At 35.8% G+C, this 50,571-nt stretch overlaps 1 protein-coding gene across 1 annotated transcript; it reads right to left on the reverse strand.

Annotated features, from left to right (window-relative positions):
- Positions 1–12: 12 nt before the first annotated feature.
- On the reverse strand, positions 13–50,303 carry LOC132555518 (serine/threonine-protein kinase ATR-like; the record flags this gene model as incomplete). Its single annotated transcript, XM_060219867.1, has 62 exons — positions 50,260–50,303; positions 49,885–49,979; positions 49,339–49,527; positions 47,988–48,158; positions 46,653–46,768; positions 45,703–45,788; positions 44,876–44,990; positions 43,871–44,004; positions 43,260–43,575; positions 42,599–42,729; positions 41,817–41,928; positions 41,476–41,555; positions 40,707–40,873; positions 40,034–40,101; positions 38,093–38,174; positions 36,872–36,966; positions 35,892–35,995; positions 34,679–34,774; positions 33,576–33,646; positions 32,992–33,099; positions 31,895–32,027; positions 31,557–31,706; positions 31,142–31,238; positions 30,273–30,347; positions 29,724–29,840; positions 29,147–29,242; positions 28,909–29,010; positions 28,505–28,600; positions 27,424–27,504; positions 26,648–26,740; positions 26,219–26,304; positions 25,715–25,786; positions 24,846–24,965; positions 24,283–24,387; positions 22,578–22,692; positions 22,214–22,282; positions 21,515–21,603; positions 20,676–20,811; positions 20,337–20,479; positions 19,949–20,072; positions 18,762–18,899; positions 17,557–17,728; positions 16,946–17,127; positions 15,319–15,421; positions 14,407–14,648; positions 13,787–13,849; positions 13,495–13,610; positions 13,239–13,377; positions 12,552–12,685; positions 12,323–12,422; positions 10,577–10,699; positions 9,829–10,022; positions 8,119–8,326; positions 7,608–7,718; positions 7,071–7,139; positions 5,390–5,442; positions 3,173–3,206; positions 2,128–2,243; positions 1,334–1,463; positions 1,008–1,097; positions 342–449; positions 13–61 (listed from the first exon to the last, which is right to left on the reverse strand). Coding segments are annotated over exons 1-62 (7,153 nt in total), but the record flags the coding sequence as incomplete, so codon positions are not given.
- Positions 50,304–50,571: the final 268 nt, after the last annotated feature.

Consider the following 50,571-nt stretch of genomic DNA (forward strand, 5'->3'; position numbering starts at 1 on the left):
ACAACAGCCTACAACAATGTACAACAATCAAGTTACATTTGTCACTGAGGGAAACAACAGCCTACAACATTGTACAACGATCAAGTTACACCTCTCACTGCCTACAACACTGTACGATAATCAAGTTACACCTCTCACTGCCTACAACACTGTACGATAGTCAAGTTGCAAACCTGAGTGAGGGAATCAAAACTGGATTTGAAGTTTGCATTGAAAGTGTGTTTGTCTTGTGAAGTTCATACATGGCATATACGTATAAATGTATATACTGAGAAGAAATTATGCATAGATATTTCATAACATACAGGTCTAATATTCTTTGTGCAACAAAAGGTACTTACATAAGTACGTATATGGAGCTGCCTCCTCCTTGATTCTGGATCCTTCCTCAGAAACTTGTTCACAATGTCATTAAATTCCATCAAACGTCCATCTTTTCTCAAGTCATCCTGGAAAGAATAAGTATATACCGAGATGTATTGACTGAAAAATGAAACATTAAAATAGACAACAATTTGGTTTCAAAAGACTTTTTACATTAAAAATAGCTATTCCTTTTGATGTGGACCGAGCCATATTTCTGATAAGATCTATTCCCCCAAATTTTTCTTTAGAGAAGAGATTTGTTTTTTATACAATATTTTTCAAATTAAAAGTGACATAATATGAAAAACAAAAGTTGAACCCATACCACAGTATGAGTTCCAGTGGACAAGCAGTACTGTAGGAAATAGTGCCCGAACAAACCTTTTCTTTGATGTAGGTCGAAGGTCAAAATGTAGGTCAGAATAACCTACTTTGATATGCAACATATTGCCTCACCAAGGTGAACCCACACTGTAAGTATGAAGTATAGTGACACATAGAAACAGAAGGAAGGACACACAATAACGAACTCTCAGCACCCCCTCCCTCCTCCCCCAAATAGTCGATGACTGAAAAAAATCCTGGATATAGCAGCCTTCTTATTAAGTAAGTGATGATGGGTAGGTGAGCAGTTTACATACCTTGGGTTTACACATCATGGTGTAAAATTTACCATCACTACCAATCAGTGAAATCTTCTTTGGTCTCTGTAGAGAAGGCAGGATCTCAACCTAGGAAATAAAACACTGAGTTATAAAGGCTATCTGGAATCAAATTTACTGCTACATATCAAATGTCAAACACCAATTTTTACATCCTAGCCCTAACTATAAGTCAAGAGTTGTGTTGCTATTGCCTTCTAGTGTTCAATGTATCATTTATCGTTATTTGCTAAATGCAAACAGTAACCAAACTGTCGTTTTTTTTACTGCAAAAAAAAAGTACCTAGAATTCAATGACAACTTACAACATCATTAATGCCACTGATGTACACTTCTTTGGCAGGGAATGGGTCATGTGTGGCGTGTGATCCAGGAGTACTGGGCAACATCACTGTCATGTTGGACTGGAGAGGTAGTATTATACTGCTGAAGTTACTGTTAATATACCATAACAACAACAGTTATAGACATTTATATCTGTACTTATAGCACAAACAAATTCTTTAATTCATAGCAGATATGTTGATGTAATTCTTACCATATTCTCCTTCTTTTTCAAAGGTTTTTTAAGCTTTTCTCATTTATCACCCAATATATGAGAAGTAAAAATATCACTTTCATCCTGTTGATGATGTAAAGAGTAACTGTTTGTTCTGTGGATGATGTAAACATTGCCTGTCATCCTGTGGAACATTAACTGTTTGATAACGTAAGTATCAGCTTTTATCTAGTATGTAACATCAATATTAACATCACCTCAACAATGACCATGTGACCGTACCTGTCATCCTGTGGAACATTAACTGTTTGACAACGTAATTATCAGCTGTTATCTAGTATGTAATATCAATATCAACATCACCTCAACAATGACCATGTGACCGTACCTGTCATCCTGTGGAACATTAACTGTTTGACAACGTAAGTATCAGCTGTTATCTAGTATGTAACATCAATATTAACATCACCTCAACAATGACCATGTGACCGTACCTGTCATCCTGTGGAACATTAACTGTTTGACAACGTAAGTATCAGCTGTTATCTAGTATGTAATATCAATATCAACATCACCTCGACAATGACCATGCGACCGTACCTGTCATCCAGCAGACGTTTGAGTGGTTTAAAGTGCTGCGATACACTCATGTTGTTTGAGCCAGTATATTCTTTATTACACAGCTCCAATAAACGATCTGTAAGCTTGGTGGAGTCCTAAAGACAAGAATAGATTTCTGATCCTCAAGTTTCAGAACAGAACACAAGTGAATCAGAATACATTCACCGTAAGAACTTTACACTACAAAGTGTACAATTGAAACATTACAAACTACAAGTACCAAAACAACAAAATAAATGATGGCTTCAAACTCGGTAATATCATTTATCACTGTAATAGTTAAATTAAACACTCTTGTAATATCATTTATCACAGCAATAGTTAAATGAAACACTTTGTAATATCATTTATCACAGCAATAGTTAAATGAAACACTCTTGTAATATCATTTATTACAGCAATAGTTAAATGAAACACTCTTGTAATATCATTTATCACAGCAATAGTTAAATGAAACACTCTTGTAATATCATTTATCACAGCAATAGTTAAATGAAACACTCTTGTAATATCATTTATCACTGGAATAGTTAAATGAAACACTCTTGTAATATCATTTATCACAGCAATAGTTAAATGAAACACTTTGTAATATCATTTATCACAGCAATAGTTAAATGAAACACTCTTGTAATATCATTTATCACAGCAATAGTTAAATGAAACACTCTTGTAATATCATTTATCACTGTAATAGTTAAATGAAACACTCTTGTAATATCATTTATCACAGCAATAGTTAAATGAAACACTTTGTAATATCATTTATCACAGCAATAGTTAAATGAAACACTCTTGTAATATCATTTATCACAGCAATAGTTAAATGAAACACTCTTGTAATATCATTTATCACTGTAATAGTTAAATGAAACACTATTGTAATAACATTTATCACTGGAATAGTTAAATGAAACACTCTTGTAATATCATTTATCACAGCAATAGTTAAATGAAACACTCTTGTAATATCATTTATCACTGGAATAGTTAAATGAAACACTCTTAATATTGAAATGTTTACCTTTACAAATTTCTGCAATCCTGGATTTATTTGCCTGGAAAGTGATGAGTATAAGTATCAAATTTATGACCAAAAAAATATCTGACATGAACTCACTTTCCTATGAGAATATAAACAAGTGGCCCAAGGGGCCTTAACGGTCACCTGAGGAATATATGTCAATAATCTGGGGATTTTAAAATGTTGCAAAAATGTAACAACACTTGTGCAGGACCATGTGTAAAACGTCTGTACCAAGTTTGAACTTGACCCACCCAATGGTTCTTGAGAGGAAGTCCATAATGTCTCAGCCAAACAGAGGCCAGGGTGGCCATCTTGGATTTTGAATCGCCCCAAAAAGTTAAAACACTTGCCAGGACCTTGTGTAGAACATTCGTATCAAGTTTCCCCTTTTTCCCCCTCCTGTGGCCCCTATTGGGACCATGCCCTTTTCTTCGCAAACTTGAAGCGGCTTCCCATGGGGATGCTTTGTGCCAAGTTTGGTCAAAATCCATCTACTGGTTCTTAAGAAGTAGTCATTTAATGAAGGTTTTTACATATGGCCCCTTTTACAACCCTTATGGGCCCCAAAGAGGACATGATAACTTTTTTCAACATAATTTCATATGTTCTTCTCTAAGGGATGCTTTCTACCAAATTTGGTTGAAATCGGTCAAAGTTGAATTTTTGACCCTTTTGAGCGCCCCCTTGTGCGGCCGTTTTTGACCCGATTTTTTTTTTCATTCGCAAACTTTGTAGGCCATGCCATAAGGACCCTAAATATCAAATATGAACTTAATCTGACTGTTGGTTCATGAGAAGAAGATTTTTAAATGTTTACCTTATCCTAATTTTATCCCCTTTTCCCCCATCCTGCGGCCCCTATTGAGGCCACACCATTTTTCTTTGCAAACTTGAAGTGGCTTTTCATGGGGATGCTTTGTGCCAAGTTTGGTCAATATCCATCCAATGGTTCTTGAGAAGAAGTCATTTAAAGACGGTTTTTAAATATGGCCCCTTTTACACCCCTTAAGGGCCCAAAGGGGACATGATCACTTTTTTCAACATAATTTCATATGTTCTTCACTAAGGGATGCTGTCTACCAAATTTGGTTGAAATCGGTCAAAGTTGAATTTTTTACCCTTTTAAGCACCCCCTAGTGGGGCCGTTTTTCACCCAATTTTTTTTTCATTCGCAAACTTTGTAGACCTTGCCATAAGGACCCAAAATATCAAACTTAATCTAACTGCTGGTTCATGAGAAGATGATTTTTAAAGATTTACCTAATTTTACACCCTTTTTCCCCCTCCTGGGGCCCCTACTAGGGCCATGCCCTTTTTCTTCGCAAACGTGAAGCGGCTTTCCATGGGGATGCTTTGTGCCAAGTTTGGTCAATATCTATTCAGTGGTTCTTGAGAAGAAGTCGAATATTTGAAAAGTTAACGACGCACGACGACAGACAAATCATGCTGGCAAAAGGTCACCATGAGCCTTTGGCTCAGGTGACCTAAAAATCTGCAATGAGAATTTCTCTTCCTAATTTAACGTATGGACATCACCTAAAAGACACAATGACTTTCAATAACTTATGACCATATGAAATAAAAATTCATTTGAACCTATTCAGCATGTTCCATATTAGCCAAATCAAATTTTCCCCCTGAAATGTGTCAATTGAATGTGTTTTTCATTTGTGATGCTGTAAAACAATTAAACTGAGATGCCAAGGAATCTGTCACATATTTCAAATTTGTTACAAACAATGTAGCCTTATTTATTACTACATGGTTTTGTTCGCCTCAGTCACAGTGACTGTGTGGTTGACAGATTTAAAAGCAAAAAAAAAAAAAGCAATTATTTCTAATTTGGTGTCATTATTGAATTTCATATAAAGAATAAAACCAAACTTGATCAGGTAATTGATAACTATGAAAATCACACCAACTGTTTTTAAAGTTATTAAGCTGACAGAATTAAAGGTGACGAAATCCAAGGTAAGTCAATACCAGATTTCAGAGGCAGCTTATCACCATACCCTTTCAGAATTTTCAAAACTAAGAAATTGACCAGCAACCATTCTTTTTTTATTTTTATATTTTTTAAGTGCCTGAGGAAACACTTCACATTAAATTGCTCCAATTTACAATTTTGTTTCTTAAATTTGAGAAATATGTAATTTTTGCGATACGTCTTCATTTCAATTGGATTAAACAAATTGGATTTGAAAATCTACTTACTCTGCTCTTGCAAATATGTCTTTGCATCGACTTACTCTGACTTTATAGGATGACTGAAATAACACAATAGGACATTAATTAACAACATGTTGATAGCTAAGGTCAGTATTGTTTTAACTTTTTCAGGAATCAAAATCAACCATATTTTCCCAAATCATACTATAACATAATTCCTGACATAAACTAGAAATTATCGCCCGATTATAAGTCAGGAAAACGTGAACAGTTCATTACAACAAATTGACCAGTTCAAAGATAAATGACTTGACTCTGATATCTAACCTACAGTCTTGACTAAGGTCATCTGCTTTCTCATTAAATTTCAATGAACTTTGAACAATGAATTATTAATTAGTTATCAGAGAATACCGCCTTGACATTGACCTTTAATCACACCACTTATTCTTTCATTCTGATCAATAATAAGAATAATAACACTTATTTGACTTTTGACCATGAGGTGTAGGTCACTGTTACTATCATTTCAAAACATCTAACAAGCTTTTCAAATATTTTGTATGGAATTTGTATAGAAAAGTATTTAAGGCAAACAAACAAATCCTGTGTGGAATAGTTCGAAACCAACAAGGGAGGCATACCCATCTTTTTGGACAAATATGGATAACAAGAGGCCCAATGAGCCTGAATCACTCATCTGGTATTCTTTGTTCATCCCAGACATCTACCTGCCAAATATTATGCTTCTTAGACTTTTGGCTAATCAGAGGCAGTTGTTTTAGGGTTTTGATGAATTTGACCCCTTGACCTTCATCACAAGTCAAGATTATTTCTCTTTATTTCTGTTTGAAAAAGTTGTTAGGATTCTATTAGTGAACTGTCAGCCACATATAATCCTTTTAGGCCTTTTGCTTAATCAGAGGCAGTTGGTTTCAGGTTTTGACAAATTTGACCTCTGTGACCTTGACTTTTGGTTAATCAGAAAAAGACATTTCACAGTTTTTACAAGAATTTATACTAAGAATCTATCAGCCAAACCTTATGCTTCTGGGTCTTTTGGTTTGTCAGAAGAAGCTGTTATACAGGTTTTAACAAAATTGACCAATGGACCTTGAGAAATGGTCCAGGTCATTTAGTTTCACAAAATTTGTCAGGTTTCATCTGAGGAACTTGTCAACCAAATATCATGTTTCTAGGTCTTTTGGTTGTTCAAAAGAAGTTGTTTAAATGTTTTAGCAAATTTGACCTCTGTGACCTTGAATATTATTCAAAGTCATTTCTTTTCCCAAACTTTGACAGGATTCATACTAGGAACCTGTAAGCCAAATTTGTTTCTGGGCTTTTTGGTTTATTAGAGGAAGTTGTTCTGAGTTTTTAACAAATTTGACCCCTTGAACTTGGATATGGATCAAGGTCATTTCTTTTCTTCAACTTTGTCAGGATTCATACTAGAAACCTGTCATTTTTTCTCTTGGTTATCAAGAAAAAGGGAAATGGAAAAGTTGCCACCAGACAGACAGATGAACGACACGCCACAACCAAAAGCGTACTTGGCCCTTCAAGCCAGTTGAGCTAAAAAACTGCATCTTTTTATTCTCAAATGAAATTTTCAGTCATATAACATAAAATATAACTACCAAAATACAAATATGTACATTCTTCCTTTCTGTTGAGACCGGTAGGTTTGTAAAGTATATTTGATGAATTAAGTACATAGGCTAACCTTTGACACTGCCATCAACATCCACATGCCTTGCTGAGGGAACTTAGCAAACAAGCAAGCAATTATCTCCTGAAAATACAACATTTCAATATAAAACACAGGGAATAAACTTGAATAGATTTAAATGCTTGAGATTTATTTGATTTTCTAGACAATTAAATTTCCTGAGTAAAGAAGTCTTTTTGCCTGTTTACTGAAACATCAGTAATTTTGAATGCAAAATTTCTTTTTTTCAATTAGGCGAGTTAATTTTAAAAGTTTTAAAAACATGTGCTTTAGTGAATGTTTGGAAACAAAAGAAAATACTTATACAAGTTTGTGTTTTTTCTACAACAATAAAAGAACTACTCCAATGGTGAATTGTGTAACCAAGCATGCTTTGTTTGATATCAGATGACTGATACCTTGGGACTGGAATAACACAAACCCATCATTGAAGAATACTTTATTTCTCTTTGAATACCACCCTACTTAACAAATATTTGATGACATCTCCAGTAGGTAGTTGGTGTCTTGGTTGGTATTTTAATACATTACCCTGAGCTGTTGAAAGACATCTGGCTGGGTGTGACAGATCCTGGAAATAAGCTGTGAAAAGGCTGTGAACAACTGATAGGAGGCTAACTGTTGTCCGAGGGCTGACACCAGCTGTGAAACAAACCAACCAATTTGTTCATAGCTTGAAACCAACAGTATCAAAATCTATTTATCTATTCTTTAACATTGCCAATGCTTTTCCGATTTGAGAATTTCTAGTCTCAACCTCGCGATGAGATGGGACAATCCATCTTTCATAATTATGACATGTCATCAACACATCAAATATTCAACTAATCAAAAGATTTATGAAGTCATAAGCTCAACATCAACTGTAAAATCAACAGATTTATTTCATCCCAGACAGGTTAAACCTAATAAACACAGAGTTACAAAGTAAAATAAATTTTTTGTGAAAGTAGGAGGTAGGGGGCCCTTTACCTGTTGAAACAATTTCGAACAGGAAATATCCGAGCCAAATTTTCACTAGGACAACCAAGAACATGCTTACCTTATTGAGCTTGGCTAAAGTGGTCCTCATGATCTGTAGTTTGTGAGCAAGCTGCTGGTTTCGAGACACATCCCTTTTCTCCATCTCAGCTACACTTGTGCCAAAATCGAGCCACAGACTTAGGAGGCGTGGCAGGGACTGATAGATATACTGATTACCATACTGAAGGGACTGACCAAAGGATTTGACAACATGGTGAATAAACTCCCTACAACAAACATAAAGTGAGACACTGTAGTGGATAATCTGTACAACAAGGAAGTAAGTGGTGACTGTGATGGGTAAACTATACAACAAGGAAGTAAGTGGTGACTGTGGTGGGTAAACTATACAACAAGGAAGTAAGTACTGACTGTGGTGGGTAAACTACACAACAAGGAAGTAAGTGGTGACTGTGGTGGGTAAACTACACAACAAGGAAGTAAGTGGTGACTGTGGTGGGTAAACTATACAACAAGGAAGTAAGTGGTGACTGTGGTGGGTAAACTATACAACAAGGAAGTAAGTGGTGACTGTGGTGGGTGAACTACACAACAAGGAAGTAAGTGGTGACTGAGGTGGGTAAACTACACAACAAGGAAGTAAGTGGTGACTGTGGTGGGTGAACTACACAACAAGGAAGTAAGTGGTGACTGTGGTGGGTAAACTACACAACAAGGAAGTAAGTGGTGACTGATGTGGGTAAACTTTACAACAAGGAAGTAAGTGGTGACTGTGGTGGGTAAACTACACAACAAGGAAGTAAGTGGTGACTGTGGTGGGTAAACTATACAACAAGGAAGTAAGTGGTGACTGTGGTGGGTAAACTACACAACAAGGAAGTAAGTACTGACTGTGGTGGGTAAACTATACAACAAGGAAGTAAGTGGTGACTGTGATGGGTAAACTATACAACAAGGAAGTAAGTGCTGACTGTGGTGGATAATCTGTACAACAAGGAAGTAAGTGCTGACTGTGGTGGGTAAACTATACAACAAGGAAGTAAGTGGTGACTGTGGTGGGTAAACTATACAACAAGGAAGTAAGTGGTGACTGTGGTGGGTAAACTATACAACAAGGAAGTAAGTGCTGACTGTGGTGGATAATCTGTACAACAAGGAAGTAAGTGCTGACTGTGGTGGGTAAACTATACAACAAGGAAGTAAGTGGTGACTGTGATGGGTAAATTATACAACAAGGAAGTAAGTGCTGACTGTGGTGGATAATCTGTACAACAAGGAAGTAAGTGGTGACTGTGGTGGATAATCTGTACAACAAGGAAGTAAGTGGTGACTGTGATGGGTAAATTATACAACAAGGAAGTAAGTGCTGACTGTGGTGGATAATCTGTACAACAAGGAAGTAAGTGGTGACTGTGGTGGGTAAACTATACAACAAGGAAGTAAGTGGTGACTGTGATGGATAAATTATACAACAAGGAAGTAAGTGGTGACTGTGGTGGGTAAACAAAGAAGTTACTTTCGATGGTGGTCGGACAAGTAGTGACTGACATATTAATGTTAAAGCATGACCTGAATGTCTGGTGTGATGTTATCATTGTTGACCTGAATGTTTGATGGGTGACCTGACTGTTGTAAGTGTGACCTCACTATCAGAACTGTGATCTAATTGTCAGAGGTATAACATCACATGCATGACTCCATTTATAGAATATGACCTGACAGTGAAGGAGGTGGCACATCAATGTGTGATCAGACTGTGTGATATTACCGTTGGCGAGAAGGATCAGGTTTGTCCTTGTCCTCAAGCAAAGTAGTCATGATCTTGTCGTAATACTTTGCTAAGTGGAAGTGCCCATCCTCCCAGTCTGGGTAGACATCAGTTACCTCTTTGTACTGCTTTAAGATCACATTACTTTCCATTTTAGATGTCTCTTCACTGTAACATCCGTACAACAGTAATGCCTGAAGGTCAAAGGTTAAACGAATTTACACAATCTGCTGTTTCATCTTTAAAAATCTAGCCTAATGGTGAATCTTCAATAGTGGTGTCACAATACACCAAAAGTGTATTATCATATATTGCTTAAGGGGAAAACTACAGATCATTCTTGGAAAATGTTTCTTAACTTAACAAAAAAAATAATTGTCTCATGACTCAAACATAATCCTTAGTCATATGAAAAATAAAGACTTAGGATTTTCATTGAACAAATATTGAAAACATTGAAGATCATGAAAATGCTATCCAAGTATTTATAATACAAATCTTAAACACATTTATCTTGTTACAAAACAAAACCTTAAAAGTGCTAAGCACTTGGCTCTAATTTACTCTATATAAAGATGGATAATTACAACCAACAAGGATGTTACAGCGGTTTAAAATCATTACTTTGTAGAAACTTGAAAGCCACTTAACCCAGAATACTGATGCCAAAATGCCACATGGTTCCATAAAAGTGGTAATTCAAGATGAAATGTAATGAAAAGCGTCCAAGTTCCAAACAAATGATTACCTTGGCATATGTCTTGCGTTTGTTGTCAGTCTGAGCTGAACCGTCCAGTTTTAATTTGGAAACATCCTCGAAGTGGATAGACATTCCTCGTTCCAGACATGATATGGCTTGGTCTTTTTCTCCCTTGAAAACATCCACGAATAATTGTACAAAAAAAGTGTTAAGAGGAGAGGGGCATATCAAGTATCTACCTATGATAGGCAAGCATAACTCAACTCAATAGTCACCCAGTCAAATTTACAAACAACTACCTCTCTCTCTATATCAACTTCATACCTTTCCCCATCAACCACTCTGTCCTCTCTAGGAACACATCAGCTAAACCTACCTATCTATAACTTTACCTCTACCTCTCCCTCTATATCAACTTAATACCTCTCCCCATCAAACACTCTGTCCTCTCTAGGAACACATCAGCTAAACCTACCTATCTATAACTTTACCTCTACCTCTCCCTCTATATCAACTTCATACCTCTCCCCATCAAACACTCTGTCCTCTCTAGGAACACATCAGCTAACATCTACCTATATATCAACTTCATACCTCTCCCCATCAACCACTCTGTCCTCTCTAGGAACACATCAGCTATGTCTAGCTCAGTTAAATCACTGTATTGTTTTTAACAAAAATCTTTCAAATGAACCCTTTATCATTTTTTTGTGCATTTAATTTTTTTGGTGATTCCATTGTCTTAGAAATTTGGAGTGCCTTTTTCGAAGACTTTGAATACTTCAGAAGGAACATAATAGCTTAGATATATAAACCAGTCTGGATTCTAACTCAAAAGGAGATCTAAATGACCACTCATGCTTCATAAGAGATTTATATACTGACCAGTATTTTTTTATTATAGAAGTAATCATGATTAGAAAGTGTTCAGGTATATGAAGGTACATCAGCTATATAGATGTATTACTTACATAATTAGAATAAAAAATACCAAGGATCCACAAAGGGATTATCCCCCACATCTAGCTGTTGATGTAAAAACCCAAATATAATATACATTAAGCCTGGTAGAACAATTTGTGACATCACTCAATTATGTACCGCTACTATCACCTGAAGATCTAATACAGTGAAAGTGCTAGTGCAAAATGAACATCCTCTTCTGTCAATAATCTATTAAATTTCCTTGCATCTCCTCAACTGCAACATATATATATATACTGTTGATATCTGAATAGAGCTTGGTATTGACCATGAACAAACTTATGTAACACTGTAAGCTCTGGAGTAATACTAGAAGTCACAAGAAATCGAAAGATTAATGATAACAGGAAAAAAGATAAATAATGAAATGTCCCAAATAAGAAAAGGCACAGACAGGTTACTAACCTTATATATACAGAATTTTTTGTGTAGTTGAGTGGAAAGGTTTTCGAAGTTGTAGCCCAAAAAGGAAAGTTAACACTATCTTTGTGATTTTTGACTATGTTTCCTTGGTAACAGAAAAAATATGGAAAATGGAATGTCATCCATAGCAAAAGGCACAACTAGGGCACTAACTTAATATATACAGCAAGTTTTGTGAAGTTGAGTTGAATGATTTGAAGTTACAGCCCGGAAAAACCCACAGACGGACACATGCATGGACGAAACCCAAAATAATATCCCCTGCAAAAGTGCTATTCAAATTTTTTGTGATTTACAAAGAGTACTTAAATTCGTAAACAAGCTTGCGAAATTTCCTGATATGCATATATCAACTTGGAATCTCTCTTCTCTTCCAGTTATATCTACCTTGGTCCACAGCCACTCCGCCCTCTCCAGGAACACCTCAGGTAAGTTGTAATCACTGGCCTGCAGTAGGCAGCTGAATGCTGTTTGTAAGTGTCCCGCTCTACAAACGCAAAGTTAAACCTAATGGCAACAGATATCAGTAATTTATGGAGATGACCTTTAACTGACCTCTGGGCTATGTAGGTATATCATAGATATCAGTAATTTATGGAGATGACCTCTAACTGACCTCTGAGCAATGCGGGCACTCCAGAGCCACCAGTGACCAATGTCTTGGTCCACCTCTTGACCTGTGGTCTGCTGGGCCAGAGTGAACAGAATCCGCCGTAGGGTTAAAACTGGCTCCTGTGTCCGGAAAGAGCACTACAACAAAACAGCATACAAGATATTCAGACTGCAATTACTCTCTCAAAGTCTGAAATCTAAAAAAGAGGACAAGAGGGCCTGTATCAATCACCTGGATTTTGTGTTTTGTATTCTCAACCATAGCCATATCCAACGTTTTGTTTGTAGTAAAATGTTTTTTTGTTTGCATTCTCAGGAGTCAAACCAACTGTATATTCTAAGACTTTTTTATGTTTTTATTCATGATCGAAATCCATTAACTGATGTCGCATAAAAAACCTTCACTCAGATGGTAAAGTTGTGCTAATTTCTAAGACCTAAAGGTCCATCATTGTATCATATGTGTATTTTCAAACATTTTCTTCAGGTTGATAATATTAATAGAATAGAAGTTCTTGTAACAAAACCAGCAGAAGTGTAGTTTTCTCTTGATGCTGGTTAACTATCTGCATGGTTACAGGGTGGGATCTCAAATATTTCCATATTTTATAATATAAATTTATTTGTGAATCCATTGTGGTGCCATGGAAAGTTGTATTTATATAACAAAATTTCTTGATTAGGAACTGACCTGCATAACTTGAAGACGAGACTCCCACTGACGCAACAGGTCAACTGAGGTATGCTTGGTGGAACTTGAACCACTGTCCTCAGTGTGAAGGTCCATGAGAACACCTACGCTTTCCTCTATCTCACTCAGCATATGTAATCTGTTCAGTTACAGGATAATAACAAAATGTCATCTACTCTCTAGTAATGTTGATTATCCATTGAAGCCACAATTAAAATATGAATATGAGAAATCAACTGATCATGAGTAATCCTACCTTGTAATATATTCATATCCACGATAATATGATCCACTCTCCATACTAGCTGCAGACAAAGGAGCCATCTGGTCTCGCCTAACAATTTGTAGCTGTTTCCGTAGCTGCTCAGATTTCTACAACCAATCATCAGTAAGTCAACCTCTCAAAACTTTTTTCTAGTTACAAACTTTGAAATGTTCAACTTTCTGCAAACTCTTTATACATTTCAATTGGGCAAGCAAGAAAATGTTTGGAATGTGTAAAGGCCCTTTTCTCATGCATTTGAGTATAATTACTTATTGATAATTACCTGTTCTTTTGCTGCCATTAATATCTTCCCAATTCCTACTGCCCAGTTCCTACTGCTTTTATCCTGTAAAAATGATGACTGATTACACTGTTGATACACAAGATCATGAAGTGTGGTTGTATCGTATTTTCCTGACAAATGTCACACATCCTATATCAACACCAGATATCTTTCAAAATATTTCATGCTGAAGTGTACAGGAAAGATAACAAAGGAGATGTTCTAAATGCTGAAGTTTACAGGAAAGATAACAAAGGAGATGTTCTAAATGCTGAAGTGTACAGGAAAGATAACAAAGGAGATGTTCTAAATGCTGAAGTTTACAGGAAAGATAACAAAGGAGATGTTCTAAATGCTGAAGTTTACAGGAAAGATAACAAAGGAGATGTTCTAAATGCTGAAGTTTACAGGAAAGATAACAAAGGAGATGTTCTAAATGCTGAAGTTTACAGGAAAGATAACAAAGGAGATGTTCTAAATGCTGAAGTTTACAGGAAAGATAGCAAAGGAGATGTCCTAAATGCTGAAGTGTACAGAAGATAACAAAGGAGATGTTCTAGATGCTGAAGTGTACAGGATAGATAACAAAGGAGATGTTCTAAATGCTGAAGTGAACTTACAGACTTGATACAACTTTCCAACTTTGACCAGTTGCCTAATCTCCATGCAGACTCAACCATATAAGCATTGAGGTGATGCGCCCAGTCCGGTTTTTCTGCGACAGCCCCAGTGGCATGGAGCAATGCTTTATTGTGTTCACCCAGCTCAATCAGATTACGCAGCAGACCCTGGTGATGAACTACGTTGTCAGCCTCACTCTGGATTGCTTTCTCATAGCATGCCTGGGCACACTGATGTTGACCTGAACAGACAGTATAATCTCAAACCATTACCGACAGACATCCTAACTCTTCACAACATTCAAATCTTTATAGACATCCTAACTCTTCACAACATTCAAATCTTTATAGACATCCAAACTCTTCACAACATTAAAATCTTTACAGACATCCAAACTCTTCACAACTGAACATCCAAATCTTTACACACATCTTCACAATAAAGATTTATCAATACAATATCATGATGAATTTGCGCATTCACGATTATTTCTATGTCTCTCTGAGCAATATGAAGCAGACATGTTTGATGCTTGTTAATTTGCCTGTTGGTTCCTTTATTGCATATCTTTTTCTCACTTGAGAACTTGACATTACTAACTTGAATTTACCATGATTTACAAAGTGGGTGTCATTGATGAAGCAGAAGACACTTACACTTTCGGAACACCTGGTCTTATTCTCCTTATACATTTTCAGGAATCTCCTTGTAAATCCTTCCTTTGTTGATATTTTGCCAAAGTTTTACTGATTTTTAGTTTGTTTTATGATTATGTTGAAATGTTGGTATTTTCTTTTCGTTTTTTTAATGACAAATGGAAAGTCCAATCCGTGCAATATCTTTAGTGCGAATATGCTTAAATAAAATAACCACTAAAATATATACATTTATGGTATAGATTTTCTACGCACCTTGACTTTCGTGTATGAGAATTTGTTCTGTCAGCGTTGGTGCCAGTCTGATTGCCGCTACACCTAACACTCCATCTGGCTCATCAAGAGCGACATACAATTTCTGAAACATGGATATATGTCAACTGTACTAATATAGTCATATACCACTATTGAATATAGCCACAAAGAGCACATAGGTATAGTAACATAGGGACTGTAGATTTAGTCACATACGGCCAGTTAATAGTCACATAGAGAATGTAGATATAGGCACACAGAGAATGTAGATATAGGCACATACCACCAGTTAATAGTCACATAGAGAATGTAGATATAGGCACATACTACCAGTTAACAGTCACATAGAGAATGTACATATAGGCACACAGAGAATGTAGATATAGCCACATACTACCAGTTAATAGTCACATAGAGAATGTAGATATAGGCACACAGATACTGTAGATATAGTCACATACAACCAGTTAATAGTCACATAGAGAATGTAGATATAGGCACACAGATACTGTAGATATAGTCACACAGAGAATGTAGATATAGGCACACAGATACTGTAGATATAGTCACATACAACCAGTTAATAGTCACATAGAGAATGTAGATATAGTCACACAGAGACTGTAGATATAGGCACACAGATACTGTAGATATAGTCACATACAACCAGTTAATAGTCATATAGAGAATGTAGATATAGTCACATACAGCCAGTTAATAGTCACAGAGAATGTAGATATAGCCACATACGGCCAGTTAATAGTCACAGAGAATGTAGATATAGTCACATACGGCCAGTTAATAGTCACAGAGAATGTAGATATAAGCACACAGATACTGTTGATATAGTCACATACGGCCAGTTAATAGTCACAGAGAATGTAGATATAAGCACACAGATACTGTTGATATAGTCACATACGGCCAGTTAATAGTCACAGATACTGTAGATATAGTCACATACAAACAGTTAATAGTCACATAGGGACTGTAGATATAGTCACATACGGCCAGTTAATAGTCACAGAGAATGTAGATATAGTCACACAGAGAATGTAGATATAGGCACACAGATACTGTATATATAGCCACATACGGCCAGTTAATAGTCACATAGAGAATGTAGATATAGTCACATACTACCAGTTAATAGTCACATAGAGAATGTAGATATAGTCACATACTACCAGTTAATAGTCACATAGAGAATGCAGATATAGGCACACAGAGACTGTAGATATAGTCACATACAACCAGTTAAAAGTCACATAGAGACTATAGATATAGTCACATACGTCCAGTTAATAGTCACATAGAGACTATAGATATAGTCACATACGACCAGTTAATATAGACTAAATACAGCCTGTAGATATTGTTAGATGTGGTCAGTAAATATAGACTAAATACAGCCTGTAGATATTGTTAGATGTGGTTAGTAAATATAGACTAAATACAGCCTGTAGATATTGTTACATGTGGTCAGTAAATACTAAATACAGCCTGTAGATATTGTTAGATGTGGTTAGTAAATATAGACGAAGGGAAAGGTAAAGCAACATATTATCAATTAAGCTTTGTATGTTCTTTCTCATACAATTTCATACTAATACAATTGGTAGCTTACCTGCATAAAGTTGAGGTGCTCTTGGATATTGTGACCTTTGCTGGACAAGAACTGTTCAAAATGCATGAGAGCTCTGGAATAGGCTTTGCAGTTGTAACAGGCATCTGCAAGTAGGTCCTGGGCAATCACTTGGCGGAATGCCTGAATAGCTTTGTAGGTAGGATCAGCATGACACACAGGCACTGTTGAAATGTTAATGTTAAGTTTAAAGGTTATGCTCAAGCTTCAAACAAAATGATGAAAACTGAACAGCTTGTTGTATGTTGTAAAAGTTACTATTTTCCAGTTCTGTTTGGTGAATCCATTCTAACTGCTATACAAACAACTAAAAAAATCACATTTCAGCATAATTCTTTCTGCGCAAAAAGAGCTAAAATCAGATTACCCCTAAAACTGGTATATTAACAGACTGCTCGGTCTGTATGTAGTTAAATACATTGTAACGGATAGAAATCTTCATGTTGGTCATGGCTGATTTTTCTTTATAAACTTTTCATACATCAAACAACTGACTACTGGAAAAAATTATCCACCAATCCTCTTTCTACACATTAAGATTGTAGCCATGAATATGTTGAATGCAATTAATTTGAACAGATTTACCAGCTGACCTTTAGTTTGAGGGTCAACCCCTTTCGTCTGGGTCATATAGTGCATCCATTTTGTCAGATAGTCAAGGACAGAGAAGATTGTCTGGGTACTCAGGTGAGGAAGGTTGGCTGCCTTTTGTTTAGAATCTGGTCTTTTGGCCTGATTCAGAACTTCTGCTATCTCATTGTGGATCTGAAATAAAGTGACATCAATACTATACATTAAGATCTTAATATCGCAGTATATTGAACTTACCTCAGTGAAAAATATTCAGGTGGTCTGTTGCATGCTGCCAAGAGCAGTAAGAGTTATGCAACAGCTCGGAGCCACATTCATATTGACAAGTCCATTTCTCAGCTTCCTAAGAAAGATAAACCATCCTAGACGGGAACATCAAACCACATCTCGGCTCTTCACCTGAGGTACAAAGGCCAAGTTTATATACCAGAAGCAACTCACATCGGCTCTTCACCCGAGGTACAAAGGCCAAGTTTATATACCAGAAGCAACTCACATCGGCTGTTCACCTGTACAAAGGCCAAGATTATATACCAGAAGCAACTCACATCGGCTCTTCACCTGAGGTACAAAGGCCAAGATTATATACCAGAAGCAACTCACATCGGCTCTTCACCTGAGGTACAAAGGCCAAGATTATATACCAGAAGCAACTCACGTCGCTCTTCACCTGAGGTACAAAGGCCAAGATTATATACCAGAAGCAACTCACATCGGCTCTTCACCTGAGGTACAAAGGCCAAGATTATATACCAGAAGCAACTCACGTTAGCTCTTCACCCGAGGTACAAAGGCCAAGATTATATACCAGAAGCAACTCACATCGGCTGTTCACCTGAGGTACAAAGGCCAAGATTATATACCAGAAGCAACTCACGTCCGCTCTTCACCTGAGGTACAAAGGCCAAGTTTATATACCAGAAGCAACTCACATCAGCTGTTCACCCGAGGTACAAAGGCCAAGATTATATACCAGAAGCAACTCACATCGGCTGTTCACCCGAGGTACAAAGGCCAAGATTATATACCAGAAGCAACTCACATCGGCTGTTCACCCGAGGTACAAAGGCCAAGATTATATACCAGAAGCAACTCACATCGGCTGTTCACCCGAGGTACAAAGGCCAAGATTATATACCAGAAGCAACTCACATCGGCTGTTCACCCGAGGTACAAAGGCCAAGATTATATACCAGAAGCAACTCACATCATTGATGTCCTTTGGTGTGCCATCCCTGAGAACCTGTAGGACAACGTAAGGCAGGATGTACAAGGCCAGGTTACCATTGTGTTTGATGACAGCACTGCAAGAGAGGAAGACTTCTCGAGCAAATCCCTTCTTTACCTAAAAAAAAAGAAAGATCTGAGCTATTGTGATTTGTAATTTAGATGACAGAAGACCTATCCATGTCGGTGTGACCTTGGCCAGAGTCAACAAGATACTCAGTTTTACTTAAGTTCACTTCAACCTTTCCTAACATGTTGTCATGACACTACAAGGGTAAAATGAATCAAATCTCAGATATGACACTGATCTGAAAAAGGACGAAATCAGACAAATTGACATTAGACAGGACAGACGAACATGGGTAAAACACTCAATGTCCCCCGAATTTGTGTCACTGTTGATTGAGTTTAATCATTTTTGCAGTCAGTTCCGTTATTAACTGAGTTGTTTGTTACCATTGTTGAAAAGCTTACACAAGGCTATGAAATAGAGAGCACTCATATCAACTTATCAGCTGTGACTTAACAGACACAGCTTGGTACCCATCAATATTTGATTTTATTTGCTCTTTAAGTACTGAAATGATCTTCCCCTCTTTTTTCCCCCTGTCCAATCCAAAATGGTTGTTTGTTAGTCATTTTGTTTTTCTGATCAGACTAAAGACAAATGGGCATTAGGGACTAACAGGAACGTATACACATGAAATCTGAGAAAGATCTATCCTTTACATTTCTTCCTGAGACAAAACAATAACAAACAGTCATAGCCAAAATCCAAGAGGACCACCTATCAGCAATGTTGTTCTGATCAATTCTAAAATCAAAAGGGCACAACTAGAGGCCAAGGTAAACTCATATAAAAACTTAGTAAAAGTCCATCTTGAAGCTCCTACTTTTCAAAAAATAGCAATTATAAACTTCCATTGTCAAAATCAAAGATGGCTGCCTGTCTGCCATTTTCATGTTTTTTTTACCAGTCTTAAAACCAAACGGGCATGACTGGGCATCAAGGGGAACCTACACAAGAAATATTTCTGATCCACTCTCAATACTTTTTACCTCAAGGTCATTGAACCAACAACAAAAATTAAGCATGATACCTCTAAAATAAATACAGTCTTTAAAATCATTTATATAAAGATAAACACCTGTTGACCTTAAATTTACCTTTGATGACAGGTAGCCTGTCCAGGTGCTGACCCAATTTTCAAAATTGTGCCCCTTCTCACTGCAGTAAATAGGGGTGACCTGTTTTGACCAGTCATGCTTGGTAGAATTGGTCAGTGCATATCTACAAGTAATACAAAGATTCAATTTTTAAGAATGATAATGAAATTTCATTCATCATAGGTTTATCCTATGAACAATAATATTGTAGATAAAGAAATACTTTGTACTGTAATACCACATACAACTGACATATTAAGTATGGTTACTACAATTAGAAGTCAGTCATGAAAAGGTTGGTATGGTATTAAAATGAATTCTTTATTTCAACATTCATGTAATTTCAAAACATACTGCACCTAAATTTTTTTTATAAAAATGAATTTACTTTGAGCTGAGGAATGGAATGAGAATTTCCTGAACATGATCTGGGAATCGTTTCCAGATGCGGCCCGAGCTCCCATCACCAGTCTTTGGCTCAGTTATTTTGTATGTTTTCAGCAGTTCTTGTAAGGCAAATGCAGCAGTGTCCTGACAGTACAAATTAAAAATAGTACCAATTCCTGTTTCAATACATTTTCAGTCTAGGTGATATATTTTGTAACAAAGTTTATTAAACTGGCTATACATGTACCAGAATTCAAATCTGATTTATTAGAAGTTAAGAGAAGTACAGACTCCATGATTCTTTAAGAGATTTATCTCTGGTACAAATGTCTCCTGTTACCTGTATCCTGGACTCTGGAGCAGCAAGAAAAGCATTGATGATTTCACTGATGAGTTCAAGAGCAAAATTTTCCTCCTCTATATTGGCATGGTATTTAGCTAAGTCTGCTTTCGGGTTGTTACACATTAACTCTAGTCTGAAATACATTCATTAACATTGCGATAAAAATTAAAAACTAAAATCTAATATTTTATTAATTTTAAATATACTTTGATTTTACCGTTGGCTTACTGAGAGCAGATTATTTCCAAATAAATCAACACAAATGAAAAGGATAAAAGAAGAATTTTAAAAATTGAAGAAAAAATAAAATGTCTCACAGTGACATATAATGCCCAACCAACAATCAAGATTAAGTTTGGATCTCTTCAGTGTAATTGACTTTGTTAAGAGGTTTTATAATGAATAATGAGATAGTATAAAAGAAATTAGGATGAAATGATAGAATAAAGGCCAAGGGCAGCACTATATGCCCCTGACCATAAAAAAAAACCACCAAAAATTTGATAATTTGAAATATACAGAAAATTTGACTGTAGTTTTCATAACATACATAAATATCTTAATTAGAAAGTAGCTTTTAAAAAAGTATAAATGTATTGAATTAGAAGATGCTTCAGACAACAAAACCCCTGCTTCGTTTTGTACCTGAACCTGATCAGGTGTAAATATTGATGATACTGTGGAGTAAATATGAACCAAATATGCTGAGACATCCACAAGTTATGACATTGGTTGGGAATGTAAATAAACAGGATGAGAAGAAATAGTTGGTAACATAATTATGTTTCTATAACCCAAAATAATAATGGATTTGGCATAAAAATGTGTTTACTTACCTGCCTGGATCTATAGCACCTAGCTCTCCAATACACTCTGCGTAAAGGCACTGTGCTCGAGGATCTGTCTCACGGCAGCCTTGTAGGAGCTGAAACATTCCAAAAGCACATACACCATCAAGGTTTAAAAATTATACACATTTTCAATAATATCTTGTAGAAATTTTACTGAATGAACCATAAAAAAAACACTTTTAACTGTGAAATATATCTTACTTCTAATTATATTTATCAAAACTGGCAACACAAAAAGAAATACAGGATTGATATTACTGTTTGAGGAAAACAGATTTCAGCAAAAACTCATCTAGTCGGCCAGGTGACTAGGGAATCCAATCCAAAAACCTTTTGTAAATGGTAACTGCATCACTATCAGACCTTAAAGCCACCCACCCCCAACAACTGAACGTATAATCAAGCACTGCACAGGTGTTTCTTTAAGAGGTGTTTGATTTTACGCCACTGTTGAAAATAGAACAAAATCCTGAACATGAGAAACTCTGCACATTAAAATATGTAAAAGAAACTGTTGTCTGTTTGAATGTTTCTGTTGAGAAATATATACTTTTTATTTCAAATTATATGTTTTTATTACTTAACGAAACAATGAAGCCACAAAAATGTTTATAATGTCTCTTCAGGAAGGTTTGATGGTTATGTACCTATCTGAAAGTACAAACCAAAGTCTTATTAACTTACCAGAGAAACCAGATTGGAGATTACTGGATCTGCTGTCTCATTACTGTTCACATACTCGTACAACTTATCCTGCAGGATAGAAAACTTTATAACTGTTTTTTTTTTGTAAACCCAAACATACACTAACAGCTATCCTTATTAGCAAACAGTTGTAGGCAGTTTTCTTGTTTGTTCAATTTCACAAAGGTATCATATTCATAGTAGTATATAGTTAAAATGTAAACCCAATTTTCTTTTAGCCTGAAACTTATTTTTACCGCCCCAAGTACACAAAACGCTGCAGAGTCCAATGCTTTAATGAATGAGGTATCATACATAAAACAATCAGATAACAGTTGTAACGAAACATAATCTGGATACTCACCTTTTCATCACGGAGAAGTTTGAGGAGTTTAGACAAAGCATGTCTCCTGACATCAACACTTTCGTGGGCTATCCCTTTGGTGGAGTTGGTCAAAGATGTCTTTAAATCCGACTGGCTGGAGGTCACAAAAATCGTAAAATAAAAACATTATATCATACGGCTGTCCAAGATCACTACATAAATCTCAAATATTAACTAACTTGTCTGAACAAGACAAGTTTAAAAACATTTCATCACCAACATCATGATACCCTGGTGGTCATCATAAATCAGAACAGTGAATAACACATTTCATTTCCTAATAAAGTGGAACTTCTCTAAACCAACCATGCATGGGAAATCAATATCTGGCGATCTCAGAGGTAACGTTACATACATGTACATATGGTCTTATGTAGCCAATATCGGAGTGTTCGCTTGTCCGAAAGTGTTATCGACCAAAATGCTTGATGAATATGTGTTTTTTATTGATCAGTATGAAAATATATCTTCTAAAACAACATTTGATTAATATTTCCATTCTGTATGTGTTAAGATAATATCATTTAATTTCTCAGGATTTAGATGGGAAACTTTGGCTTTCCAACTCTGCATCAGAACTTATTTTCACTTTATTGCTAGCCAATTCTTGCTTCGGCAAAATGATAGACTTGATCCTTATGGTTTTGTCATTGGAGGTAACTATACATTATGTTTATTATAATAACCCTTCTGATCAGGGTAGGTGTTGTGTACAAAGCCTAGCCATGACCGACATACATGCCAGGGGGCAAAGATTTCACGGTCTGCTTGTTGGAACTGATATCTTGATTGTTCAGGTAAGGATTTTCCGAGTTATAGTATATTTTGATCATATCGCACACAATTTTTGTTCGGTATTTTGAATTGAGAGGGGTCAAAATTGGGAAAGTTGATATAATTTTAATAAAGAGGACATCATTCTGTACATGGCCATGAGAAGAATTGATGTGAGAAAGTTCTACTGTGTTGTGACCACTGTACAGTGAAGCTTAGAACATGTTTCACTAGTGATTTTTTTTATAACAGATACATGTTGAGGGTGTTAAATTTGACACTTTCAAATGATGAAATGTTAAGAGATAACTTTTATGAGAAATAACACATTAGGTATAAATACGATAAAACCGACGGGAAGAATACTCAGATTCTGACAAAACAGGACATTAGAATACTTTTACAAGGGTCAAATAAAGGCAAAGTAGAAAAACACTGGTGATTGTGTTAGGTGTGATGACAGAATAATCAAAGTTCAGATAGGCAGGATGTTGAATACCAGTATGTATTCAAAAGATTTCACAACAGCTCCAACAAAAGATTCATTTTTATCTTATAAATGTTTCTTGAAAAGAGACAGAAAAGAGGTTTATGAATAAATTACGTAGAGGCACATTGCGGGTAATCTTAATAGCTTATTACGTTATAATAATATGGACTAGGGGGCTATAACAGCTGTAGTGCTTGCCAAAACTTCAGTATTACCCGGCCAACAAGTAAATGCTTAAATAGACGTCAAGATATCGAAGCTGCTGGCTGAGTTATGTACCTGAAGAGAGGCAATTTAACTATTTACTGCAAAATAGAATTTTTAGGGGACTTACGAATTACATAATGAAGTAAAATGCCCAAATTGAAGGTGTACCAAGGACAGTGCAATGGGGACAAACAGTTGTTATACAAGACATACCTCGAGGGACTTTCCACATACTGCTTTAGGACACCATTACACTCAGCTAGTTCTGGTATGTCAGGCAGAAAGTAGATCTCATGGAAATGATCATGTAACACTTCCCTGTAATTACAGATAAGTTCTCTTTCATCAAACCACTTACAATTGTACAAACACTGAATATTCACAGATATTATACTTTTCTCTAATTTTTTGTATACATCCTTGTACTATTCAGTCACCCTATTAATGTCTCAAGACAAGAGACAAATGGGCCTCATAGTCATCAGGATATAGAAGAAGAGATAGTGGGGGACAATTTTAACAATTATGGAGTACATTCAACAATCTATTTTACTTTAGCCAGAGTATTGTTTTGGATTTGTTTTTGGCAAGTTTCTTGTAATCTGTGACAAAGGCAAGAAAAATAACAACATTTTGTCAATTTAAGTAAAATTTAAGCCAGTTTCAGCTCAGTGGCACAAGGGAAACTCAGTAAAAATAGATTTTTCAATACAGAGGTCACCGTATCCATCTTGGATTTAAAACCAATCTCATTCATACACTGGTTATAAACTAACCTGTTATCTACAATGATGTAGGAGAAAATGTCTGCAACCTGTTTTGGGAGCGGTTCCAGAAGAGGCAGAAGTGTGGCGATGATCTGTGACATCATCTGTCCCAGAAAGGGCAACTCCAGGCTGTTAAACACAAGACATGTAACCACTGAAGCAATTTACAAAGTCTCAATCCAAACACCAGCATGTTAGTGTGTTTATATTGTGTATTTATAGCCAAGGTCTAAGATCTTCAATGACAGCTCATGAGTGTGTTCTCCGACTGAATATTAGAAATCACATACTGTACCTGGAAATTTTTTACCCTATTTAATGTTCGACCTTTACATCCGTGGACAGGGAGGGCAAAAATTTGTTACTTTTATAACCCTTTAATCTAAACCTCAGTGAGTGGGAAGAACATGAGGCAAATTGTGCATTATGGTCGCAGGTGAAAGTAACCAGGGCAAAAATATCTGTATACAAAAGTACAAAGATGGATCACATGACTGTCTTGCCATTCAGTAACCATATAAATTTTATGCTTTGGCTTATTACATGTGTAATATAACCATTACACATGTAATGTTATCATTATTCACTGAAATAAGGCTAGGATTGTGCCAATACTGTGATTTTATAAACATTTTAATAACCTGGTCCTCTAACCTTCTGGGTATCCTGAAGTATACTACAGGGTATTGAGGTTAAATGTTGGTACATTAGATGCAATCAATTTAGTAAATATTTACCATCTATTAAATTTCACACTTTATATACCAACCACATTAAATGTAAAACCTTGCAGAATATCCAGTAGACCAGGCCTGCATGAATTTTGTCTGTAAAATAAGACATTTAAGCTTCATAGACTTGTTTTTATGAAGACATACCTAGTTACAAAACAGTTCCAAGCCCGACAGGATACCTCCATCATCTGTTTGTCCTTGCACTTGAGCCCAATCCTGCCATCAACAAGAACATATTTATTTATCTAAACATAAAAAATTGATTCATTTTATAGCAATTGTGAAACAAGCTACAATTTTAAGCTTATATTGATCAGTCTTTTTGGTATGGATTGCAGAATGTGAGGGTCTAACTGTGGGAGTACCTTAGGTAAGTCCACGTATTCGGGCAGATGACCACATACCTTTTCAACCCTCAGAGAAAGACAAGTGCATAACCACTAAGCCATGTGACCACCCTTAATTTAATCTTTGTAGTCAATTTTCATAATAAAAAAACTTGCTATGCGTGCAGTGTAAGTGACATTAAACATAAAGCCATACATATTGATTTTATGAAATGTAGCACTAAGCAGGGAGTGTTTAATTGCACAACTTTGTTATTTGAAAGTACAAGAAGTACACTATATTCAATCATCAAAAACTTACCTAAGAGTGTTGACAACTTTGTGACGGATAACGCCAATGTATTTTGATCCCATCAGACGGATGATAGAAGTCAAACTCTCCAGTGTCTATCAAAATGAGGTCATAAAACATTAGGTTAATTCTGATCAAATGTATACTCCATCTTGTCATACAAATTACACATGTATACCTATATCCACACACGCACGCACGCACGCACACGCACACGCACACGCACACACACACACACACACAACTTAAACATATCCCACTCTATACTCATTCTCTAAGTTTGTACAATAAAAAAAAACAAACACAAACAGTCCATTTGATGAATTCTGCAAGAAAAAAAACCAAAAAACACAAAAACTCCCAATTCATGAAGTTTTTGGTATAGCTACTAAAATTTGCTCCAGGAGATAAAGAGAAACAAATACAGTTTACACTTACTAGTATTTTGTCCTCCAGTGGAATGCTAACAGTCAGTAGTTGTGAGTCAAAGAAAGCTATCACTCCCAGCAGACGAGGCTGGAGGTAGGCTGCCTACAACAGGGTGAATATGATGGTTTTATTGCCTTGGTAACAACTAAGGTCAAGGTTGAGGAAGAGACTCCTTGTGGTAGCTGATGGCTACCTCAATGAACAACGTATGAAAGACCTGCTACATACTGACCACAGCGATTAGGGTAAAGTGTCTTGCTCATGGACACAACCATAGCAGTATAAAAAAGTCTGTTTCTCAGCTTTCAGGGAGATACAAACCACCCCCAGTAGAGAGCATCTTATCAGACACTTTGGATCTTCACCTGTACTTACATTGGCCAATGCTCTACTGACTGACTTAAAGGTGACAAACACAGAAAATTAAAATAGTACTTTTCCTGTCGTTTTGCATTCTTCAAGTATTAAAAAAAAATATCAGCATAAATATTTATTTTGAAAATGTGTAAAAACACAAGAAATTAATAAAAAATAATACCAAAGGGTGTCATGGCTACTAGAAATCTTGTGCAAGTTATCATTCCTGAAACCGGAAGACCTGTGACGTCATTTGAGACCAAGTCATTTTTGCCATTTTTGTTGTTGTATAGACGAATGATATGGACAATTATAAATTTTTCTGGACTGCCACTCTGAACAAACAAGTAAATGTCCTATCAATTTATAAGACAGAGAAGAAATTACACTGGAAGAATATCATATAGACCATAAAAGTGCTGGCATACCATCTGTTCTGATGTGGTGATATCTTTGGGTCCCTGATAGCTCTCATCATAGGTAGCCAGTACACGCAATCCATTGAAGACCTGAATGATGGAAAGTTATTGTAAGTAACTATTTAATGTAACCTGTATGAAAGACTTCACAGTAACATCAACTTGTGGGAAATGTTTTCCAGTACTGAAAACAATGTCCAGAGGTGATCCAATTTGATTACACTTTAAACATACTTACCAGTACTTACTCGGATTTCAGTGAAATCTGTATCTAAGTATGACTTCTTAGATTTGATCTAGTAATAAGCTCACTCATACATACCTGTTGCTGTTATGTCAAATTACCAGAAAATTATGTTTCATCACCCTGCAATTAAGAGGCCTTACTTACTGGTAGTCTGTACATACCTGTGAATAGTCTGTACATACCTGTGAATGGTCTGTACATACCTGTGAATAGTCTGTACATACCTGTGAATAGTCTGTACATACCTGTGAATAGTCTGTACATACCTGTGAATAGTCTGTGAATAGTCTGTACACACCTGTGAATGGTCTGCACACACCTGTGAATGGTCTGCACACACCTGTGAATGGTGCACACACCTGTGAATGGTCTGTACATACCTGTGAATAGTCTGTACATACCTGTGAATAGTCTGTACATACCTGTGAATAGTATGTGAATAGTCTGTACATACCTGTGAATGGTCTGTACACACCTGTGAATGGTCTGTACACACCTGTGAATGGTCTGTACACACCTGTGAATAGTCTGTACATACCTGTGAATAGTCTGTACATACCTGTGAATAGTCTGTGAATAGTCTGTACACACCTGTGAATGGTCTGCACACACCTGTGAATGGTCTGTACACACCTGTGAATGGTCTGTACACACCTGTGAATGGTCTGTACATACCTGTGAATAGTCTGTACATACCTGTGAATGGTCTGTACATACCTGTGAACGGTCTGTACATACCTGTGAATAGTCTGTGAATAGTCTTTACATACGTTGAATGGTCTGTACATACCTGTGAATAGTCTGTGAATGGTCTGTACACACCTGTAAATATTCTGTACATACCTGTGAATAGTCTGTACTAAGACGTAGGAGTAACTCCTGGTGAGTTCTTTGAAAGTGGAGTCGCACTAGTCCTCCCAGGTCAACCTCTGTTTCATTCTGTCAATATTGTTACAATGTAAACTATTATGCTGTGTTACTAATGGCATCTATATCACTTGTATACTTGTATCATCAGCAATAAAATTTATTATTTATTAGTTATTAATTAGGTATAATATTTTTTGACACTTTCAAACATTCAGAGATAAAAGTTTGTTTACAGACAAAAACCAAAAACTTGAATTTCTGAAACAGATTTTGGCTAATCTGAAAATATTGAATTAAAGATGAAGTGAACCAAGTGACCAAAATCTTGGTTTGTGTTTTTGCTTGCATTTTGAATATGGAGAGGATTACATAAATACCTGTAGGAAAGTGATGGCTCTTTCCATCTCAGCTTTACCACAGTGACACACTAAGTAAGTGTAGGTGTACTTAATCATCTCCAGTAGAAGCTTCATCCGACTCTGTAAACAAAAGATGAGCATCAATACCTGTCTGTAGCCATGGAAACGTACAATAACACCTGTCTAGAAACAAGTACACAGTAACACCTGTCAAAAGTGACACTTTTCTACAATGCGATATTGAGATACTACTTACTGGCACGTTGAGTAGTGTGGCCATCAGTTTGATCAGAGAAGAGGCTTCAGGTGTAGCTTTGCTAACCAAGTGGGGCACCATGTACTTCTTTGTTCCCTGAAGATATGACCATTACAAATGTGTTTATGTCCATCTTTACAAAATCTACCTTATACAAAAATATTGTTTTACAGTTGATATAAGAAAGTCTCGGTGCTGTTTTACTGTATACAGAAAATAAAAATTCCTTTCTTGTTAAGTTAATGTTTACTCCATTATACTGTATACCGGGAAGTGTTATCTTTGTTTAATTTTTGCATATTTTCGTTCATTAACAGGAAGGGGGAATCCATGATAGGGGCGAAAACTTGTTACACTTACATAACTCTCTGAGAGCAAAACGAACTTGAGGTGAATTTACGTATAATGGTACAAAGGGAGAGAATAACCAGGTATACAGTATTAACATAATCTTTTTTCTATCAATCTTCTAATCAAAACAGGTGTAGATTTTTAATCTTTAGCAACAGTAACTGTATCACTGTGTAATTGCTATAACTAATCATTCTGACTTATTGTATATTTGATAAGATCTTACCTGTAGAAATAACTTAATGTCTGTGAAATCTAGGACTTTGGCAACGTCTCTGAGGATAGCTTCTGGGCTGCGGCCCCCTGGAGTCACCTGGGCTTGGTGCATGGCTTCAACAAGGAACTACAATGTACACAGAGCTTATAGTGAATCTAAGCTTTATAAAAGACATCTGACATATCAACTTATCTGTAACTTCATGTACTCTAGACATACTGGATTTCGTTCAGTCAAATTGGCCAACGATTAACATGCACATCCACAATTATTGCTATGGAAACATGATATAGAAACTGCAGTTATTGTGATTGTATTTTAGAGCAGTACTTACAGTGTGAAAAAAGCTAAAACTTCTATGCTTACAGTACCTTCATCCTCATCAAGGTACAAATATTTTCACTATGCTAGTGGAACACTTTCAAGATTCAATGTCAAAGCATTTTTCTATATGGCCATATTTAAAAGCCAATTTAACTTCAGTCAAAGATATTTGATCACAAACATAACCAAATGTGCTTAAGTCTATCTCTATTTATTTTTAAATTGCTGGCATACCTTGCAAATTGACAGTCTTGACTTCATAAATAAATCCTGAGTCTTTGTTTTCTTGAATTGTGCCACAGACTTCAACTATAAAAGAGAGTGTATATACTGATTCCAATGAAACTAGTATTCTGTCTAAGATTCTATGTCTTATTTAGTAATATCTGGATATTAAGGCACAAGAATCTCAGCCGACCATACAAGTGATTTATTTTAGATCTTTCGACCAAGTAAAGTTTCATCATTATTTGAGAATTATTAGGTTTCCCTTCCCAGAGACTGACAGACGATAAAACACATTAAATTTTTTTTTAAAAGTTTGCTGCGAAAATAACTGCGAATGTCCGTTATTCTGAAAAAAGGAAGAATAATATGATGTGAAAATATATTATTTACTGTTACACATTCTGACAACTGTATAAAAAAAGTGGTGCACAAGCATACTGATTTCTAAAATCAAATTATTCACAAAATCATCATCAGAAAAAAAAAGTTGGATACTTTTTTTTTTTTTTTTTTAACTTCACGGAGCAGTACATCCTTAATTGCAGATAACATTTTCAGTTATGTACAATTTCACACAGAAAAAGGAAACAAAATATTACCAACAATACAAGGAGGAGACAAAAAACAGAAAATATTTACAAGACCTGAATGCATCTGCTCCTATGTAAACCAGAATCTGATCAGGTTTAGAAATTTATATGATAATATGGGTAAAATGTGAACCAAACTTGTAGAGAAGTGGTCAAGATATGATATTGATTGTGAATGGGTTGGGAGGGACGGACACACATGTATTACATCCCAATAAATTTGTGGTGGATTTATTGTACAATAATGAGAGTAAGCACTAATTGCCTATACAATGACCAACTTACCTGTTCATAAGCCACTGCAGAAATCAGTGGTACTGGAGACAGCAGGTTTTCTAGGAGGCTGACAATGACTACCAGGATCAGATCATCACCAGCCAGTCTGACAAAAATGCAAAAATACAGCCATCATCTGATGGTCTCAATACAAACCTTACAATCCAGCACTAGAAATATCTCAGCAACACATACAATGGCTATTGTTTTTGCTTGATTGGAAATATCTGTACATAAGTTGCTATTGACAAGGAATTCAAAATCATGTACAATAGTAACACTACATAAAAGATTTTTTTTTTATGTTAAGCTTTCAATAATAAACTACAAAAGCTATCATAAATTTGATAAAACAACACATAACAGTTATACACAAGGACGACCATAAATTACCACTCTGATAACAAAGCTTTGATACACTGACCTGCCAAGCTGTGACACTGTGAGGAGAATTGTTTCTTGTAGTCGAATATTTCCGTCCTCACGAGCCTTATCAAGTGAAGTCTTTAGTTTGCGTACCATGAGATTATTTAGGTCGCTGAAACCATCACCCACCAAAGAATTTATGATCTGACTGAAAAAAAGAAGAAGAAGAAAGAAACTTGAGTTTTTGTATTATATTCTAGTGCGTAATATGTAGATTTGTAATCTTGTAAATCCAGGAATGAACACTGCCCTGCAATATGAGACAATGAAAATAGCAGTAACAGTGCAGTACCTGATAGTAAGTAAGATGCCGTTCAAATGGTTTCCTGTACATACCTGAATCTGACCCGTACTTTATAGTCATTATCTTCAATCAGACACAGACATGTATTCAGCATGCCCATAGTGGCTTGGTTGTTGCTCCTCAGACCAATATGTCCAAACATTCTTCTTAGACTGTTTATCATCGCTGTAATAAGCAGGAAATCAAATCATCAAGAGTTTATCATCGCTGTAATAAGCAGGAAATCAAATCATCAAGAGTTTATCATCGCTGTAATAAGCAGGAAATCAAATCATCAAGAGTTTATCATCGCTGTAATAAGCAGGAAATCAAATCATCAAGAGTTTATCATCGCTGTAATAAGCAGGAATTCAAATCATCAAGAGTTTATCATCGCTGTAATAAGCAGGAAATCAAATCATCAAGAGTTTATCATCGCTGTAATAAGCAGGAAATCAAATCATCAAGAGTTTATCATCGCTGTAATAAGCAGGAAATCAAATCATCAAGAGTTTATCATCGCTGTAATAAGCAGGAAATCAAATCATCAAGAGTTTATCATCGCTGTAATAAGCAGGAAATCAAATCATCAAGAGTTTATCATCGCTGTAATAAGCAGGAAATCAAATCATCAAGAGGACACAAGTTCTAACAATATGTACCCAGCAATAAGCCCATCTCTGGAAAAAAAGGCCCATCAATATCTAATGCATTTTTAATAGAAATGCTAACTAATTTAATTGATCCCACATCAAATTTACAAAATTTATTGAAATTAGGGATTTATGTTCCTTCTGAATTTAATTTTAACCAATTTTGATTTTTCTAAGTGGTCTCCATGGTTTCATTAACTTTGGCCCTTAGCATCACCGAAGAAACTAGAATGATGAAACAGCAGTATGATGCAATTTAATTCAATATTTAATTCTACTGTATCTAATTCTAAATTCAAACTGAATGGTGATATATTAACTTTGAGCGTTTTGTACAAATCTTTATTTTTTAATAAGCCCACTTTCCCTCTGAGAACCATAGAATATACAATGGTCTCTTTGATTTAATGACAAATAAATAATTTACTATCACAAGAAGGTTTATCAGTAATATGGTGAAATCATATGGAATTTTAAGATGTATATGTCATACTGACCTAGCTTGACCTCTTGGTTTTCTGTGTCCAGTAAAGTAAGGAACTTTGAAAACATGTTTGGATCAACAAGTCTTGGTCGCTCCTTGGTCGACTTACAGGACTCTTTGTCTGCAAAAATAATGACAATAAATATGAATAGGAGACACACTGTATGTAATACTGACCTTGTAATTTTTCACAGGAGATACACTGTATGTAATACTGACCTTGTAATTTTTCACAGGAGATACACTGTATGTAATACTAACCTTGTAATTTATCACAGGAGATACACTGTATGTAATACTGACCTTGTAATTTATCACAGGAGATACACTGTATGTAATACTGACCTTGTAATGTATCACAGGAGATACACTGTATGTAATACTGACCTTGTAATTTTTCACAGGAGATACACTGTATGTAATACTGACCTTGTAATTTATCACAGGAGATACACTGTATGTAATACTGACCTTGTAATTTATCACAGGAGATACACTGTATGTAATACTGACCTTGTAATTTATCAAAGGAGATACACTGTATGTAATACTGACCTTGTAATTTATCACAGGAGATACACTGTATGTAATACTGACCTTGTAATTTATCACAGGAGATACACTGTATGGTCTGTGAGGTAGAAGTGGTCCCCAGTGTCTTAAAACTGCTGAAACAGTTAATAAAACATCACCATGGTTACAGAAACATCCAGATTATTGACTTTTGATGATTCACTATAGGAAAACAATCCTGCTGATTATTTCTTCATGATGAATAAGTATCCTTAAAATGTGAAAAAATTCAGACAAGAGGGGAAACAAACTTTCAAAAAAAAAAAAAAAAAAAAAATAAAAATAAAAAAAGGCTGAATATTACAAATAATCAACATAAATCTAAGCCCCACTCACATTACTTGCATACCCTCTTCTTGCTGAACTGATCACTTGATCCAGGCCTTTGAATTGCTCAAAACAATAGTCCTTGAAAGTCATGTACTGCTCAAACTGATATTTATTCTTATCCTTACAAAGTATTTCTATCTTTTGTGTCAACACCTTACATAGTGTTAACTTGTGTCACACAAGACTGTTTCAAAACAGTTTTATTGGAATAGTGTCTTCAAATGCCAAATTTTCACCTGTTTTCCTACAAAGTTTCACTTCACAGCATATTTCCTATAACTGCCCATTTTTACTTCTTAACATATTGCCTATAAATGTTCACTTTTACTTCTTAACATATTTTCTGTAAATGTCCACTTTTACTTCTTAACATATTGCCTGTAAATGTCCACTTTTGCTTTTTAACATATTTCCTATAACTGCCCATTTTTACTTCTTAATATATTGCCTATAACTGCCCACTTTTACTTCTTAACATATTTTCTGTAAATGTCCACTTTTACTTGTTAACATATTTCCTATAACTGCCCATTTTTACTTCTTAACATATTGCCTATAACTGCCCACTTTTACTTCTTAACATATTTTCTGTAAATGTCCACTTTTACTTGTTAACATATTTCCTATAACTGCCCACTTTTCCTTCACAACCTATTTCCTAAAAAAAACCCAGTTTTACCTCACAACTTATTTTCCATACCTGGTAAATTTGCAACTCAAAAGTAGTTTTACCCGAGAACTATTTCTTACACTTGCCCAATTTTCACTGACAACTGTTTTCCTACCACAGTGTTTACCTGACAACACTTTTCCTGCAGACAACACATGCCAGTTTTCCTACAGTATCTGCCATCGTTTTCTGTATTTCAGGGTCTCTGTCATCCACCAAGGCACTAAAAATAATAAAAATTTCAGGTTTATTTATAACTGGTGATTTCACATGAAATGTGTTAATAATCATTAAAAGTAACAACACGGTATGAGAGAAGTAGACATAGGGTACACGATCTTTAGCTAGTGAAGAGAAATGTTTATAAGAACAGTTTATATCCCAGCTACTTTCAAGTTTATTCAAAACTAAGTACACCTACTCTCCACCATGTTACCATTATATATTAACATTTCCCTGGACCTCTTGTTATTGAAAAGTGGTTTGAATAACATATCTGACCCGGTAACCTTGAAAGTTAGTCAAGGCCATTTGTCTGAGCAATCTTCATATCATTCACCAAAGCATGCTACTGGCCCAGCATTTGACCAATGTGACCTTGAAAGTGAGTCAATGTCATTCATTTGAAAAAAAAAAAACTGACATTCATCCCAGCATGCTACTGGCTCAGTGTTTTTACATCAGGCCCCACTTGTATAAAACATCTCTCGAGATTTTCCTCAGCTAATATCTCCTTGAAAATATCATGTATGAAAATTCCTTAAGGAATTTCAGGACATCCCAGCCGATGCCTTCCTCCTGTTCCTTGAGAAAATTTTATACAAGCCATTTTTGAGGAGATATCAGCTGAGGAAAATCTCGACTTGAGGAAATCTCAAGGTGAGATGTTTTATACAAGTGGGGCCAGGTGTCCTAAGATATTGTGAAGTCATTTAAAGGCAGAAAGTGAAGCTAGAGGGATAGATAATGGATACTATGCTATGGCTTAAGCTTACTTAACCTTCAGTTAGGTGAGCTAACAAACTTTAACATCCAGGCAATGAAAAAAATACCATTACTCAATGTCAATTCATCTTCATTTTACACAGTTACATTTTGCCTATTTCATTTTGAAAATTAAAGAAATTCAAAACTATATTAAAACAACATTCAAAAAAACAAATAAAGTATTTAAAATTGAAAATTTTATCACATTCTGAAAAAATTCATTGGAACATCATGTATTCAGCACTTATTACTTCGTCAAGTTTTGGTAATCCTTCCATTCTGACCCTGTTTTGTATTTTATAAATCAAAGCTCTACCATCAAAATGTAATATGCTGACTTGTTGGTGACTTACTGAATAAGTTCGTAGACCAAATGATTAGCATTGGGTCCAAGGTGATGTAAGAGCAATGGAAAAGTGTTCAGTGCTGACTGTCGCATTTTACATTCACCATCTCCCTACAAAAGTATATATCACTGTTTAATATGTTAAATTTTATAGGCAAATCATGCCTGTAGACCAAAGATCCCATTCTAAAAGCATCAATTATTCTGAGATATCACTGTTCAAAATTGAGGATTTGATAGAAATTCAACAATAGGCCCACATACAGTGGAAACTTGATAATATCACATTTTTCTCTGACAATAATTATACTGTAAATCAGGAAACATAAATATATTATCAAATAAATCTATACTGGAAATTGTGGTGTTTCAGAACTTCAACAAAAAGTTCTCCTTTTTGCTTTAAACTTTTGAAGTACAGTTGTAAAAATTAAAATATTGAAAAAATATCCTTAGCAACACGGTTTTTCCTATCTATATTTGCAGAAAATTGCCACTATTCCCAGGAATGTTCCAAGATCCGTTCATTAAAACTTAAAGCTATGTATAGTATACACCCTCAGTCTGTTGAGTTAGATATGAAAACTAACTAATAAACTATAATTATGGTCTGTGAAACATGAACTCCTTCCAAGTTCACTCACAAATGACTGCATATCAAATCTTCTAAGATTACTTCTCACTCTGTCTATTGTTTAACAGTAAATTTTCTGTTTGGAAAAGTGTAATAAAAATAATCCCTGTCAACTGACCACAACACCATGGTTGATGCCTTTTGTCAAGATGAGTGGGGTTTGAACTTGGGATAAAACATGGAAAGTATTGGGGTCACATTTCTGAACATGTTCCCCAGTACTCCAGTTTCCTCTCACCGTGAGATTTATGTGCTCTGATCTAGTCAGGAAGAAGTGATTAAGATATTTTTTTCCTTCATAAAATTTTGATACAAATGCCCTGCACTCAAAAGCAATCGACTTTAATACTCACAAAAGCTTGCCTAAAGACATGAACCCTCCATTTTGGGGCAACATCTTTAGGCAGAAAGGACAAGACATGTAGACTTTCATGTTTAACAGCATTATCTGAAAAACAAAAACATAGAGATGGTATAATGATTTCAATGTTTCTACATCCATCTTACATGTTCCTACCATGTTTGTCCAGTGATAACCAATTAGGCCAATAATTTACTTGTAATTCAAAGAAGGGGATGGCCTAATTACCTGACAAAAAACATCAAGAACAAGAGGCCCAGAGGGCCTGTATTGCTCTACCGGATCTTTATGACCAACATTACTATATCTGTGGATATGTTCCATTTAACACATTTGACCCCTGTGACCTTGAGTATGGGTCAAGGTTATTTTTTTTTTTTGCAAACTTTGTTGGGCTTAATCAAAGGAACCTTCCAGTCAAATATGATAACTCTACGCCTTTCGGTATTTCAGAAGAGTTGTTTAAATGAAAAGTTGACGGACGCCGCGCTATGGCGTAAGTTCATTTGGCCGTTTGGGCCAGGTGAGCTAAAAAACCAACATGGCAACACAATCATGATTCAAACTCAAATTCCAATAAACTAAAGCAAAATATGAACAAAAGAAAGATTTACATGTAGACTCCTATAAAAAGTACAAGGAGAAGAAGATAAGGTGTCCCAGAAGAGTAAGCATCTTCTGTATCATCGACAACACTTGCGAGGTAAACTTTGTTCAATCCAAATAAGTAATGTCACATTCTCAAATGAGAAGGTATACAACAAGGGAACCCACTGGCAAACTTACGAGCATCAAATATGTCCAGCTTAATGTCACACAAAGAAACAGAATACTTCTCAATGAGATCAATATGGCGGCCATAAAACTTCCCCATAATTTTCACTACATTTTTCAGCATCCAAATGAAATAAGAACTGGAATGATGCAAAAATGCCATGTCTAACCAGACACTCATCCAGGGGAAGGTACAAGCCAATAAGTTAAATATCAAAAATACACTCAATAACATCAATACTTGACTGAATAAGTCAAAAACAAGAATTCAAAACCGAGAATCGGAAAAATAGAAAAGAACAAAGATTTGAACAACCAAAGTGAGAATGAAAATGATATCTTTTTTTTTCATCAATGTGAAATGTATTTAAACACCATTTTGATTCCATTGAATGAGTTGAGAAAAATAATAGTAAAATAAAATCTTCATAGTCCTCACCGAATTTCTCTGAGAGTTGTTGACTAAGTCTGACCACTTGCTTTGTGTGAGCCATCTTCATGTCCATACATGATGGGTCATTCTAGAATGGGCAAGTTATTACATTAATATTATTAAAAGTCATGGAAATTAATGTGTTTTACATAAACATTGCATGAGATTTAAACTTCAAAGAAGTTTTCCTGCTGTAAGTATAGCATATGGTACAATGGTCTGGAATAGAGTTGACCACTGTGTGTGATACAAAGAGTTTTCCTGCTGTAAGTAGTAGCCTATGGTACAATGGTCTGGGATAGAACTGACCACTGTGTGTGGTACAAAGAGTTTTCCTGCTGTAAGTAGTAGCCTACGGTATGATGGTCTGAGATAGGGTTGACTAGGGTATGTGGAAGAATTAGGATTTGCCTCCTTATGTAACTTAGTCTGTGATAGGTTTGGCCACTGAGTGTGGTAGAATGAGGATTTGCCTCGTTATATAGCTTAGTCTGTGATAGGTTTGGCCACTGTGTGTGGTAGAATGAGGATTTGCCTCGTTATATAGCTTAGTCTGTGATAGCTTTGGCCACTGTGTGTGGTAGAATGAGGATTTGCCTCCTTATGTAGCTTAGTCTGTGATAGGTTTGGCCACTGTGTGTGGTAGAATGAGGATTTGCCTCGTTATATAGCTTAGTCTGTGATAGCTTTGGCCACTGTGTGTGGTAGAATGAGGATTTGCCTCCTTATGTAGCTTAGTCCGTGATAGGTTTGGCCACTGTGTGGTAGTATGAGGATTTGCCTCCTTATGTAGCTTAGTCTGTGATAGCTTTGGCCACTGTGTGTGGTAGAATGAGGATTTGCCTCCTTATGTAGCTTAGTCTGTGATAGGTTTGGCCACTGTGTGTGGTAGAATGAGGATTTGCCTCCTTATATAGCTTAGTCTGTGATAGGTTTGGCCACTGTGTGTGGTAGAATGAGGATTTGCCTCGTTATATAGCTTAGTCTGTGATAGGTTTGGCCGCTGTGTGTGGTAGAATGAGGATTTGCCTCGTTATATAGCTTAGTCTGTGATAGGTTTGGCCGCTGTGTGTGGTAGAATGAGGATTTGCCTCCTTATGTAGCTTAGTCTGTGATAGGTTTGGCCACTGTGTGTGGTAGAATGAGGATTTGCCTCCTTATGTAGCTTAGTCTGTGATAGCTATGGCCACTGTGTGTGGTAGAATGAGGATTTGCCTCGTTATATAGCTTAGTCTGTGATAGCTATGGCCACTGTGTGTGGTAGAATGAGGATTTGCCTCGTTATATAGCTTAGTCTGTGATAGCTTTGGCCACTGAGTGTGGTAGAATGAGGATTTGCCTCTTTGGCCTCTGTGTGTGGTAGAATGAGGATTTGGGCCACTGTGTGTGGTAGAATGAGGATTTGCCTCGTTATATAGCTTAGTCTGTGATAGCTTTGGCCACTGAGTGTGGTAGAATGAGGATTTGCCTCGTTATATAGCTTAGTCTGTGATAGCTTTGGCCACTGTGTGTGGTAGAATGAGGATTTGCCTCTTTATGTAGCTTAGTCTGTGATAGCTATGGCCACTGTGTGTGGTAGAATGAGGATTTGCCTCGTTATATAGCTTAGTCTGTGATAGGTTTGGCCACTGTGTGTGGTAGAATGAGGATTTGCCTCCTTATGTAGCTTAGTCTGTGATAGGTTTGGCCACTGTGTGTGGTAGAATGAGGAGGTTATATAGCCTGGCCCTGTGTGTGGTTATGTTATATAGCTTAGTCTGTGTGTGGTAGAATGAGGATTTGCCTCGTTATATAGCTTAGTCTGTGATAGGTTTGGCCACTGTGTGTGGTAGAATGAGGATTTGCCTCCTTATGTAGCTTAGTCTGTGATAGGTTTGGCCACTGTGTTTTCTCGCTGTATGTAGCATGGTTTATGGTAAGTTTGAACAGTATATATCCCTGACTTACTGGTATCCAGGTAAGAGAAGCTATCCAACACATGGTTGTCAAGTCTTGAGGGTCAAGGTCTCCAGCATCTAAAACAGTAATGTCATATGACATTGGCAAAGGTCACTAAGTATCAAGCCCAAAAGTAAGACTATTTTAAAACCCAGAATTAGTAAGAAAGTCAATAAATACTGAAGACAAAGATATTTGATTGGAATAGGTTGTGTTATTGATAAATAAAAATCCTTTATACATATTAACTAGTTGTCAACAAAGAAAACGAAATATTGATAGAACAAGAGATCCCACAGGGATCTTAGCATTTGATCATTTGATCTCTATTATTCTTTCAAAATCCAAAATGGTAACTCGTTGGCTACTTTCTTTTCTGATTGGTCTCAAAATCAAATAAGTACAGGTAATGATAAAAGGAAACTTAAATATAAAATTCCAGCGAGATCTGTGCGCGAATATAAAGAAATAGGGATAGCAAAATTTGTTATGGAACACAGATCTTAGACGTAAGGTAATTTGAATAATGAAAGTATTATAACAATTGTGATGCATGTACACAAAATAATACACCTTGCTTCTTACTTTTTTTCTCTTTAATTTACTACAGTAAATAATTAAGTTTTAAAAAGCCAGTCATAAGGAAGAGCTTAGATCTTTGTAATAGAAACTTCTTCATTACCATAAGTACAAAGCAGGGTGGCAAATGTTTGTAAGATTGTTACAAGCATTTGATTGGTGGAATCAGATGACCAATCAGGACACAGTTGCAGGGCAGCGACAGCAGATGAAACTAATTCCTGACATGTTGTCAGAGGCAGCCAGTGTTGGAATGATGTGTATCCCAATCTATGGTGTTATGAAACATAAATTTAACTTAGCTTGGTATTGATTCCATAGTAAAGAATCCGATTGGTTAACATAAACCAAAATCATAGACAACATACCACTAAAGCTTCCAAGTACATTTTCATGTCTAAATTAAAAGATAAGTGTTAAGCAATGATATAGAATCTTTATTGAGTTTTCTAATGATATGATTTATGAAACAAATTTGAAAACTTTCAATTCTATTGAGAAGTTCCAAAAATAATTAAAGATCATTTCTCTCATATGATTGAATTTTCATGTAAAAATTGTAGAAAACTGTTATTTTCACATCAAACTTAGAGCAAAATTTGGCTCTATATGCATATTATTGTGTCATAATGCCATCAATTCTATGAATGTGATGTTATCTTATTATCTCTAATAACTTGCTGCAGTACTACTCACAGTATATTTGTACATCAGATAATTCTTCAGAAGTGTTCACTTTTATCAAAGATTTATCAAAACATTTTTATTCAAAGTCATGATACAGACAAAAAAAAATGAAAATTCAACCGAGAGGACAAAGACAATGTAACACTTCAAAACAGGCATCCAAAAGGGGATGATAACTGACTTACCTCGATATGTTGCGACTCTGTTGAAGGCATGTGATAAGTACCTGAACTAAGGCACACACTCCCGTCATGCTCTCCAAAACCTAGGAAACAAAGTTTCCTGATGTACATACAAATAAGAGCATGATGTGTACTTATTCAATCTTCAATATATCTTGATAAGACCCAAAGTGATCTTGATATTTGACCCCTATTCCTCAATATTGATAAAGTTCATCCTCTCTAATTTTCGAGACTAAATTTTCCAGGTGTGACTGTCCTCATGTATCTTCAGTTATCTAAATAGTCCAAGAAACAATTGAACCATGAACGTTACGGAGAAATTTGACAGGTAACAAGATTACCTTGGCCCCTCCATCTGTCACCATGGATATCAAGAAGGATAATTTACTGTTGATCATCCGTTGACACTTGGTCAGTTTGATACGACCATCCTTATTCATTGTCTCTGCCTTCCTAAAAACAGATAAAACCAGGCATGCAAAATACTTACAGCCATTCTTTCTATACAAAGGATATTCCATGGTTTCAAATGCCAAATCAATTATTCACTCTAAACCAGCAACACATGTTGTATTATGCCAATGATTCGTTTTTACCCTTTGGCAATACCATACAGTGAAAAATGACCCAATGATGTTCTTTCAACCTGAATTTTACAGCTGGTTGTGCCTGTGTTACTTTGAACAATTTTTTTTTTCATTATTATTTTCTTCCGGATTTTTCTGATTTTTCCTTATTTTTGGAAAAAATTACAGGGTAATAAGTTATGGGAAACAGCCATTTTTGTTATAAGATGGCAAAAATATCAATGTAATGATGCACCTCAACATTCCAATCTGTACAATACTGTAGTTCAGTTTCAGTATCTACAATTTGCAACAAACTCCATACCATTCTTAAATACAAAGTCTCTGGTACTGTACCCACATCAGTAGCTCAACACATAAATATACAGCTGGGACTTTGCTCATCTTATACAACAGCAATTAGCAAAACTCTACAAAATGCACTACCATCAAAAGAAGATCCAAGAGTTCCATTCACCCAGATTCCTATGTAAAACACTGCTTAAGATATTGCTAAAAATTGGAATAATTTTTTAACTTTAATAGTGATAAAACACCTTTTGCGTTGTCCATATTGTGATGGCTGGGCATCTTCCTTTCCAGATGTCATTCCTTCAGAAACTTGTTCAACACTATGAATATTGGCTACTTGAAGCATAACAGACTTGACCAATGGTGATACCACAAACTGGAGGAAAGTAAACACGAGAAAATCAGTTATACCATCAAACTTCTAATAAACTTTTAATTTCTTATCATTAATGAAGTGTACAAGACTTGGTGCAACAGCTATTGGATCTTTAGCATTTCTTTTGTCTTACTTTCACTTCATGGTATGAAATTTGAGAATTATCAATCTAGAAATACTTCTTATGAAATAGCAATTACAAATTTAAGTTGTCAGATTTTAAGATGGCCATCTGTCAGCAATTTTGTTTGGCTTTGTTTGTTTTTTTATCAGTCTTAAATCAAGTGGGCATTATAAGGACCAATGGGAATCCACATAGAATTTGGATTTGAGAATTTGAGAAAGATCCATCAACCATTTCTCAAGAAATAGACAATATCTTTCTAAGAAAACATAGATCACAGATGCAGGGTAGATAGCCTAATCTAATGAAAGTGGACTAAAAATATAAAATTCACACTATCTACCATCATCTTTATAAACATAATGAAGGTTTGAATATACACTTATCAAATGAAATAAGAATTTACCTGAAGATTTTGAAGTTGACCACAGTGGTTTAACAGAGTTGAAAACATATTGGTGACCAATGGACTGAAGATACTTCCAGATAGGGTGGACTGAGGAACTTTGTCAAGTATGTAGCTGATCATGTCCGACACCCCTTGCAGTAAACTGGTAGTCTGAAGGGACATCAATCCCTTCATGGTCAGGATCACAGATATCTTGGCTAGGAGGTATTGCATCTGTGACACAGACAGGTTAATGGGCTGCAGGGTGGCCTGATCAGCGTGGATAATTCCCTGGAGCACTAACGCCAGATTGTCCTCTACCTTCATTACCAACCTAACAAAGTAAAGGCTTACAGTCAGCTACCTATCATATCATTGTCATAAAATCAGGATTTAGTCGGAATGTTTGAATATTAATTCATTGATTGTTTGAACTTATCAAAACAAGAAAATGTCTACAAAATATGAATTGTCTTGCTTCTTTGCAAACCAAAATATTATCAGGTGTAGTAATTGATGTAATAATATGTTTGTGTTAGAAAAAAAAGCATGTTTATATTATTTTGAAGAATCTTTATATGTAATAACCTTTAATCACAAAACTATAGAATAAATTTTGTAGTACTCACTTTTTCTCGCCTCCTTTACAACCAGAGCACATCAGGTCTAACACTGCGACTGAGCATGACAGGAAGTAGTCAATGACATTAAGTGTGGGAAGACCACTGTGTTCCAACATCTCCTTTATTATGTGAAATGAACACTGAAGAAGAAATAAGTAAGGTTTAATAATTCCAATATAAAAAAAAATGTCTCTCCCATCCCAGAAACTGAAGTTTTGACAGTTTACTGCACAAGATTTCAAATGATTAAAAGTACTGCAACTTGACAATCAGCAAATAACAGTCATGAATTGACACACCTCCTCACAAAAGTAAACCTGTACTGCAAGTACATTTCAGTGAGTAGTAGTGTTAGCGATAGTGCATGGATAAACTTCTTCTTTGATAAGGTTCAAAGGTCAAAATGTAGATTGGAGTGACTTACTTTTGAAACATGACACACCATCTCACCAAGGTGAAGCCACACCATTGATATGAAGTTCCAGTGACAAATATTGTAGGAGAAAAGAGCCCAGAGATGATAGCAGAAGGCAGGACAGACATAGGGATGGCAAGAGCTAATACAAAACTCAAAACCACCGAATGGAGGACTAGTAATGACACTGATGTTGAGCAGAGTTTAAATATCAAATAGGACAGCATAACCTTGAGGTCAAGGTCACTATGTAACAAATCCACAACTTAAGCACTTACTGATAAAACTATACAAATGTATTTGACATTCTTTTGAAATCATGACACATTGAAAATCATAAGTGCAGATCAAATATTATTGGCATTTATTTTGATTAATTTTGATTTTCACCAGTCACTTCCTAGATTTCAAGACGTCACTAAGGGTACAAAAGCACTGTCTTGTGACATCTCAAGACATCAGGAGTACACAAAGAGTTCATGCATTATTTTCCTCTGCTGTATCAGACTCTTAAATTTGTATTGAAAGATGCTAATCACTTATGTCCTTTGTTCAATTTTGAGGCCAAGGTGATAACATAGTTATCCATTACTTACAGCTTTGAGGTCGAGGTTTCCATTTTCCACAGCCCAGCACATACAGCCCCACACTGCTGGCAATAGGCCATTGGTCACCATCCCCACATCCTCAACCATGTGACCGAGTAACTCTCTGTATAAAGAAAGAAAATCTTATCTTCATCAAAAACTGAAACTGTAAGATTTAGCTCCAAGTTAAAAAATCACACATAACCAATTTACCTGTGCTTAGAACGATTAGAAAGATTATTGGGCATGTAACAAAAGGTTATATAGGCCTGTATCACTCACTTCTTTTTGCAGCTTATAAAGCAAAGAGGTTGATTCTAGTAAAAGCTACTGGATGAATATAATACAGTGCTGTTTGGTTATACATAAGATTTCAATATCTTATGACCTCCTTTAACATTGAAAGTGTGTCCAGGTTTGCATTTGAATACACTTGAAAGTCCTTTATCTAAACATGCTACTCGCCCATTATGCAGATTCTAGGTCTCTAAGCTATCAAGAACAACTTGTTTATCTGAAAAATGTGGTTCCACTGGCAATGGGTCTCACACCACAGTTTAGGCTTAATTACCTTTCAGAAATGTGTAATAAAAACGCCAGACAACACAAGGTCTAAATGAAGCAAAGCCCAAAACAATTACTACATTTTTCAATGGTGCTTATGGAAGCTGTAATTGCAATCATAGTGTTACATTTCATTCTGTATATTTCAATTCCTTTCTGTTAATGTTGCTTATGGAAGTTGAAATTCCTTTCTATTAATGGTGCTTATGGAAGCTGAAATTGCAATCATAGTGTTACATTTCATTCTGTATTTCAATTCCTATCTGACTTACGTGAGATTGACCTGCAGAAGTTCACACATATCAACTGTGCACACCTGTATGGCTGCTGGAGACAGCTTTACATTGGAAGGACTTGACTGCAATAACATATATACTCTAAATATATATATAATATATCACCTACAACATAAACCTTATATACAGTGTTTACAACATCTATCATCCGCAATACTCCACCAGTTAGAATCACTTTCATACTCTGGAACATTTCGTGATAGAATTGAAAGACAAGAGAAGTTACTTGTTTGGCCAAGAGTTAGTTTCAGCAGAAGAAAAAAGAGCAATCACAGAATGCTATAGACCCTTGAATAAAGGAGTGACATCCAATTATAAAGTCAGAACAAAGTACTGTTATTTGACTGAGAGATCTGTTTGATATACATCAAAAGATCTAACTAGTCTTCTCCACAAAATATCAAACATGGACCCTTTGAAATGTTCCAGGGATGTACAGAGCGAAAGTGCTCATTACCCCTGGAGTGTCAAAGATGAACATCTATACATTCTCCATATGCTTACAAAATATTAAAGTATTTTTCCATTGCAAACTGGAAGACCTTACCTGAAGAGGTTTGTTCATTAGTGAGATGTCACAAATTTTATGTGCAGTTGACATGACATCCAAAAAGGCTAGATAGACAAGAAGGGCATCACAAAGCCTTAAATGTAGTTGATGCAATGTCATAAAAGACTAAACAGACAGGTAAAGATATCACAAATCCTTGTCTTGTAGATGTGACAGGACAATAGGGTAGATAAACAATTAGGACAAAATAAATAATAAATGCAGTTGATGTAATGTTATCATAGGTTTGAAAGACTACTTACTAATTTTTTCTGGAAGGTCTGAGTCAGCACTACACTTGACTCCAGTGAAAAGATTCTAATGATCTATAATTAAGATACTCAATGTCTACAACAGAAAACGCCCCAGAACATACCTCAGCAGGATCAACAAGGCTTTGTCGCACATGGTCATCCCTAGCAATGAACCTGGTCAGGGTTTCATTCAAATTTTCATCTGTACTGTACAGTTTCTCATTCAGTTGTACTAGATCTGTAAGAAATTGAGACTTACTAGTCCATACTTAATAGATTAACATAAAAACAATCCCAAGTATCATCACAGCACCCACTATCAATTTATCACATTCTTTATTTTACCATCAGTTAACTTCCAAAATAAATTATAATTCCACTAAATCAGTATTATAGTGGTGGTGTTGTATGTCATACTCACCTCAATCTTTACTAATCACAATATCGTTACAATTCTTCAACAATTTTCAATATCAGTCTTCTGTTAAAAGACAATAAACTAGCTGCCCTGATGTAAAACTTTCTCAAGTTCTAACAGTTCCCATACTTTACCTTAATACAGACACCAAATATGCATTAGATAGAACTCAATTTCTAAATGCATACAACACTGGGGTGTTATCTGCTAGGGTGTGTATCCATGTGAAACTGGGGCCATACCTGTTAAGGGGTGTATACACATGAAACAGGGCGGATATCTGCTAGGGTGTGTATCCATGTGAAACTGGGGCCATACATGTTAAGGGGTGTATACACATGAAACAGGGCTGATATCTGCTAGGGTGTGTATCCATGTGAAACTGGGGCCATACCTGTTAAGGGGTGTATACACATGAAACTGGGCTGATATCTGCTAGGGTGTGTATCCATATGAAATTGGGCCCATACCTGCTAGAGTGTGAATACATATGAAACTGGGCCCATATCTGTTAAGGGGTGTATACACATGAAACAGGGCCCATACCTGCTAGAGTATGAATACATATGAAACTGGGCCCATATCTGTTAAGGGGTGTATACACATGAAACTGGCCCATACCTGCTAGAGTGTGAATACTTATGAAACAGGGCCCATACCTGCTAGAGTGTGAATACATATGAAACAGGGCCCATATCTGTTAAGGGGTGTATACATATGAAACTGGGCCCATACCTGCTAGAGTGAGAAAACATATGAAACAGGGCCCATACCTGCTAGAGTGTGAATACATAATAAACAGGGCCCATACCTGCCAGAGTGTGAATACATATGAAACTGGGCCCATATCTGTGAAGGGGTGTATACACATGAAACTGGGCTGATATCTGCTAGGGTGTGTATCCACATGAAACTGGGCTGATATCTGCTAGAGTTTGTATACATATGAAACATGGCCCATACCTGCTAGAGTATGTATACACATGAAACTGGGCCCATACCTGCTAGAGTGTGAATACACATGAAACTGGGCCCATACCTGCTAGAGTGTGTATCAGATTGGTCAAGAGGCTGTGATAAAAATGGCTGTCCTTCCATTTGACCAGCTGCAGCAAGCTGACCACAACAGCAATACATTTCTCATGCAGATTGATACACTGACTGTAGCTCAGTAGACGCAGCAATTTAGTCAGACACCAAGTTGTGAAGGCTGTAATTCAACAGGTAAACTGTTTTACAAGGCATACTTAATAGTAATGAAATCAATATAGAAGTGAGAGCATGACAAGGGTGCATATTTGATGTGGTAGTTGATGTTTTTTTCTTGATTGTGATATTGTCACATTGAACTTTGTTCACTCTATACTAATATTAGCCATTGTATTATGTCTGATGAAAATTAATTTATTGTTGAAGTTGAAGAGATTTCAAAAGCAATAATGCTTGCCTTCAATTCAACATTTTGAAATTAAAGCTTGTTTGACATGTTCTCATACTAGATTGATATACGCATATGGTATTGAATTTATTTAAAATATGATAGATGATGCTTAAAGGGATATTCTGTCCAAGTCTGGATTACATAAGATGCTTTTAGAGAAAATTGTACGAGAGCATCTACTTATATTCATATGGCAATTGCATGACTTGTTTTTCCCCAAAAAATCAACTTTTGCTATTTATTTGAGGAAATTCTATTTAGGTCTTGCTAGATCTGCTTACAAATGTTCATGCTGCACTGATGATGTCACAACAGGTTTGCGCCTGCATAATACACTGTAAACATTGTGGTTTTGTTTTTGCAGCCTCGCTTTTAAAAATGATCACATGATAAACGCGCTATATTTACACATTCTAATTTTACACTGGTCACTCTACACTAATTGCGCCTGTCCAAGGTGACCACAGGAAGGACTTTTAACACTTATAATAATTTGAATAGTCATAAGAGATACATAAAAAAAACCGAAGCAGTAAGATATCTTTGAAACTTGGGTGGAGCATCCCTTTAAGCAGAAAAACAAGTATAAAAGAATACTGATGGGACACTTTATAGCCATGACACTAACTAAACAAATTATGGCATCATTACAATGCATAATGGTAAATTGATAAATATGATGTTTGTAAGTCATATCAAGTTCAGGACAGGTTACAGTGGATATATACAAAGGGAAGTAACCCAACAAATGATTCTCAGGAACTTGGAAGAAACCATAGAAAGTCGTATACAAAAAAGTATGAACCCTGAAAAGTACTGATCACAATTGTGACCTCATTCCCTTTGAAAAATACTTTTTCTGGCTTTTTAATAGATGTATAATGTCAATCCTATCATGAGAAACTCAAAACAATTTGGAAGGGAGGCCTAATCATATTCTGACAAATACCGTATGAAAGGTTTTCTTCATTGCCAGGTGGGGAAGGTTGTTGAGAATGGCCATGAACTTCATCTGATGGAGGACTTCCAGGCACATACAGGAACATATCCGAGTGTGCATCAACCAACCATCGAAACCACTGGAGCATCATGAAGCATTCACTTGATTCATCGGCACACTGTTGTAATGACTCTCCAACTGATCACAAAAGAAACAGAGTCAGTTACACCTTTGACAAAACCTTAAGCGGGTCAGGATGCGAAGTAGATTTTTTGCCAGAACCACGCTAAGTCTAGTAAATTTGAATATTTGACTATCTTGGAATTATCTGCTGCTTCAGTGATTTGTATAATGTTTTTCAGGTAGGTATAGGATTTGTTTACAAAAAGTCTTAAAAAGTGAGGATGAGTCCTTGTAGGAAAAGCACCAATCCAGATCTAAATTTTTCTGTCCTAAAAACCATTCAGACATAATTATAATCTCTGCTCATGGAACATAGTTGACAAAATATAGAAGAAACAGAAAAAATGAATTATTTCAAAGGTGTGAACTAACTTTTATTGACATCTGTAAGGAAATTCTCCAGTAAATGAGAAAGGAGTGTTCTCAGTTCATAGACAGACTGGCCTCCTCCGCCCTTGTCTCTGGCGCTGAAACATACCAGAAATACATAATCACTCATTACAAACAAGACCTCTATGTTCCCACTGAACTTTGCAGTATTTCCTAGTCAACTGCAAAAAGAATTCACAGTACCAATTAACAAGACTACACTTACTGTTACACTTTAGTTATTTAACTTCATGAGTCTAAGAAATATATTCTTTAATCAATAGGTTGCTTTTAATCAAGGAGGTATTAAATTTTTATCTTGTCTTCAAAGTCTGGATTAATTTGGTTTTACCAATTCCAAAAAATATGCATACTAACCTTTGAAACAGCTCCATTGTTAAAGCAAATTTTTTTCTAGACATATTGTAGCTTCCAATCACTTAATCATGGTCATATTGTCATTCTGAAATGGATTGAGGTTTTGTCAAATCAGGAATTACAAAGAATGACATAAAATTCATCCACAGGAATCTAGTTTTATGTGAATAATGACTCGAAAATAGCAAGAATCCCATAATTAGCATTCTAACAAGTTTATCATCATCTCATATGTAAAAGGTCTGATTCTGCAATGAAATTCATTTTTTGAAGACTTCTAATAATTTTTCTCATTGTTACAACATTGCCATA

This window comes from Ylistrum balloti, unplaced genomic scaffold (genome assembly GCF_031769215.1).
Source record: "Ylistrum balloti isolate Yb309-2 unplaced genomic scaffold, AGI_CSIRO_Ybal_v1 Utg370502, whole genome shotgun sequence".
NCBI classification, from domain to species: domain Eukaryota; kingdom Metazoa; phylum Mollusca; class Bivalvia; order Pectinida; family Pectinidae; genus Ylistrum; species Ylistrum balloti.